This window comes from Phacochoerus africanus, chromosome 2 (assembly GCF_016906955.1).
Source record: "Phacochoerus africanus isolate WHEZ1 chromosome 2, ROS_Pafr_v1, whole genome shotgun sequence".
Lineage (NCBI taxonomy): Eukaryota > Metazoa > Chordata > Mammalia > Artiodactyla > Suidae > Phacochoerus > Phacochoerus africanus.
Genome location: NC_062545.1, coordinates 56403417 through 56475505, shown reverse-complemented (window position 1 = coordinate 56475505; position 72089 = coordinate 56403417). Strand labels below are relative to the sequence as shown.

General features: G+C 40.1%; 1 protein-coding gene across 1 annotated transcript; it reads left to right on the top strand.

Moving 5' to 3' along the window:
• The first annotated feature begins 45800 nt into the window (after positions 1-45800).
• Positions 45801-68168, top strand: CNR1 (cannabinoid receptor 1). The gene is made up of 2 exons (XM_047760893.1): positions 45801-46300; positions 66053-68168. The coding sequence occupies exon 2, from the start codon at positions 66116-66118 to the stop codon at positions 67532-67534; it is 1419 nt and encodes a 472-aa protein (XP_047616849.1). The 5' UTR covers positions 45801-46300; positions 66053-66115; the 3' UTR covers positions 67535-68168.
• Positions 68169-72089: the final 3921 nt, after the last annotated feature.

Here is a 72089-nt window from a genome sequence, read left to right as displayed (position 1 = left end):
AAGGGTTCAGCCATAAAATTAAAAAAAAAAAAAGCCTCCAGAATGTGTGTGTGACACACACACAAATACCATTATATCACTTCTATGTGGAATCTAATATAGGGCACAAATGAACCTATATACAGAAAAGAAATAAACTTGTGGGCATGGAGAACAGACTTGTGGTTGCCAAGAGGGAGGGAGAGGGATTGGATGGACTGGGCATTTGGGGTTAGTAGATGCAAACTATTGCATTTGGTGGGATAAGCAATGAGGTCCTGCTGTATAGCACAGGGAACTCTATCCAATCACTTGTGATGTAACATGATGGAAGATAATATGAGAAAAAGAATGTGTATGTATGTATAATTGGGTCGTTTTGCTGTACAGCAGAAATTGACAGAATATTGAAAATAAACTATAATAATAAACAGAATGTGTGTGTGTGAGATGGTCACTTATAATTTTCAGGGAACTGGGAGTTAGGTGAATCTGCTGTGTGTCTTGTTCATTGTCTAAATTGTTACCCAGCCCCAAAGCTATTCTTTGTTCCTACATCTTCACATTTCCTAATTATTAACTCTTAAGCCAGCATTTGAGACACAGGGGAGGCCTGGGACTAAAGCAAAAATTTTACTTCAAAGGCCAAGAATACAGGGACTTCTATATGGTTTCAATTTGGAGCTTCTTATGTCTTCACTTGGAAAGAGTTAGGAAAGTTTGGTAAAGAGTCATAGTGCAACTCAAAGCATTTCTGGGATCTCAATATTCTGCTAACACAATTTTATTTGATTTATCAAATGTAAACTCTATAAAAATCCTGCTAACCTTTGAAGCGTCCTTGAAAATGGAAAAAACCAGCTGTTGACAGAAATTGGAAATATAGATCTTCATGAAGCTGCGTGAAAGGTTAGAGGTGGCTCTGTATCGGGGATTCTCTGCTACATTAGCTCTCATATATTCTATGTGGGGAGTTGAGATCTTGCTTTGGTCCTGGCCTCTGGCCTCTCCATCCTTTGGCATCAGACAAGCGGGCCTCCCCTAAGAGTACAGTCTGGCTTAATTAGAGGGTTCCAAGCCTCTGATTATTCCTCAGTGGGTACCTTAATGGGCTTGTGACATATTGCATAATTAAAGCAAATTACAGAATTCTAATTGTATCTAATTTCATGTTTACAATTAAAAAATTAAACACTATATCCCTAGGAAAAAACATCATTTTTACTATCAATTGTAAATTACACAATTAATACATTTGATTCATTTTATGGAATTCATTTTCTTTTTTCTGAGGTATGTCCTCTAGTAATTCTTATGAAAAGATTTATGAGCAATATGCTATCTGAGGACTTGTACATCTGAGAATGTTTTACACTGTCCTCATATTTGAGTAACAGTTTCATTGTATGTAAAAGTAGAAACTCAAGGCTGTTTCCCCTCAGCTCTTTAAAGATGATGCTCCAATACTGTGTTGAGTGATGCTTTTGCTGTGTATGGTGTCAAATTGATTCTAATTTTTTGATAGGTATTCTGATTTTTTTTCTCTAACATAACTTTGAATGTCTAGAATTGATTCTGTCACCAATATTTTTATATTTTTTTCCTTGGCAAGCCCTTTCAATTTTAGGACTTAAGTCTTTCTTCAGGTCTAGACATTTCTTCGCTTTTATGTCATTAAGTATAGTTTCCTCGCATTTTCCCATATCTCTCAATTTAGACTTACTAATGGATTGATATTGATTTCCAGCCCTGCTCTTCATGTTTGTTTATTTGTTTTTAACTTTTCTTTTGTGTTTTTTTTTGTTCATTTGTCTTTTTAGGGCCACACCTGCAGCATATGGAAGGTCCCAGGCTAGGTGTCAAATCACAGCTGTAGCTGCCTGCCTATGCCACAGCCACAGCAACTTGGGATCTGAGCTGTGTCTGTGACCTACACCACAGCTCATGGCAATGCTGGATCCTTAACCCACGGAGTGGGGCCAGGGATCAAACCCGCATCCTCACGAATACGAGTCTAGTTTGCTACCGCTGAGCCACTATGGAAGTTCCTCTTTTGTGTTTGTCTTTTTTTTTCCCCCTATATCTGCAGTGTGCTGAAGTTCCTGGGCCAGAATCAAACCTGTGCCACAGTTGTGTACAAGGAAACTTCCTATGCTTTTTTAAAAAAATATTTTCCATTTGTTATACATTCTTGGATAATTTCTTGGTGCAGTCTTTCAGATCACTAATTTGCTCTTCGATTGTGTTTATTTTGCTCTTTTAAACCCACTTTTAAGATTTTTTTTTTTGAGGTGTATATACTCTGTTTCCATACTATCTATTTGGTTCTTTTTCACAATCATTCATTCTGTCTTTTTGAATATGGTATTTTTCCTTATCTGCCTGATGATATAAAATAAACTTTGTTATAGTCCAATGATAATTCCAATAGAGTAAATTTTTTTATATGTCTAGCTTCTAGTTTTCTGAGAAAACACACTCTTTTAAAGTGTTGGTGTACCTCAAACTTTGAGAATATTTTCATATTTCTTATGAGTTTTGGTAGCTGAGCTTCTCTGTTAAATTTTTTCTCTCTTTGTATAGCCTGGTGAGGAAGAGGCTGGCTTTGTTTTCAGTGAGAGCAATGGAGGAATGAGCCATGCCACTAGGTGAGGTAGAGACACACCTGATTCCTCTGGTGTGGAATCTGGGGGAACTACCTTGTCCCTCTGTCTCAAACTTCTACTGCTCCTGGGTGAAGATGGATATGCCTGGTGTGTGTGTGTTTTTGTGTGAGTCTGTGTGACTGTGTGGGTGTGTGTCTTTGACTGTGTGTAGGGGTCAATCTGTTTGCTGCCACTCTGGTACTTTTGCTAATTACCCTTAATCTCCTTTCTACCCTCTACTTCTGGCAATGGAATTCTTTCTCTACTCCTATACATGTAAGAAGTAATTTTCCAATTTCATCTTAAACCATGTGCTTTCCATTTTTCAAGTTTTCATTAGTTCCTTGTCAAGTAAAATTGCTCCTCAATTTTTATACATTTTTAATCATTTGCATGGATTTTATGTGGGAGCAGAAGCAGTATTTATTCATTCTACAGCCTGCCATTTTGAAACCAGAATTTTATTCTTTTTTTTTTTTTTAAGCAAGAGTTTCTTGAGCCAACTCTGTGTCAAACCCAGCTAGGCATGGGGGTTAGAATCTTGCCCCAAAGGCTCTTAGCCTCCCCTCATAAAATTTTTTAAATGCCACTTTAGTGCAGAAATCAAATCAAAGGCAAAAAAATAAAAACTGTTGCATTTAAGGAATGTTCAGTAATTGGCTCAAAAGGTCAGTGAGGTCAATTATATCAAACCAAGGAAGGTATCAAGAAAATAGACAAGGCATGAGATATAGACAAGAAAAATGCTCTCTGGTCCTCTAGTGTTTTGTAATCCTGTATGTGCATGGTGACTATATGTCCAGTTTGCCTGAGATGGCCCAGTGTATGCCAGTTGTTTTGGTATAATTATTGACAACATCCCTTTCAGCCTCAAGTGTCCTGGTTTGGATTGTAAATCATATGATCACCTGTGCGAAGTCACCATGTGAATAAAATCCAACCAACGAGTATCTCTTGATGGTGATAATATTTGGAGCCGTTGTGGCTATAGAGGGCGGGAGTAAAAAGTCAGCATTCATTCATTCACTCATTCATTTCTTCACACATTCAACAAAGGTTCACCAAGGTTCTCCCACACACACATGCCATGCACCATGCTAAGTGTGGCAAATACATAATGAGCAACACAGATACACACTGGAACTTTCCCTGAGAAACAATTAGCACACTAAAACTCTATTTCTCAGATACAAACCAAACATGAATTATATGATCTTTCCACATTTTCCTTTTTTTTCCCTCTAGTTCAAGGGCTTGATAAAACACTGTAAACTCTCTGCCTACTCAATCATACTCTGACAGATATGTATGAAGTTAGCATATCAAAAGCACACCCTTGTTTGAAAGGAAAGATAAAATACTTGTCTACCCAACAAGAACAAAGCAGGGGCCTGTGTGGTTCATAATGGATTTGAAGTCTCTGGATGGACAGTTTGGCTAATTAAGCAAACAAAACCTACCCCTGGAAAAATTATCTAGATTGGTGATTAGCGTGGTTTTGAATTCAAAGGATAATTTCACCACCCTCTTCTTCACTGAGGCACCAAGATAATGTGTATAAGGGATTGATCACTTGCAATTTTCTGTTCATTATGCTCAACCTCTCCTCATCAAATTCCCCACGCAGTATGCACATTGCCACAAAATCAAAAGTAAAAAGTAAGTTGCAACTTGCAGCCACTATTATCCTTTTCTTTCTTTCTTTCTTTCTTTTTTTTTTAAGATGCAATTCCTTTGAAGAGTTTGAATACTGAGTGTTCCTTTTGTCATTTCATTTAGACAAAATTTTGCAAGGAATTTTCCTCTCATTTCCTAGAGATCAGTATTCCTAGAAAGACTCTCATTGTAAACCCCAGGGGAACTTTGAAAATGTCAGAAGCTTCTTAAATGGTATGAAACCCACTTACAGCTTATTTCTTTGAAGCTTTGATGTGGAAATAGCTGAATGGGTATTTTTTGTTTAAATCCAGTGGCAGTAGGAATGCATTGTTTGTGATATTATCCATAGTCAATTAACCCTTGGGGAGAATGCTGTGGAAGCTTCCGAAGACTGGGGTTCCATGCCACCCACGTGGTGATGTTTTTCCCTCTGTAGATTATGGCCCTGATCTTGGTCCCAGATTTTGCACAGATGTGATTCCAAAAGGAGAAGGACAGGTGAGTGGAGAAGACTCAGTGCAACTCTATCTTTATTTCTAGAACAAGAACTCAAAATCAGTGGTGACCAAAAAGACTGTCAAATTAAATGTAAATGTCCACTGTAAACCAGCTATAATGGAAAAAATAAAAATCATTATAAAAAATGTAAATGTCTCCATAACATCTACATATAGATATTAAATAAAGCCCATGTGCTCTTGCGTGCATACATAAATATTAAATCCCAAGCTTCTTTCTCTTTAAGACTCTTCCTCCCCAGGACATTTTTTAGCTAATGGCGTTGTGATCTACTCTAAATCAACAAAGCAGAAAACTAGTCAAGCTCAATTTTTCCTTCACCCTCCATATCCAGTCTTCTTCAGATTTCTCAGATCTAACCCCTACAGGTCTCACTCAGGGTCTTCTCCCCTTCCCCTGTCACCCTGCTCCTAGTTTCCCTAGGCACCTTCACATTGCTCTCTGGCCACTGTGACAGTTTTTCTTAAGATCCCCCAACTTCACTTTAAGCCTCTTCTGCTACAGGGATATTCCTGAAATTCTAGTCAGGTTCTTTGTTTTCTGCTTAGAAATCTTCAGCTGTATCTGTAGCATAGAAAATAACAATCTAGGAGTTCCCATCGTGGCTCAGCAGTTAATGAACCTAACATCCATGAGGACGTGGGTTCAATCCCTGGCCTTGCTCAGTGGATTAAGAATCCACCATTGCTGTGAGCTGTGGTGTAGGTCCCAGATGCAGCTCGGATCTGGTATTGTTGTGGCTCTTGCGTAGGCTGGCAGCTATAGATCCGATTCAACCCCTAGCCTGGGAACCTCCATGTGCCGTGGCTGTGGCCCCTAAAAAGACAAAAAAAAAAAAAGTTAACAATCTAGATCCAAATTCTCTTCTCAGTCTCATATCTCATACCCATACTCATGGCTCTGTCCATTTCTTCATATTCAGAAAACCCTTTTGCCACTTCTCTACCTAGCAAACTCCTATGCGCCCTTCATGGCCCTGCTCAGTCAACCCTCTTCTATGAAGTCAACATTGAGTTTCTGTGACAGGAGTTTACGTGCCTTTTTTGCATCCATAACTCTTTATAGTTAATTCCATTACAACATGCATTACACACTACCGTAATTATTTGTCTCTTCCATAAAACAATGGGTATCATACTCATTTTTTTTGTCTTTTTTTTTGTTGTCTTTTTGTTGTTGTTGTTGTTGTTGTTATTGTTGTTGTTGTTGCTATTTCTTGGGCCACTCCCGCGGCATATGGAGGTTCCCAGGCTAGGAGTCGAATCGGAGCTGTAGCCACCGGCCTACACCAGAGCCACAGCAACTCGGGATCCGAGCCACGTCTGCAACCTACACCACAGCCCACGGCAACGCCGGATCGTTAACCCACTGAGCAAGGGCAGGGACCGAACCCGCAACCTCATGGTTCCTAGTTGGATTCGTTAACCACTGCGCCACGACGGGAACTCCACATACTCATTTTTTTTTTTTTACCAGCCCCTTGCAGTATTAGGAAAATGGTGTGCTCAAATAGTCACTGAATAAATTATTAAATATTTCTTTGCTAAATAATACACTTCATGAGAGTTAATAAAAACTTTTGTCTCTAAAATGATACAAGGAGGGTTTTGGGGTTTTTTTGTTGTTGTTGTTTTTTTGCTTATTTCTACCATGCTGGAAATATTGTGTCTATGTGTGCAAAGGATATGAGTAAGTTTCCCCACTGCCTTATGGTACTGAATAAGAAAACAGCCAGGATGCTGTGATAATGGCTCCAGAGCCAGGATAGGATTCTATTAGAGATTGAGGGTGGGAGGAACATTTGAGCTAGGGCATCACAGACTCCCTCACCAAGCCTACCCAAGTCAAAGATGGGGCTTTCCGGGAGGTCCAGCCCTATTCCTGGAGACCTGCACAGGTTTGACCCGACCATACCATAGAAACTCTAGAAAAGCCAATTCAGTAGCAGCTGGAAATGTTGCCTCTAGGAAGAGGTGCCCCCTGCTCTTTCCCTGGTGGCTCAGTGGGTTAAGTATCCAGCGTTGTCACTGCTGTGGCTCGGGTCACTGCTGTGGTGCAGGTTCGATTCCTGGCCCAGGAACTTCTGCATGCAGGTGCAGCAAAAAAAAGAAACAAAACAAAACAAAAAAACAAGTTGTGAGGGAGTCAAATATTTCCTGGAGGGGAACTATGTTCTCCAAAGTGGACCCCTTGGCCTGCATGAGGAGGTTGCCCCAGCTTGTTCCATTTTGCCTACATCCCTGATTAGGGGCACAAGGAACTTTGTTGGCCTGAGTTCCTCCAACAAACCCAGCTGGCTGGAGTCTGGTCTCATGGGCCCTTAAGGGTTCTTTGCCACACACTTGGGTTTCCACCACTCTAGGTTGCTTTGTGAGTCCTAGATAACAAAAAGGGTTGAAAACACTTCTTCCTCTAGGTTTGACTTTGAATGCCTTCAAAGTTAGGTATTTGCCAAGCAAATTACTTCTTGGCAAGTAGTGTAGCAGTGCTACTGTTGTCAAAGCTCATTGAGCTAGATCACTTTCTTCACATCAAAGTTTAAGCATGAGCCCAAAGTATGAAGTAAGCAAAGCGAGAATGGCTCTGGTAAAAGTGGAAGTAGTCTCGAGAATTCAACTTGCTCAGCTTCCACCTGAGTGGGTCCGAGGATCCCTAAGGAGAACACTGACAACTGAGGCTGTGACTGGATCCCATTCCAGCTCTAATGCTGACTAGCGGCCTTACTGGGGACCCCACCCACTCCTGCTCCCCTGCTTCCCTGGGACCAGCACCTTCTCACCCTCCACTGGAGTAGTCTAACCTACATCACAAACATACTCAAGCATCTGTCACTTTCTAAAATCCCTCCCATGACTCCAGCTTACCACCCATTTCTCTGCTCCCTTTGTAGACAAATCTACATACTACATTGATTTTCTCATCGGTTATTTCGGAAATACATTTGACTCAATATATGCCCTTCTGCCCCCAAGGCCACCACTGGTCCAAGTCAACATCCTCTCTTGCCCAGACAGTTGCAGTGGCCTTCTATCTAGCTTTCCTCTTTCCTCTCTTGCTGCCTAATATCCACTCTCCATGGAACAGATACACAAATATTTTACTTTAATTTTGCTTGGTTTTAACTGAGATATAATTGATATATCACATTATATTAGTTTCAGATGTACAACATAACCATTCAATAGCTGTAAACACTGTGAAACAAGATCAGAACATTGTCTATTTACCATATAGAAAAATATTTTAAAAGTGTAAATTAGGTCATGACATCTGACTGAAAATATCTCAGTGGCATCTCAAGTGATGCATTTAGAATAAAACCCAGCCTCCTTCTCATGCTGTAAAGGCCTGCAGGATCTGTCTTCTTCTTATTTCTCCAATATCACTTTGGGCAACTCTCCACTCTCTCCTCTTGCTGTTCCCTGAGTCTGGAATGTTCTTAACCCTGCCTGCACCAACTTGATGCATCCTTAATATTTTTTGGTCTCACTTAATGTTACCCCATCAAAGAGGCTGTCCTTGACCCTGTAATATAAAGCTTTGTCCTCATCTTTCTTTTTCTCATGCATTCTGTGTATATTACCACAGCCTACAATTGTCTTGTTACCCCATTTTCATTCATAAGTGCCTGTCCCTCCCATTGGGATTTAAATTGCATGAGGGTTGGAATGTGTGTTTCTTGGTCACACATTCCTGGTACAGGACTGGCACATATCCTGGTACAGGACTTCATACATAGGTTAAATGGGGTTTTATTATTATTATTGCAAAAACAAAGTCCTTTGGGGGTAAAAAAAAAAAAAAGATCTAAAATTAAATCCTAGTGATGGATGCATGACTCTGCATATACTAAAAACTATTGAGTTGTACAATTTATATGAATGAATGGTGTGGTATATGAATTATATCTCAATAAAGCTATTTTTAAAAATTAAGTTACTTTACCTTATTAAACTCAGTTTCCATATCTGCAAAAGTGAATGATTATACCTGAGAGAGGGAAGGGTACTGATGTAATTTTAATAAGTTTCTATTCATTTCATTACAATCACTCTTTTTTGATTTTATATGTAATATTTATTGAAATAATTTTGTCACTTTACTATATTTTTATTAAAATATTCATCATCATAATTACTCTTGATACCCCTCAACTATTTAAACTCTCTCTTAGGAACCCCTAGAAATCACCTTGACCCTCAAATATCAAAGCAAATACCACACTGACTTTGCTCCAGCGGTAACAGGCTACTACTGCCAATCTACTGAAGTAGAACCTATGAGAAAGAAAGAAAATAGAAGGAGAAGAAGAAGAAGATGAAGAAGAGGAAGGAGGGGAAGAAGAAGAAGGAGACAGGAAGAAAGGAAAGAAGGAAAAAAAAAAAAGGAAAGGTACTGTTAGAAACTGAATATTTCCCCTCGAGAGTCATATGTTGAAAACTACCCTCTAATGTGGTGGTATTTGGAGGTGGGAACTTTGGGAGATGATTAGGTTACGAGGGTGGAGCCCTCCTGAATGGGATTAGCACCCTTATAAAAGAGCCCCTGGAGAGCTCCATCATCCTTTCTGCCGTGTGAGGACTCAGCAAGAAGATAGCTATCTATGTTCCTACCAGACATTGTATCTGCTGGCCCCTTGATCTTGGACTTCTCAGCCTCCAGAAGTGTGAGAAATAAATTTCTGTTGTTTATAAGCCATGCAATCTAAGATATTTAGTTGTAGCAGCCTAAATGGATGATGATAGGTATGCTCTAACCATAAAGTTATATAACAGATCAGCAGAACCTTACCACTGCTTGAAAAATTAGAAAGACAAATTTATCTACTTCTTTTAGGATATCTTTCTTTCAAATTCATGTTTGCTTTGTTGTCCAAGGTTGGATTCCCCTAGAAATGGAGACTGAGGCAAGGGTCCAAGTGCAGGTTTTTTGTTTGGGAAGTGACCTCGGGGAACACAGAGGGTAGTGGGCAGTGGGGAAATGAGACAGAGATGGGGACAGAGGGAAGCCAGCATGAAAGAGTGAGAAGGGACTGCAGGGATGCATGGGACTCCATCATGCAGGGTACAATGCACCTCAGTGATGTCCCACAGAAATGCATTTTTCTACCATCTCCCTGCTGACATTGTTTGAAGGATGCTCCCCTGGGCATTCGATCCCCAACACTCCGGCCTTCCCTGTCTGTGCTACGGCCAAGAATTGTAGCTGCTGTGGGAATATGACCATGGAGCTGTGGTCATACCTGGATGGGGTCTTCTGTGCTCCAGATGTAATTGCCCAGGCACGCATCAGACCAGAGGCAGCATTCAGGAGCAACCATCCATCTTCCATGGTTCTTGGTGTCAACGGTGGGAGGGCAGACCTGTGCTAAGCTTCCCTGGACTCTTCCTCTTCATCAGGCCCTCCTGAAAGCCAAGGCAAATTAGAATCCTGAAGACTTCATTCTTATGGAAGACAATGTCAGCAGCCAAGACGACGAGCTCTGGATTACAGTGCAAGTTGCAGCTCCGCACAGAAGGTGTGCGAAAATCGGAGCGCTCTGGGTCAAGCAGCTTTGAGACCTACCCTGCGGTCATTCCTGCTTTAATATTTGCTACAACCCCACTTCAATTCTACGTTTCCTTACCCTGTGAAGCCCACATCTCCTCAGCACATTTTATTCTGCCTTCTAGATGTGGTAGCAAGCTGCTGTTTTCTTGGCGACACTGTAAAACTCTAAAGAGATTAGAAAAGAAAGGTAACTTATTGTGGCCCATAAACATGTACATATCTTTTAAAGACTCATTTTGCACCTGCTACTTTAAAATTTCAAGTTAAAGCTGTGGAAGACACTGCAGTTAAAATGACCTGGTGATATATGATTGCCTTGACGTTTCCTCTCATAACATTAATGCTGCGAATATCACCTTTCTGTACACTCAGAATTTCCCTTCAGTTTTGCTGTGTTTCGATCTTTGTAAGTTATCTTAAAGATCACATGTACCTTCCTTTTGCTGTGTTAAGTGTATTGGAACGACTTAATGGTCAGATGTCCTCAAGTTCTACCCTATTGCAGCTTGCTTATCTCGCCTTTCATGTCCATCTCACACTTTCTGCCTCCTCTACAGAAGGTGCCCCTGGGGCGATCTGTGCCATGATAGCACCATTCTTGCTTATTTGGGTAGTGCCCTTGGGCTCGGCTGGACCCCACGTGGGAGACTGAAGGAGGACATTCTGATGCCACTTCAGCCTACAGCTTGGGGTAGAGCGAGCTGGCCCCATCTTCCCCAGAAATGACAGAGACCTCACAACTGGTCCTCAGCCCAGGAAAATAGAATGTAAGCCCTGTGAGGATGTCTGACATGTTTTAGTTTCACACGGTACTTGTCAGTTCTTTAGCCCCATTCACCTCTTTGATGCCAGAGTGAAAAAGTCTCTCATGTCCCTTGACGTGAGGCCATCACATTAGAGTGTCTGAAATCTTTCTGCTGGACTTTGTTCATGCCTAGCCTGGCCACGGTGTCCTACTCTGCCTAACTTGTTCTCAATTTTCTCCACTTACGTAACAAGCCCTGAGGGACAGTTACTACAATCCAGGTACACGTTGCTAGTGAAAGCGGACAGTGATGGGGAAGAGAAGAAGGTGGAACATACAATGGCATAAGCTTCAGAGGAACAGAGCTTTTACAAGTTGGAGGTGTACTAATGGTACCAAGATTGGGATGTAAGACAAGACAACCCCACCTGCTCACAAGGAAGCATTTGGGATTTGGAAAATAAGCGGACTCCACATTAAAGGGCTGTGGGAGACAGTAGGGTCTCTTCCTTTTATAAGATTTAACTCAAATATTTTCTCCCCTATGGGGTATATCCTGATTTTCCCACCTGGAAATGATTCTTTTCTTCCCTGAAATCTCCAGCAACTCACTTGTGTCCCTTTTATCTGCAGATCTTTTTCAATTTTAACTGGAAGTCATTTCTGTAAGTTCTTATCTATCCTAGCAGAATATTTACTCCTTGAGACTGGAACTCTGGCTAACACATCTTTTTATCTACTATTGATATTGTCTCTTCATTTGTTTAGTTGTGGTAGGGAATCTAATAAGCATTGAATCAATGAATGAACATTACTTTTTCTTTTTGTTCCAAAATCTCAGTGGGAAGAATTGGTCATATTATGAACTAGCTTTATCTACATTGTGTATAGAGTAACTATAAATGCAAACTTGAAGGTTCGCAGTCTGAAGTCAAGCCACCTTATGAATTGTATTGAATGGTAATGTCTTTGTCTTTCTTTGGTATTACAGAATGAGCCCTTCTATTGTAGTTTTTGAGTGATACCAACAATTCCATGCTAGTAACAATAATAACTTTATTAGAAACAGTGGGGTTTTGTTTTGTTTTGTTTTGTTTCCTTCTTAGAGCTGCTCCTGTGGCATATAGAAGTTCTCAGACTAGGAGTAGAATCGGGGCTGCAGCTGCCAGCCTACACCACAGCCGCAGCAACACTGGATCTGAGCTGCATCTGCGACCTATGCTGCAGCTTGCAGAAACACCAGATCCTTAACCCACCGAGGTAGGTCAGGGATTAAACCTGCATCCTCATGGATCCTAGTCATATTCTTAACCCACTGAGCCTCAATGGGAGCTCCCTAGAAAGAGTGATTTTTATAGCTTGCATTTTTACTTAAACAATAAAATTAAAAACCCAGGTTGTTATTCGAAACAGTTACTATAAACAACAATCATATCGTGAATCCAGTTTTCCTGCATTGTAGTTTTTAAAATATTTTTTTTGAGTTAGAAATCTCATACATGCTTGATTGTTTCTTACTAATTCAGTTATAGAGTTTAAATTCATAACAGTGTGCTTTAGCCCAGTATAGCACCAAAACACTGTGAGGTCATCTCTGTTTTGAGAACAGCAGAATATGTAAATGAGTATTTGGGGAGGACTGGAACAGCGAACTAAATTGTTTTCATGCTTGATACTGATGTTAGCTCCTTATTTGATTATGATAGAATGTAGTTTTGTCCTGAAACATTCAATGGAAGACCCTTTAAAAATTTCTCCTTTGGTTTTTAAAGAGATATCATCTTGTTCCTAAAATTAAAAGAAAACAAATCCCTCTGTCTTTTCAACGAATGGTGCTGGAACCACTGGATCTCTACATGTGAAATAAATGAATCTAGACATCGACACTACATCCTTCGCAAAAATCAACTCAAAAGGGACCTCAGACCTAAATGCAAAGTGCAAAACTACAAAACTTTTGGAACATAACATAGGAGGAAATTTAGATGACCTTGGATATGGAGATAAGCTTTTAGATATGACACCAAAGGTACAGCCCATGAATGAAATAATTTATACGCTGGACTTTATTAAAATTTAAACTTCTGCGCTGAGAAAGTGTCAAGAGAATAAGACAAGCCACAGAGTGAGAAAAAGTATTTGCAAAAATCATATCTGATAAAGGACTATTTTCCAAAATATACAAAGAACTCCAAAATTCAACAATAAGAAAACAAACAACTTGATTTTAAAAATTGGCTAAAGATTGAACAGATACCTCACCAAAGAAGATATATAGATGGCAAATAAGGATATGAAAAGATTCTTATCAGGAAACTACAATTTTAAATAACAGAGAGATACCACTACATCCCTATGAGAATGGCCAAAATCCATATCATTGAGAACACCAAATGCTGACAAGGATGTGGAACAATAGCAACTCTTCTTCGTTCATTGCTGGTGGGAGGGCAGAATGGTACAGCTACTTTGGAAGACAATTTGGCAGTTCCTTACAAAACTACACATACTCTTACCTTATGATCCAGCTGTTGCCTTCCTTGATATTTACTCAAATGAGTCAAAAACTTATGTCTACACACAGACCAGCATGTGGATGTTTATAGCAGTTTGATTCGTAATTGCAAAAACTTAGAAACAGCCAAGATGTCCTCCAGAAGAGAACAAATAAACTGTGGTACATCCAGACAATGGAATATTATTCAGCTCTAAAAAGAAAGGAGCTGTCAAGCCATGAAAAGATGTAGAGGAAACTTAAACCCATATTACTAAGGGAAAGATGTCACTCTAAAAAGCCTACATACTATATGGTTCCAACTATACGACATTCTGGAAAAGGCAAAACTACGGACACAGTTGAAGAGTCAGTGGTTGCCAGGGGTTAGGGGAAGGAGGGAAGAATAGGCAGAACACAGAGGATTTTTAGGGCAGTGAAACTCTTCTGTATGATACAATAAGATATGATAAATACATGCCTTTATAGATTTGTCAGAACCCAGAGAATGTACAACATCAAGAGTGAACCCTCAAGTACACTATGTACTTTGGGTGATAATGCTATGGGTTCACAGGTTGTAAGAAGTGTACCACTGTGGTGCAGAAAGTGGGGGAGGCGGTACATGGGTCAGGCAGGAAGTAGATGAGAAATCTACCTTCTGCACAATTTTGTTGTGAGCCTACAATAGTTTTAAAAACATAAAGTCTATTAAAGACAAATAAAGCTGAGTCTTTGAAATCAAGATTATTTTCCTAGCATGGTATTTCTGGCCCTTTTTAATCTGAGCTTCATGTCTCTCTCCTGCTTTATCTCCCACCACATCCCTCCATAATACCATCCATCCATCCAACCATCTATCAAATATTAATGTTGACTCTTCATGTGCAAAATATTGCCAGGTACAGCATGGTAAAAAAGTAGACACTATTCTAATATTCATAACTATAAGCTATAATCACTGATTTATAAATTTATTTTACTTTAAAACTTTGAGGTCATTGAGGACAGAGATTTTATCTTGCTTACCCATATGATAGTTTCTCAAAGGAAGTTTGTGGTTAGATTTGTGAATAAATAAATACATAAACAAAGTTTTCTTTTATGACATTTTAAAATGTTGAGTTCAGTGAGCCTATTTATATTTCCCTTTGAAATTTTTCTTCTGAAGTCTTTAAAACAAGTGAGCATTTAGTAAGTGAACATATATTATTAAATTATTATCCTTACTATTCTGTATCTCCTGAGGGAAAAAAAAAAACCCAAGAGTGAAAAAGTGTGTTCCAAGTCACAGCAATGGAAATGGGCAAAGGTACACGCCCCCTTCTTTAACTGCTCAGGGTTGACAGAGACTGACAGAAATCTTGGCAGAGGAAAAAGAGTTTCAGAAATAGAGCTTAGTTTTGACTGTTTACTATTTAAAGGAAATAAGATTTCTGAGTCATTTCTTCTGGAGATCATCTTACTTGATCATATTTCTTAATTCAGTACATATAAGAAAAAAGATTTTTAAGAAAAATCTTCAAGATATTTGTTAAAAGTTCAATTTTGGAAATTTTCAAATATACATAAGGGTAGAAAAAGTAGAAAAGTTATCCTCATGGACAAGCAATTAGTTTCAAGGATCATCAGCTCATGGCCAAACTTGTTTCATCTCTAACCCCACTCATATCGCCAGTTCTTGCTGACACCAGAGTTGTTTTTAAAGAAGACTACATCTGTAAATACATGATTCTAAAAGACAAAATCTGGAGTTCCCGTCGTGGCGCAGTGGTTAACGAATCCGACTAGGAACCATGAAGTTGCGGGTTCGGTCCCTGCCCTTGCTCGGTGGGTTAACGATCCGGCGTTGCCGTGAGCTGTGGTGTAGGTTGTAGACGCGGCTCGGATCCCGCGTTGCTGTGGCTCTGGCGTAGGCCAGCTGCTACAGCTCCGATTCGACCCCTAGCCTGGGAATCTCCATGTGCCCCGGGAGCGGTCCAAAGAAATAGCAAAAAGACAAAAAAAAAATAAAAATAAAAAAATAAATAAATAAAAATAAAAGACAAAATCTCTTGAAAATTGCAACCACAATACTAGATCAGACCTAAATGAATGAACAGTAATTCCTTACTATCATTAAGTAACCAGTTAGTGTTCACATTTCTCCTTTTATCCAAAAATTTTAAAATGGTTTGTTGAACCAGCATCTAATAAAGCCCATGCATTGCACTTGGTTGCTATCTGAAATCTCCTTTAATAAGGTCCTCTCCCCTTTTTCCCCTTGTGATTTATTTATTGAAAATAGCTTTATTTGTCCTGTCAAGTTACTCGATTTGCTGATTGCATCCCTGTAAGATATTTCAGCTATGCCCCTACCCTATGTATATATTTCCCATGATTTGGTAGCTGCATATAGAGGCCAATTGGATTCAGGTTCAATTTTTGGCTGGAATACCTCATGATTGGTAGTGTGACTTCCCTCTGGAGATATATGATATCTGATTGTCTCTTTTGTGATGTTAGTATCTCATGATGATCATTTCCTAGATCTATTATTTCATTAGGGATATTCTAATCCTATTATTTCTTCTACAATTATTGATTGCAATTTTGTAAAAAGAAACTTAACCCTCTTCAACTATTTGGTTGTCCTGTGCTAGTTTATATAGGAACATCAAAATAAATGCTTGACTCTTTTCCTTTATTTACCAGTTTTGAAAATAATGAATTGGGATTCCCTAGTCTCTGCCAAAGTTGGCCAATGAGTATTATTTCCCAATATGTTTCCCCCCTCTTACTCAGCCCCAGCGTCATTATGAACATAAGAACTTAAACATGTTTGATGAGGTTTAATTTGAGCATCTAATGCATTTGATATTCCAATGACCCCATCTTTGCATGGGTGGTCGGGGGATGCTCTTCAGGTTGGCTCCTGAGCTTTTTTTCTTTTTATAGCCACACCTGCAGCATATGGAAGTCCTCAGGCTAGGGGTAGAATCAAAGCTGCAGCTGCTGTCCTACTCCACAGCCATGGCAACACCAGATCCTTAACCCACTGAGCAAGGCTAGTGATTGAACCCCAGTCCTCACAGACACTGTGTCAGGTTCTTACCCCACTGAGCCACAATGGGAACTCCCTGAGCTTTTTTTGATACAACTTCAATAGACTTTAATAGCTTCCTGGCTTTCACATAGGCTCTTGCCCTTGACTTGATACCAATCATTTCTCCAACAAGCCTTGGTTTGTTTTAGTAGGAAACAGAAATTTAGAAACCACAAACTGAGTACTAAAGGTGTTCATTGCTATTAGGTTGGTCACTATTTCTAGTCTTTTTTACTAGTTAGAGCTAGTATACAAAATACATTTATGTAAAGAATATAGCAAATGTGGTAAATGATTTCATGTGTTTTACTCAAGCTATCTGATTTTTAGAATAGATTATCTTAACATATACTTTTGGAATGACATTATTAAAGATTTCCAAACTTCAAACTACAATCATAGGAGATAATATATGAGAAAAGATATCCTAATGAACAATATTTTCTTCTGATACAAAGTCCCTCCTTTAAACAAACCCTTTAATTGAAAGGCATGTTCAAAATCTTACAAGTGAAATCTTTCAGCTTACTTATGAAAAGTAAGAGCAGTCTGTAATACAAAATTATTTTAAACTGAAATAAATACATAATTATATTTGATAAAAATATAGCATAGAGTGGAAAAGTGCACACAGCACAAAATGATTATGGAAAAGTATAATTCCACTGAAAATAAATATACTTAATTTAATATGCTATGTAAGAAATAAAAAATTCAGGAAGTAGGAGTTCCCGTCGTGGCGCAGTGGTTAACGAATCCGACTAGGAACCATGAGGTTGCAGGTTCGGTCCCTGCCCTTGCTCAGTGGGTTGACGATCCGGCGTTGCCGTGGGCTGTGGTGTAGGTTGCAGACGCGGCTCGGATCCCGAGTTGCTGTGGCTCTGGCGTAGGCCGGTGACTACAGCTCCGATGCAACCCCTAGCCTGGGAACCTCCATATGCCGCGGGAGCGGCCCAAGAAATAGCAGCAACAACAACAACAACAATAACAACAACAACAAAAGACAAAAAAAAAATTCAGGAAGTATATTAATTTTTTTGCTTTAAAAAACTTAATGCATGAAATAATACCTGAACATAAAATTCTAGTATCAATTTTCTTTCCTTCCTTCTTCCCTTCCCTCCTTCCTTTCTTTCCTTCTTTCTTCCTTTCTTTCATCTTTCTTCCTCTTCCTTCCTTCCTTCCTTCCTTCCTTCCTTCCTTCCTTCCTTCCTTCCTTTCCTTCTTTCTTTCTTTCTTTCTTTCTTTCTTTCTTTCTTTCTTTCTTTCTTTCTTTCTTTTTCTGCAGCAGGCAGCCACTTGATGTGGAATCTCAGTTTCCAGACCAGGGATTGAACCTGAACCACAGCAGTGGAAGGGCTGAGTCCTAACCACTAGGCAACCAGGGAACTCCCCACTTTTCATTTTTTAAGATTGGAAAACCTATTTTGAATAACAGTATTTCCAGAAAAGGAAAAAGGCTTTTTTCCCCGACATTAATCATTGCATCCTTAGCTTAACTAGTATCGTTTCCAGAATATTAGGCTGATTAATTTCCAACCTTATCAAATTTCAGATTTATATCAAGTAAAATATTTTCAGACACCCTTGCTCATTTTTGTATATTTCATTACATTGTGGTGCGTTACAACTTTGGGGTTCGTAGTTTTTCAGCATTTTCATCTGTACAATGCATTTTCATCCATATTTAAATGGATGAGAGCAGAGAAGAGCAGAAATAGCTTTACCCCAGAGTCAATTTCCCATACATTCTAATTCAGGAGTGTGGAGGAGAGACAAATTATGAAGTCTCTATTTTTGTCACAGTCTCTTGCTCCCCACCATTACCTTCTCATCTCTGAAAGCTTTTCATCCTATCATTAAAAGGACTGCCAGCAATGTGTGCCTATATTTTGGCATTTAACTCATAACTATTGAGAACACGTACACATTTCCCCTCCAGCTAGATGATGAATAAACCCTTAACTCATCTAAAAGGAGCCCAGTCACCAAGTTCAGTGCCCATCATTTCCGTTTCTATGTAGCCTCTGATGCCACCTGCCTCCTGAGAAAGAGGCTTAGAACTGAGAAAGGATCTGAACTCACATGAAGAGCCACTGTCAGATGCCTGGACCGCAAGCCATCTAGCAGACCCAACCTGTCATGGACAGCAAATGTCACACTGAGAATGATATCTTGTTCACATGTGGTACCTGGGTTTTGTCACTCTGCATTAAGTAGGATGTGCACAGAGGGAGAAGGGTTCGAGCATATGTATATCAAACTGGAACATGAATCTCACAACCAAAGATGAAAGGAATCCACATCTGTAGGACAATTTGGAAGGAGAAAGCTGGCTTTTGCTGGCATCACACCTAGGCTGGGGGAGTGGGGGTGGAACGTGGAGGAAGAGGGTGCACAAATAGAAGGAAGTTCTAAGCTTTGAGCTCTGGACTTTCCTTTCTTCTCAGATGTGCCTTCATTCCACCTTTTCCATTAGTTTAAGACATTTGTTTCAAATGCACAATTAAATTTTACTACAGTATGAAGGAATTTAGAAATACACAACATAGTTGAGGAGGGAAAATCATAAATACAATCTTGAGTTAATTCTCTTGGCACAAATCTAAAACAAGAAGTGCCTTCAGGTGGTCCCTGATGACATTTCACTTTCAGATGGTAAGAACTCCCTAAATGTAAAGTTTCATCTCTATGTTGGTGGCTTTTTGTTGTTTTGGTTTGGTTTTTCTTTTTCTGTTGTTTTGTTTTTCCTTTTATTTATTTACCTATTTTTTAATGGCCATACCTGTAGCATATGGGAGTTCCCTGGCTAGAGGTCTAATTAGAGCTGCAGCTGAGGCCTACGCCACAGCAACACAGGATCCAAGCTGCATCTCAGCCTACACCACAGCTCATGGCAATGCCAAATCCTCAACCTATGTATCAAGGCCAGGGATCAAACCCACATCCTCATGGACACTATGTTGGGTTCTTAACCCATTGAGCCACAGTGGGAACTCCTAGTTTTTGTTTGTTTTGGGAGAGGGAGAAGGAAAGCAGGAGGGAGGAGTCATTGTTCTCTTGAAGAATATGATGCCTGCTAAGGGTCTGAGCTGCCCCCCAGGAAAAATGTAGAGACACACACATTTTTACACACAATTCTAGGGACCATGGACTTCAGCTCTTTCATCCATATTTACTTCTCAGTCCAAAGGCAATTTACTGAGTCCCTTTCTGCTTCTGGAAGAATAAATTCCTTCCCAGACTGATCCTAACTCCACAATCTTCAGGCCTGGCCTCGCGCACCCAGTCTGTGGCCATAGACTTCTGCCTCTAGCTTTGCTCTTTCTCTCTAATCTGAGTCTCTAAAATACGGTTTCTCCCTAACTTGACATCTCCTGGAATCTTAGAATGCTTATAGATTCTGCCAGGCAGGAAGAGTCAGTCCCTGGCACTTAGAGATTCAATTTGCAACCCCACCCCCACCTTTACAACGCTCCTGTGGGAAGCCACAGTAATGACACGGTAATGACAATTCCACAGTCTTTCCTCACAAATTTTAAAGCACTCAAGACTGTTGCATTTACATTTTAACACAAGAATCATTAGTCCCTTGATAGAGAGCTCAGCTCTTCAATTCACAGCACTTTTTTTTTTTTTTTAACCAGTAGGGAACATTTTATCACAAGCCTAGATAAAGAAGATAAAGTACGACTTAATGGCTGCCTTCATACATATATTTCATTAGAGATTACTCTATTTTCAGAGCTACCCCCCCCCAATCACACTATTTTCACAACGGAAAACTAAGCCAAATCAGCGTATTTCTTATCTGTTCACATTTTCCTACAAAAGTGACAGCATGTGAGAGCTAAGATTCTGTCTATTAAACACCAAAGCCCTCTCGCATTTTTATTTTTATTGAGAAGTGATATAAAAATGATTAAAATTATATTGTAGAAACATGCTTTTATACATGACATGCATTGAGTATTAATTATAAATTGAATTATAAGTATAATAAAAGTCTTATTTTTCCAGGGGCAAAATACTTTGAACAGTTCTAATTAATTACTGATCTGGATTTCAGGCTATATGCAGTATATTACCAGATACATTTTTGTGACTATTTGCTTTCTTTGTGCTTTTTTTCTTTGCATAGATCCTAAAGAATTGTTAGGAAAAATATCTACAAAAATGCATGCCAATACATGATATATTTTTTAATCTAGAAATATTTGAAGAGCTCCTCATTTGAATAAATTGTTGGAAAAAAATTTTTGAAAAGGCATTCTCTCAGTAACTTATTAAAATTCCCAGGAAGCTTAACTTTTATTTTGATGAAACTTTGTGGTGAAAAGAGATGAGAAAGTGAGAGTAGAGTCAGTATTGCCAACACACCTTGGAGAATAAGACTCTCGCTAATGAAGATGATATTAACATGAAATTGACTAGTGGTACTTTATTTTGCGTCCCTCTAAACACCATCCAGGTTGAGGACAGGAGGACCTGGGGCCAAGTGCTGAATACCAAATGAAACATCTTGATAGCATGTGAGAAGAAGGGGTACCCCCACCCCACCCCAGCTTTCATGTTCTCCCAAGGTGCGTTGAACACAGCTCTCATCAGAGCACTTTGGTGGTGTGCTTACCTGTTTCCCTTTGGGACTGCCCAGTCAAAAGCATGAGATTGACTACCTTTTAGTAGTTTTGGGGTTCCCCATGGCTGCTATTTAATGGGTGATCAGTAGATGCTTTTGTTTGTTGTTTTTTGTTTGTTTTTATTCATTTGTTTGTTGTTGTCAGCTGTACCAGCAGCCTATGGAAGTTCCCGGGCCAGGGATCAAACTCGTGTCACAGCAGTGACAATGCTGGATCCCTAACTTACTGAGCCACCAGGGAACTCCAATTTCAAATGCTTCTGAAATGTAGATGTGACATTGGATCCTGCTATGATCTGTCTTTGTCCCCCCAAAAATTCATATGATGAAACTTAATTCTCAATGTGATGGTATTTGGTGTTGGGGCCTTTGGGAGGTGGGATTCGTGACCTTATAGAAGAGACCCTGGAGAGCTAACTCAACTATTCTGCTGTGTAAGATTACAGTGAAAAGATGACCACAGAGGAAAATCTGCTGGTGTCACCATCTCAGACTTTGAAACCTCCAGAAATAAATATTGTGGGAGATAAAAGTGTGTTGTTTGTAAGCTAGACAGTCTTGGGTATTTTGTTATAGCAGCCCACTATAAATTTTTCTTAGAACTTTTCATTAGGCTATTTTAATTAACTTGTATCAAGGTTGCTCAATACCTTTTGAATGCCAACCTGATGATACATTCAACTGACATCTTGCCTAGACTTCTTCGGAGCCTATTTGCCTCATTGACATCCACTCACCCTTTGGTCTCAACCAAAACCTGGAGTCTCAACTAACAGCAGGAGTCTGCCTGATCCTCCTGGACTGGGTTTTTCCCCACCAAGGTATTCCCATAGCCCCCTGTGCTTCTGCTTCCAAAGATAAGTGAAGAAGGAACAACCTACCAAGCTTGAACTTAGATTACTTCAAAGTAGAAATATCTTAGTTACAGAAGATGCGGAAAGAATTCTTATCTGAACCTCCCTTGTCTCACTGGAACAGAACCTTAAGACAGTCAGCTGCGATCCACTCCTCGTCCCTCTGGGGAGGGAGGGCTCCAGTCAGGGAGACACTGACCCTAAACACCGGACATTCCAAAAATCTGCATAAAGAAGACTCAGCCATACTTACATCCTTTGAAGCCCTTAAACTCGTCTCTACCTTAGTCGTCTTCTTCTTCTTTTTTTTTAAATTTTTCTTTTGGCCGCACTTATGGCATGTGGAAGTTCCCGAGCCACAGACTGAACCTGTGCCACAGCAGTGACAATGTTGGATCTTTAACCCTCTGAATCACCAGTGAACTCCCTCCCCACCTCAGCCTTTACTGAGCTGGTATATAAACTTTTATTCTCAGCTATTCTAGGAGCTACTATCTCCATGAGGGTACTCCTTCACGGATAATAATTTTTTTCTCATGTTAATCTTTCTGTTATCAGTTAATTTGCAGGTGCTTGATGAGTCTGACCTAGGTTGATAGAAAAGTTTTTTCTTTTCAACGTGTGGCACTGTTTATTACAATTTGGTTTTAACATGACAACAAGCTCATTGAAAGCACAGTTGAGTCTGTCTTGGACTTATTGAATCTCCTAGAAGATTCCCTAAACTGTACTTATTTTTGACTACTTTTTCACTTCATTCACACATGGACAACAAAATAATTGGAATGTGAATCCCTGTACCACAGTCTTTTTCCCCCACAAATCTGACTGGCTATTTCTTGATTCCACTAGTATTTAAATTACTAGAGGAATCAAGAATTATTAACTTGTATCACGGTTGCTCAATACCTTTTGAATGCCAACCTGATGATACATTCAACTGACATCTTGCCTAGACTTCTTCGGAGCCTATTTGCCTCATTGACATCCACTCACCCTTTGGTCTCAACCAAAACCTGGAGTCTCAACTAAGAGCAGGAGTCTGCCTGATCCTCCTGGACTGGGTTTTTCCCCACCAAGGTATTCCCATAGCCCCCTGTGCTTCTGCTTCCAAAGGTAAGTGAAGAAGGAGCAACCTTGGTATTAGATATACCAATTATTCTCCTTCTCCACATTTTCATCCCAACCTCTTCTTCCACTTCATGTTTTTCTACCTTTTTCTGACCACTGTTTTCTTTCTTTTTCTTTTCTTTCTTTCTTTTTTTTTTTTTTTTTGCTTTTTAGGATTGCACCCACGACATATGGAAGTTCTCAGGCTAGGGTTCGAAATCAGAGCTGTAGCTGCCAGCCTACGCCACAACCACAGCAACATAGGATTGAGCCTTGTCTGAAACTTACACCACAGTTCATGGCAATGCCTGAGCCTTAACCCACTGAATGGGCCCAATCGAATCCACATCCTCATGGATACTAGTCAGCTTCTTAACCGGCTGAGCCATGACCACTGTTTTTGGATAGCTGGCTTCTGCCTCCATTGGCATTCCTTTTGGCTGACTCCCAATGGAGCTCAGCCAATGGGAGGTACCAGCAGAAGATCAGAGAGTGGGGGGGGGAACAAAGTTAGATTTTCCCCATTCCCCAGTGCTTAGTGCAGCATCTCTGGTAGTACTGTGTTCGTTTGCAGTTTTAGAAACCACACAGGGCTCCTCCTGCAGGGCTCCAGCTCACTAGACTCAGCTAATTCCACTTTCTCCCGTGGCTCCTTCAACCCAAGGTATTGAAAACTTCCCCTGTTGTTAATCTCTGGGTGCTTCACCTTCCTTTTTTGTATCTTAAATCCTCTCTGTAAGTAGGTGCTTTAGTAAAGCCTCTTCACTGAACCATCAGAAGTGGTTCCTATTTCCTACAGGGATCATAACTGACACTGTAGAGAATATGATGTGTTGTTCCTGGGTTTTTTTTGGGGAGGAAGTTGGTTTTGCAACACCCATGGCCTATGGAAGTTTCTGGGCCAGGGATCAAACCCATGCCACAGCAATGACCCAAGCCACAACAGTGATAAAACCAGATCCTTAACCTGCTGCACCACCAGAGAACTATTTGTTGTTATTGGCTTTATTTTGTGTGTGTGTTGGGGGGGGGTTGGGAGTACTGAAAATGCATAGGACTTTTACAAAACCTTACTGGGAATAAAAATTTTCAAATATTTTGGTATTGTTTTGTTATGGCATTTGACTGGGAATATTATTTATACTTTGATTTATAGATGTCTAGACTGAATTTTTGTGGATCAGTAAAGTTTTCTTCTATTAACTCTTTGATCTTGGCTTCTGGCCCATCTATTCTGTTCTCCCCTTTGGGATTTCCGTATCCCTTGGTTGAATCTCCATGACCTTTTCCCCATATTTTATTATTTCTATCATCGCTTTAATCTTTTATGCATTTCTTCTGTGTTCTGGGAGAGTTTTTCAGATTCTTTCTGCTTCACTAATTGATTTTCTACAATATTCTCCTTCTATAGTCTGCTTCCTCTTCTTTTAAACTTGGCAGTAATGTTTTTCAAATTCAAACCATCCTTCATTACTTAAGATTTTCATAATTGTTCATTCAAGTTATATAAATGCAATATCTCTTGAATCTTAATGAGAAGACAAACCAAATATTGTTCAAAGTGGTTTACTGAAAATGGCAGTTCTCTGAGTTGGATTATCTCCTATTTTTTTAGATTTAAAAATATCTTTGTAGGCATTATGTTACTTCTCTGTTTTCTCATCATTTAGAGGATGCTGTATGCTTCCCAGCTTGGGCTTACAATTAAGTAAAGCTTAAGTTAGGTCAGTGTGAGTTTTTATCCAGATCCTTCATTCAGAGGGCCATCAAGGTCTGTATGAAAAAATAAAGGGAAAAAGGCTTCAGAGGATACCAACAGAATTCATCAGGGAGCAAGTCAGAAGTGTCTTGGAGCATGAGTTGCTGCCAGAAACCATGTTTTATTCCTTTTTGTATTTCTAGCACTATATCTGGTTAAAAAAAGGTTTGATGAATGGATGAACTAAATAATGAGTTCAAAGTTCAAGACTTCCTAAAGTAGTCACTGAAAGAAATTTCCATAATATAAAAACAAACTTTTAAATATTCATGATTTTAACACATTGTCAACTCTACAAAATTGTAGGTTTAAAGAAAAGATTAATGTGTTTAAGTCCTAATGTGTCATTTTTATTAAAATGCTGTTGTTTTCTAAGTCCTGAATCAATAGTCTTTCTCTCTCTACTTGGAGAGAACAAATATGCAGATGAGTCATCTGACTTGCAAATAGGCCATGGGAGGCACACTGGTGTCAAGAAACGAGCAAACTGATTTGTGAGAGTAGATGGAAGTCCCATTTCCACCATTCTAGCCATATGACTTGGATATGTCATTTAAACAAAGTCTGTTTTCTTAGCTGAAAAATACGCCTTATCTACCTCAAAAGAAGGGGACAACAATGCATTTTAAGTGTGAAGTTACTACGCAAATTTTAGTTGTGGTTATTATTGTAATTTCATGTGCTGTAATGATTTTAAACAGAATGGTTTTTGAGTTAGAAGGTAAAGAACATGAAAGACTTCAAGAATGAGAAGGAAGAACCCCAAAGGATCTCTGGCTGCACTGAAGGTGGAACAAGAGGCAGTAAGTTTTTTTTTTTTTTTAAAAAGAAGTTGAAAAGGTAACAAAGTCCTTGACTTTGAGTGGATAAATAAATGAAGGCACACACAAGGAAAGTGCTGTTATTTTCCATTTCCTTTGAAATCAATCAATACTCTTTCACAGACCTTTTTCATTTAAGTGATAATCCATGGAATAGTAGAATAAGCCTATCAAACATGTACCTTGTTTAAGCTTTTTGAACATGTACCTTGGATAAAGGGATGGAGAATAAGCCATTCGAACATGCACCTTGGATAAAGTAGAGCAGGATGAGAACACTGTAAAGTCATCAGTCCACTGCTACTAGTCATTTGTCCCTGAAGTACAAAAACTGCAAAAAGTACCCAGTTATAGTGTAAGCTGAAGGAAAATTGCCTGACCACTCTCTAGGGCACTCTTGAACACAGGTGGCAAGGCTGATGGACCAACCCCCTCATAAAAAATATGATTCCATCTTATGGATGTCATCAAACAGGGACCGTCAGTTTTCACATTGCCTTAGAAGAGAAACGAGAGTAACAGATTTGATTTGTAATGAAAGGCTGAAAAACAAAACAAAACAAAACAAAACAAAACCAGTATCAAGAATGAAACTGTAAAATAGATTTCAGGATTCCTAAACTATACTCATTTAGGAAAGCATCCATAAGTCCTTGAAATATTCTTGTGTAACAGTGATCCAGCACCCTACTTTTTCATGATCGCTAGAGTAGATTAATAAATTAGGGTTAATCAAAAGTTTATACAAAAATGTTTCCAAGCTTTGAAACTTAAGCATGGTTGCATGTGAAATGAGAGTAATATAGGTAACATCTTCCCATAATCTCAAAAGAAGGAAGAGGTTCTTTATAGAATGGATCAATTCATCAATTAAGTAAATGTTATTGAGAACCATGTAGGCCCTGTTTTGAGAGCTGAGACTAAAACAATGAGCAAAACATACAGAACCCTGTACTCATGAAATGTGGATGAGCTAACATTTTAGAGAAGGTAGTAGATTTCTTCAACAGCAACATCTTCTCAGATCCACCTCTTAGAGTGATGTCAGTGAAAACAAAAACAAACAGATTTCTTAATTCTTTTTAAAAATTATAGACTCTCGTGGTAATGTTATAGGTAGTCAACATTTTGGAGAAAGGATTTTTCACATTATGTAAAAAAGAAAGTCAGTAAATAGTAATAAATCATCTTTGGGAATGAGAGAGACCAAAAAATATTTAAAGTGTAAATGAATAGTATTTTAATTGTAGAATTTAACACAATAGTTAAGTTCTTTCTGCAAATATAGGAGTCTGGGCTATAGTTAGCAACTTGTATAGTAAACCACACACACACACACACACACACACACACACACACACACATACACACACACAATATATCTGGCACTTGAATTCCACAGCTAAAACTACAAAAACCAACATTTACATAGCATAAGTTGAAGAAAAATTGCCTCTATAGATAGATACATAGCAATACATATCTATCATACATATAAGAATATTACATATGAGTATATATATGAGGGTTTTAACTTTAAGATCTGAGGACTGAGCCTTAGACACCCTGCAGAGGTGAGAAAACAGAACTCAAGATTTTCATACTAAGCCAGGACCTTAAAAGAGGATTAAAGTTAATCTAAATCAGTAGCACTCCCTGCTTTCTCATAAAAGAAAAAGCTAAAACAAATCCTCTCTGAAGAAAAGTATCTTCAATATAGGTCCTCAAGATTTCCACAGATTAAGTTCTATAGAATTTGAGCTCTCAATTAAAAATGAAGCATAGGAAACAAAGTACAATGAGTGAAAGTGAGCAAAAACAACACATAAAAGATGACTGGCTATTTAATGCTTCAGATATTAGAATTATTAGATAACAGATGTAAAATAATTAATATGATTAAGGAGTTCCCGTATCATGGCTCAGCAGAAATGAATCTGACTAGTATCCATGAGGATGAAGGTTCATCCCTGGCCTCATTCAGTGGGTTAAGGATCTGGCATTGCCATGAGCTATGGTGTAGGTCACAGATGCTGCTCAGATCCTGCATTGATGTGGTTGTAGTTTAGGCCAGTGGATTTGACCCCTAGCCTGGGAAACTCTACATGCCATGGATGCTGTCCTGTCCTAAAAAGATTTAAAAAAAAATTAAGTAATGGAAGCGGAATGAAAAAATGAACCAAAAAAAAGAGACTGTTCAAAAAACCAAGTATGCTTGGAGACCTAAAGACAATGTCTAGATGAAAAGTATAAATAAAAACAAATAAAAATGAGCTACACTTTTGATTAGACATGGCTAAAGAGAAAATGAGTTAACATAAATATAGATCTGTGGGGGAGTTCCTAATGTGACACAATGGGTTAAGAATCCGACTGCAGAGGCAGCTTAGGCTGCTGCAGAGGCACAAGTTCATTCTTGGCCTGGTGCAGCTGTGTGGCTCCAGCTCACATTGAATTCCTGGCCCAGGAACTTCCATGTGCTATGGATTTGGCCATTTAAACACACACACACACCCACACACCCACACCCACACACACCCCCCCCCCCACATCCATGAAGATTACTCATAATTCAGCACAGAGAAATAAGATACTGGAAAATACAAAAGGGAAATAAGAGACTTGGAAGATAGAATAAGTAAGAAGGTCTGACTTGCATTTAATTAGAATGCCAAACAGAGAGAAAGGAAGTCATAGAAAACAGGCAATATTTGAAGCAATAATGTTGGAGCCACTTCCAGGTTTGAAGAAAGACAAGAACCCACAAAAAGAGAAGGTATGATTTAAAGAGAATAAATAAGCAAACAAGTCCATACCTAGAAGCATTGTAGTGAAAGTGTAGAATAGTGTGATGGTTAGTTGTATATGTCAACTTGACTGGGCTAAGGAATGCCCAGATAATCGGTAAAGCACTGCATTTGAGTGTGTCTATGGGGATGTTTCCTGAAGAGATTAACATTTGAATTCATGAACTGAGTTAAGCAGATGGCTTTGCCCAGTGTGGATGGGCATTATCCAATCCATTAAGGAAATAAATAGCAAAAGGGTAGAGGAAAAGTAACTCACTCTCTCTTTTTGAACTGGGGCCTGATTTTCTCCTGCCTTTGAACATTGATGCTTCTGATTCTTGAGCCTTCAAATTTGGACCAGGACTTGACTTGACTGTCATGCTCATTTCTTAGTTCTCAGGCCTTTGGACTCAGGCTAAATTATACCACTGACATTACTAGTTCTGCAGCTTGCAGTTGGCAGAACATGGGACTTTTTGGCCTCCACAATCACGTGAGCCAATTCCTATAATTGTAGTAGTTCTTTTATCTGGAGAACCCTGAATAATACAAATATCAAAAAAAAAAAAAGAAAGTCTTAAAAGTAACCTTAAAGGTAATCATTTAAAAGAAAATGACAACACGACAAAGCACACTTCTCAACAGTAACAATGGATGCCAGTGACAGTGCAATTTACCTTTAAAGTGAATTGGGTACTCAACTAGATTATCTTCCAAGAAAACTGTCTTTCAAAAATGAAAGTGAAATAAATGTTTCCAGACAAACAAAAACTGAGAAAGTTATCACAAGCAGACTTTCCACAAAGAAACATTTAACTACAAAACGACACCTAACACTTATGTAACACTCACTGTGTGCCCTTATTTTTATTCATTAACCAATTGATCCTCAAAATAATCTTACATGATAGCCACTATTACCACATTTTACAGAGGTACTAAGGGCCAAAGTCACACAGTTAATAAACAGCAGTTCCAGGACTTGAACTCAGGTAAAGTATATGTCTAAATGAGGATGAAAGAAAATACTACATTATTAAAATCATAAATAATGAACAAAGAAATCAGTAAATACATTGGTAAATATAAACATTATCTACATAAAATGATAATACCAATAATGATGAATCTAATCTGGGGGTTAAAAAGCACATAAAAATTGGTTACAAATTACATGGAAGAACACTTCTGAACTCAATTAATGGGGCCACCATCACCCTGATACCAAAACCAAACAAAGATATCACAAAAAAAGAAAATTACAGGCCAATATCACTGATGAACATAGACGCAAAAATCCTCAACAAATATGATCAAACTGAATCCAACAACACATTAAAAGGATGATACTGAGTTCCCGTTGTGGAGCAGCAGAAACAAACCTGACTAGGAAACATGAGGTTGAGGGTTTGATCCCTGGCTTCGCTGAGTGGGTTAAGGATCTTGCATTGCTGTGAGCTGTGGTGTAGGCCAAGATACAGCTCGGATCTTATGTTGCTGTGGCTGTGGCATAGGCCAGTGGCTACAGCTCTGATTTGACCCCTAGCCTGGGAACCTCCACATGCCATAGGTGTGGCCCTAAAAAGAAAAAAGAAAAAAAAGGATCATACACCATGATCAGGTGGGATTTATTCCAGGGATGCAAGGATTTTTTAATATCTCCAAATCAGTCAATGCAATACACCACATTAACAAATTGAAGAAGAAAAGTCATATATTCATATCAATAGATGCAGAAAAAGCTTTTGTTAAAATTCAACATCCATTTATGATAAAAATTCTTCTCAAGAAAGTGGGCATAGAGAGAACATATCATTAGAAAGGCCATATATGACAAACCTATAGCTAACATATTCAATGTTGAGTATGTTAGAATAAGATCAGGAATAAGACAAGGATACCCACACTCACTGCTTTTACTCAATATAGTTCTGGAAGTCCTAGCTATGGAAATCAGAGAAAAAAAAAGAAATAAAAGACTCCAAATTAGAAAAGAAGACATTAAGCTGTCACTGTTGGTAGATAACACAGCACTATCCACAGAAAATCCTAAAGTGTCACCAGAAAACTAAGAGAGCCCATCAGTGAATCTGGTAAATTTGCAGGATACAAAATTAATATACAGAAATCCGTTGCATTTTTATATACTGACAACTAAATATCAAAAAAGATATTAAGAAAAAAAATCCCATTTACCCATCACATCAAAAAGAATTAAACACCTAGGAATAAAACTACCTAAGGAGGCAAAATACCTATACTCCAAAAACTATAAGACACTGATGAAAGAAGCTGAAGACAACACAAACAGATGGAAAGATATACAACGTTCTTGAATTGGAAGACTCAGTATTGTTAAAATCACCACACTACCCAAGGCAATCTACAGATTCAATGCAATGCCCATCAAAATACCCATGGCATTTTTCACAGAACTAGAACAACAAAATTTAAACTTGTATGGAAACACAAAAGACCTCAAATAGCCAAAGCAATCCTGAGAAAGAAAAACAAACCTGGAGGAATTGGAAGCCCTAACTTCAGACTATAATATGAAAACACAGTCATCAAAACAGTATGTACTGGCACAAAAACAAACATATAGATCAATGAAACAGGATAGAAAGCCCAGAAATAAACCCATGCACTTGTGGTCAACTAATCTAAGACAATGGAGGCAAGAATATACAATGGAGAAAAGATAGTTTCTTCAGTAAGTATAATGGGAAAACTGGACAGCCACATGAAAAAGAATGAAATTAAAACATTCTCTAACACTATATACAAAAAGAAACTCAAAATGTATTAAAGACCTAAATGTAAGACAAGATACAACAAAACTCCTAGAGGAAAACATAGGCAGAACACTCTTTGACATAAGTTGCAATAATATTTTTTTGGATCTGTCTTCTACAGTAATGGAAATAAAAGCAAAAGTAAACAGATGGGACCTAATGAAACTTAAAAGGTTTTGCATAGCAAAGGAAACCAGAAACAAAATTAAAAGAAAACCTATGGAATGGGAGAAAATATTTGCAAATAATATGGCCAACAAGGGATTAATTTCCAATATATATAAACAACTCCTGCAGCTCAATACAAAAAAAACCCAATTCAAACAATGGGCAGAAGACCTAAGTAGACATTTCTCTATTAAGACGTACTGATGGCCAACAACCACAAGAAAACATGTCCGACACTCAAATTATTAAGAAATGCAAATCAAAAGTACAATGAGGTATTCCCTCACACCTGTCAGAATGGCCATCTTCAAAAAGTCTAAAAATAATAAATGCTAGAGAGAGTGTGGAGAAAAAGGAGCCCTCTTACACTGTTTACAAGAATGTAAATTGTTACAGCCACTATGGAGAACTGTATGGATGTTCCTTAAAAAACTAAACATAGAGTTACCATATGATCCAGTGATCTAACTCCTAGGCATATATTTGGAAAAGACTAGAAAACTAATTCAAAAAGATACATGCACACCCATGTTCATTAAAGCACTATTTACAATAGCCAAGACATAGAAGCAATCAAAAAATCCATCAACAGACAAATGGGTAAAGAAGATATGGTATATATGATATACAGTATGCAAAGGGGAATTACTCAGCCATAAAAAAGAATGAAATAATGTCATTTGGAGCAGCAGGAATAGACCTAGAGATTATTATACTAAGTGAAGTAAGTAAGACAAAGAAAGAAAATGCCATATGCTATCACTTACATGTGGAATCTTAAAACATGATACAAATGAACTTATTTACAAAACAAATACACTCACAGAAATAGAAAATATAAGAAATACACTAATAGAAATAAGTATAGTTATCAAAGGGGAAAGGAGAAGCAGGGAGGGATAAATTAGGAGTTTGGATTAACAGACACATGCTACTATATACAAAATAAACAATAAAAATCCACTTTATTGCACAGGGCCAACTACATTCAATATCTTGTAATAACCTATAACGGAAAGGAATCTGAAAAAGAATATGTATATCTGAATCACTTCTTTGTACACCTGAAATTAATACAACATTGTAAATCGACTGTACTTCAATAAACAACAAAATTTTAAAAAAGAAAAGACTCTGCACACCAAAGGAATCAATCAAGAGAGTAAAAAGGTGACTTACAGAAAGAGAAAATATTTGCAAGCCATATATCTGATAAAGGATTAACTTCCAAAATACAGAAGGAATTCCTATGGCTCAATAGTAAAAAAGGGCAAAATTGATTAAGTTGACTTGATTAAAAAACAGGCTAAGGACTTGACATTTCTCAAAAGAGGATGTAGGAATGGCCAACAGGTGTATGAAAAAGACGCTCAATGTCACTAATCATCAAGGAAATGCAACTCAAAACCACAACGAGACATCACATTGGCAGCTATTTTTTTTTTTTAAAGAAAACAAGTGTTGGAAATGATGGAATAATGGTGGGAATGCAAAATGTTGCAGTCACTATGAAAAACTGTATGGGGGGATCCTCAAAAAATTAAAAATAGAACTGTTACATGATCAATCCATCCACATCCAGGTGTTTACCCAAAGGAATTGAAATTAGGATCTCAGAGAGGTACAAGGACTCCTGTGTTCATAGCAGTATTATTTACAGTAGCCAGGAAGTGAAAGCAACCTAAATGTCCGTTGATAGATGAATAGTTAAGGAAATGCAGTACGTGCATAAAATGCAACATTATTTAGCCTTAAAAAAAGGAAACCTCGGAGTTCCTGTCGTGGCTCAGTGGATAACGAATCCAACTAGGAACCATGAGGTTGCAGGTTCGTTCCCTGCCCTTGCTCAGTGGGTTAAGGATCCGGAGTTGCCTGAGCTGTGGTGTAGGCCAGCAGCTACAGCTCTGATTTGACCCCTAACCTGGGAACCTCCATATGCCGTGGGAGTGGTTCAAGAAATGGCAAAAAGACAAAAAAAAACCACAAAAAACAAAAAACAAAAACAATAACAAAAGGAAACCCTGCTATATGTGACAATATAGATGAAACTTGAGGACACCGTGTAAGCAAGATAATCTAGTCATGAATGATTAATAGTGAATGATTCCACTAATATGAAGTATCAAAATTAGTCAAACTCATAGGAGCAGAGATAGCAGATTGCTAATCAAGAGGTATAAAGTTTCAGTAATACAAGATGAGTAAGTTCTAGAGAACTCTTGTACATCGTGCCTAAGTTAACAATACCATATTGTGTGCTGAGAAAATGATTAAAAGGGTAGATCTCATGTTAAGTGCTTTTAGCACAATAAAATAATTTTTTTAATTGAGAAAACTTAGGGAGAAATTGATGTATTCCATCCTCGTAGTGGAAAATTTCAACATACCTCCCTCAATTATTAATAAAACAAGCTGACAAAAATTAGTAAAGCTATGGAAAACTTGGACACCAAAATTAACGAGCTTGCTATTTGGACTTGTGGAGTACCATGTATCCACCATTTACTACATTTACAAAAGTTAACTGTGTTTTCAGCCATAGAACAAGTCACAATAAATTTCGAAGAATTTGTATCAGATAATCATCTTCTCTAACCACAACCAATGCAATTAAGTTAGATATCCATAACAAAAAAGTCTCCATTCTTACAAGGTTAAATCCACCCTAAAGAAGTTGAAAAGAATGCAACGTCAAAGAAAGTAGAAAAGGAAAGCTGATATGGATAAGAGCAGAAATGAATGAAATTGTATAGATAGACATAAAAATAAAATAAAGCTACGTGCAGTTTTCCATAGAGGTTTTACCAGTTTACTTTCCCACCAACAGTGGAGGAGGTTTCCCGTCTCTTTTACCCTCTCCAGCATTTATTGTTTGTAGACCTTTTAATGATGGCCATTCTAACTGGTATAAAGTGGTATCTTGTCATAGTTTTGATGTGCATTTCCTAATAATTTGAAATTTTGAGCGTCTTTTCATGTTTGGCTCTTAAGTTGAGTGGTTATGTTCATGAGCATCTATTTTATTGTTTCATAATTTACTTATATCACATATACTTTCTTTCTGTTACCTGGTAGTGAGGCAGCTGCATGAGGCCCGAAGGAGAATGGATTCTCCAAATGTGGTCTAGGAGAGAGGTGCCCAGGGTAGCTGACAGGGTTGTTTCACTCCATCAGTAAGTTCTTGCAATGGACATGGGTATGTTAAGCCCTCCTTAGCTTCACCTCTTAGCTGCTGGTGAGGTCACCAACCTTTCTCTGTCCGAATGCCTACCAACACCCTTCTGGTAGTAATGTAACTTCCTGAGCTCTGAAGGAGACTGTGCTGATCCGAAGAGGCACAAGAGTGCAGTTGTCATCATTCATCATCATTTTAGCTCACATACATCTGTCTCTTGTGAGTTTGGTTACCATGAGACAGCATCTCTTAGGGGACCTCAATCAGTGAAGGGCCCATTATGCAGAACTAAGGGTCAGCCTCCATCATGGTGCTGCCACCCTGAATATTCAGTCTCCTTCTGCATCATGGTTTTTGAACTTTCTCAGATGGAATCATGACATTTCTATACACAGTGAATTTTGTTCATGACCAAAAAAAAAAAAAGTGTTTTTTTATATGAGATAAAGCTAATATATTTCCTTATATTTCTATATAAGAAATGCAAAGTCTTATTTTAGGGGAATAGATAGATACGTATTTTATCTTTTTTTTTTGTTTGTTGCTTTTTGCTTTTTCTAGGGCCATTCCCACGGCATATGGAGGTTCCCAGGCTGGGGGTCTAATCGCAGCTGTAGCCGCTGCCCTACACCACAGCCACAGCAACGTGGGATCCGAGCCGCGTCTGCAACCTACACCACAGCTCACGGCAACGCCGGATCGTTAACCCACTGAGCAAGGCCAGGGACCGAACCCGCAACCTCATGTTTCCCAGTCCGATTCGTTAACCTCTGCACCACTATGGGAACTCCGATACGTATTTTAGTTTATTTACTTTTATTGAGCAACTTTTTAGCAAGCTCTCTTCTAGGTTGAGGTTACAAGGTACCTCCTCTTACATAAGAGCTTATGTTCTAATGATGTGTAATAAATACAAAGGAATTTTCTCTGCACTAAAAATGTGCATTTAGGAAAATTAGACTAAAAGCATGGATAAATATTTTTAGAAGTATGATCACCATGAGATGGACTTCAAGCAACCAAAAGGAAAAAGCCACATAGTAGCAGAATAGCTTAGTAGCATTAAAGTATAAAATTATATGAATAGCCAGCATGTATTTTTAGGCAATGTATTCCCTTTGAAATGAAATCAGATTATATGATATTACCTATACTTATACATGCAAGTAATTAGGTAGAGGGGTAGAGTAACCTGTTTGGACAAATATGCTCCAAATATTAATAATTACTTCTGGGTAATTGGATTATAAATTATGTTAAATTTTATTATTCATACTTTTCTATACTCTATACTCGTACAAGTATTTAATACTATTATGATGAGAAAAAAACAGGCATTATTTCCAATTGAAAATAATAATAACAGCAACAACAATTCTCACTTGAATATTTTACTATCCATCTGCTTCTATTAGAGATGAGAATTTTCACATCTATGCAGCCTCTAGTCCCCTGGTCACCCAGTGAACAGTGACATATGCTCTCTAGATACTGGGCAGGCTTCAGGGGAGTGAGCAAGGACCTACATGTTTTTACTCCTCTTTCATATGCTCATGGTCACTAGGTTGACCAATTTGTTTTCTCCTAGAGAAACTCTTCTGCCCCCAAATTGCACTGTCCCTCTGGAAAGCACTGGGCAGAACTGTCTTGGCTGGGCTGGTTCTCTGAAGCTGCTGTGGAGAGTTGGGGTAACTCTCTAGCTGTGGGTTCTGAGGCCTGAAGGATGAAGAAAGGATCCTGGGGAGGAGTTCCTGTCATGGTGCAGCAGAAACGAATTCAACTAGGAACCATGAGGTTGTGGGTTTGATCCCTGGCCTTGCTCAGTGGGTTGAGGATCTGGCGTTGCTGTGAGCTGTAGTGAAGTTTGCAGACCCAGCTTGGATCTGATCTGGCATTGCTGTGGCTCTGGCTGTGGCCGTTGGCTATGGACCCCTAGCCTGGGAACCTCCATGTGCTGCAGGTGAGGCTGTAAAAAGACAAAAGACCGAAAAAAAAAAGAAAGAAAGAAAGAAAGGATCCCGGGAGCCAAATGAGCCCCCACTTCCTACCTGAACTGGGGAACTCAAATGTTCCCTGGCACAGTGGGTTTCATCCTTGTCAGACACGGTGCCTCTTCTTATAACAAACGTTTTGTAGTAGAACCTTAAACGTGAAATAAAATCCATAAATTATATAATTTACTATTCACATACTCTTTTAGAAAAAAAATGAACATTACGCCCTAAATAAAATATAACAAGAACCAAAAGGCAAGTAATTTATATAATACACATACATGTCATTATATATAAGCTTGGGCATAGTGGAGGCATAGTCAGATTATACATAGAATCACTGTGAACGCACTTGTTATAAATAGAGACCAATAAAGACACGTTGGTTTAGGACTTAAAATGCCACAGTGACGCAATTTTCCAAAATGGTTAACTCTCTATTTACATCGTGGTTGTGTTCCTGGAAAATTCAATGTATATGAAAAACATGACAAGGAAAAAAAAAGAAAATCTGGATGAGCTTATAGGTCAAATCCGGTCAGGCCCTGGGCCCAGGATGATAGAAGCTCTTCACCAACACGAATGCCCACCAGAACATTTGTGTATTGTGTGGGACGCAGGACAAATGTTCACCAGGGGTGGGGGGGACTGCCTCATGCACTGCACATGTCTAATGTCCCAGCCCCTTATCCCACCCTCCTTATCATGCTGACAACAGAATATCCTTTCTTCTACAAAGCTCCAAAGCCCCTGGGGGGCAGTACTGGTCTACTGTCTTTGAGCTAGCCCAGACAGGAGTCCAGCTCTGTCTTTACATGGCTTGGTCATGCCTATTTAAAAGGCTCAGCTGCAGTTGGCATTTTCTTTCAACATTTGAAACACAAAAATACAGAAAGCTGGGAGTTCCCGTCATGGCTCAGCGGTAATGAACCTGACCAGGATTCATGAGGAAGCGGGTTTGATCCCTGGCCTCCCTCAGTAGGTTAAGAATCCAGCATTGCTCTGAGCTGTGGTGTAGGTTGCAGATGCGGCTGGGATCTGACTTTGCTGTGGGTGTGGAGTAGGCTGGCAGCTGTAGGTCCCTAGGCTGGGAACGACCACATGCCATGGGTGAGGACTTAAAAAGCAAAAATAAAATAAAATAAAATAAAATGCACAAAACTTTCACTTCTAGGACTTTATCCTTTAATTCACTCAACCAATTCTATATACAAACAATATACAAAACGATGTACAAAAGGATATATATATATATATATATATATATGCGTGTGTGTGTATATATACACAAACGATGTACAAAAGGATATATAAAATATATATATATCACCTTTAACAGGAAATACCTTTGAGTAAAGAGTTAAGAGATTGGGGTATGAGGGGGAGACTTGGACTTTTTACTTTCTACCACATAATTTTTCATTATAATGAGCACGTTTCACTTTTAGGAAAACAGTGGCTTTTTTAAAGGCCACTTTTACTCAAAAAGCATAATAAAGGCTGAGAATGAAAGAATCAACTTGAGTAGTGACCCAATCAATCGTGCACATTAGATGCAACATATTATTGTGATGTCACTAAAAGATGTTGTCCTGACATTGTATTGTTTTTGAATCATTTTTCTTAATAAAGTAATATGGAATGGCCACACTTTATCTCGGTGGGCTTTTACTTTCAGGGCTAGTCCTAGACCAGTTCGTTTCTCTGAGGTCTTTTAGAAGAGAAATGCATCAGTCAAGAGCTGCCCTCACAGAAGACGCCAGGAATTCTCCCGGTGTGGACCCTTGGGACCACTTATGAAAGATGAGTACTCTTACTGTGTCATAGAATCACAAATTGCACAGACCATCTCAAAACCTCATTTTCAGTATTTAGAGGGGACTCTAAGATGTAATAATATTCTTCAGGAATATTTCCTATTTTCTGCTTTCCTCCTGTTTCTTCTTTCCTTCTGTTTAATTTTCCTTTCCTCCGTCTCCCACTTACCCATCCAACAAGCTCCTTATTAACAAAAATATTTATTAAAGGAAGAAAGAACTAAATATTTATTAAAGGAAGAAAGGGAAATAAAAGCCTTCCTCTAGAAGATGACAGAGGAGAGAAACTTGCAAAGTACTGGAAGCACGGCCTTGACATCGGGATTCTCCTCATAAAGGATCAGGATAGAACACTTCAGAACTGACGGTTTTTTAAAATGACATTTACTGATGGTTCGTTTTACCCGTTTATATTCTTTAATAATTTTGACAATATGAGATTGTCACATGATTTCTTTTTCTAGACTGTTGTGCTGAGTTGCTATATGAGATCATATCTGGCAAGTTATTAACAGCTTCTAAATTAACTTCTCATATGGGATTTCTGTGCTGTTGGACTTCTGATTCCTGAAAAACACACGGAGATGAAATTGCCCTTATTTTGCTCAATATCTACTATAGGGAAAATAGGAATTATGCAGCTTCAACACTCAGAAACCATTTTGAGGAAAATTGTATATAGATACAGGTTGTTTTTTTTTTTTTTTTTACTTTTTTAGGGCCACACCCATGCCACATGGATGTTCCCAGGCTAGAGGTTGAATCAGAGCTACAGCTGTCGGCCTACACCACAGCCACAGCAATGCGGGATCCGAGCTGCATCTGGGACCTACACCATAGCTCACGGAAATGCTGGATCCTTAATCCACTGAGTGAGGCCAGGGATTGAACCTGCATCCTCATGGATCCTAGTTGGGTTTGTTAACCACTGAGCCATGAAGGGAAATCCAGGAAAATTATATTTTGAAAGGAGTAACAAAACACACATTTTCCAGATTTTTATATATAAGGAACTTATATCCCCTTGAGTGGAAAAAGTCACCCCCATTGGGCAATAATTTGCAGTGTGCAGTAGCTGATTAGTCAGTTTACCAGCTTAGGTAGACATAGCATCATGCTAGGGATGGAAATTCCTTTCAGTGTCCATCATCATCCATTATCTGTGTCTAGTATTCTTGCTTAAGTGTCTTCCACTTGGTTATAGCACACTGCATCCTCGTCTATGGGTCTTAGACACAAAGTAATGCCTTCACAGCTCTAAGAGTCACAATTTAGTTTTTATTTTCTCTTGACAGGAGCAGAACAATTAAAATACTCTATGTGATTTTATACAACTGAGAAATCAGAGGACCATTGCATTAGATAAATGATTGATGGTAATAAAATCTTTCATTGAATGTTTCTGAAAGCTCTTTCCAATGTGTTTCTACGTTTATTATTCTATTAGCCATTTTCAAAGGCAGTGTGGAAGAATTTAGGCAGATTAGTCATACTCCCACCTCACAGAATAGCAAAGTGAGGTCTGGAAATGGTAAGTGAGAGCTTGGGTCATCAAACCCGTACCTGGGGGTTCAAATCTATATCCCCAGATGTTCTGCTCCCAAAGTCTCAACTACGTCCTGTCTAAATCAATAGTCCTTTAAACAAAAATTAGAAAACAACAGGAGACTTTCAATTCTTCAATGCTGTTGAAACAATACAGTCTGAGCTGTACCTGGTTCTTTAACATGTTTTAGATACAACAGACAAGACTAATCATACACCCCATTGGTTTTTGCCAATTCTCATTTTTTCGTGGCAGCTGCATTTCAAGGAAAAGCTAGTGAGCTGCAGGGACTGGCTAATGGGGCCTTCTCTAGGTATCGGTACATCCAGGCCACCGTGGAAAGCAGATAATCGGTGGCATCTGTTTAGAATGGGAGCGACAGCAAAGAAGTCACAGCTGAGCCCCAAGAAACCCTCAGAATGTGAGCACTTTGTTTAGGAATCAGCTGCCCGCCTTCTGGTTTGAGAATTACAGAGCCTCTTCAGACACTTAATACAGATGCAGCTACAAGGTGACAATAATGGTGGAAGAAATAAAAACAGCTATCATTGCAGGAGAACCTAAGTTCGAGGCCCCAGGCTGGGAGTCTTATGTTATTATTTCTTTTAATCCTCATAAGCCAAGATAGATATTCATTTCTTTCTCTTTTTTAGGTTCCCTCCTGAAGTTGAAAGAACCATGAAGAACAGAGGGAAGAGAGTTTCCTCAGAGGGCAGGCCAAGTGACTATTCAAGACATACGTGTCTTTTAGCACTATTTTGCTATTATTTGCCATATTTTGACATAATCCTGTGGCTTGCCCTATTTTTTTTTAAATAAAACTTTTAGACATATCATGTTTGCAGCCTTACTAATTATGGGGTTTTGATGACTATTTTGCAAGAGTTTAATCAAGGGGGAACAAAAGCTTTATTAACCTGTTTTCGCACTCCCCTGATTTGCACTGTGTGCTTGTTTATTATCTGTTAGAACATACTCCTCATATGGTTTGAAAAGAAAGGGTGATCCATCTCCTCATTACTGATCCTCTGCCTGGTGATGGAAAACAAAACAAAACTTATGAACAAAGGGAAAATGCCTTCCTGTCATTTCTCAGCCTTCCTTGCTGCTGCTTAGCTGGGACGCTAAAGAGTGAGGTTTAATGAAAGAAGGTGAGAAGGTGAAAAAAAAAAAAGGCTTAATGAGCATATGTTTAGTTTTATGGAAAGATCACTGAGAAGCAGCAATGATTTTCTTTGAGCCAAGCATCACGCAGGGTCCCCCAAGGTCAAAGAAGCTCATCATCCTTCCTTCCTCACCGTCATTCTCGACCCAGCTTCTCCACCTTCAACAGATCGCATGAAATTTAATTTCTGATGGTGGAGTGAAAAAGAAGGTCATTCCTCATCACCAGCTTGTAGCTCTTGAGAAATACGCAGAAGTGGTGTGGGAAGGTCTTGAGGTTGCTTGCATCCCTGGTCCAGCATCTAGTGAGCAAATATTTCAGATCTCAAGCTTGGGATGACAGCGCCCCAGCCCAGTTAGCAGGCTTGCTGCCACTTACCCTTTGGATTGAGAATGAAGAATAAATTCCCATCTAGCAGTGCAGAGCCCCTGAAAAACCAAATGCTTTAATGCTTCAAAGGAGAGCCAATAATAGCTATCAAACTCTAAAGCTATGCTCTGAATTAGAATGAAAACGTGTCATCATAATATCACTCTGAGAAGGTCTTTAATCAGCGAGTGTTCCCGTCCTGCAGTGTGAACATCACACAGAAAATACCAAAAAAAAAAAAAAACCAAAACCCACCAAAAACTAAAAATGAAATACAACAAAATAAAAAACCCAAACCCAACCACGTGAAGGCCAAACTCAGAACTCACAAAACTCTGAGAGAGAGTGATGTTTTGGTTTCCAGTTCCCAAACCAGGACAACATTACTCATGATTCTCAACAGATCACTCCTTTGGGGAGTGGGAGAGAGGTACCAGCAGCAATAATAAGTTAAAAAAATAAAATAAAAGAACCGTGGAGCTGCTCCTTTTAGACCAACATCTATCTCAGGGAGGCAGGACATGCTTCTCTGATGTTCTATGTCCAGTATAACTATGAACACTTTGGAGGAATAAATTGAGATCTTTCTTTGAAGTTGAAATATGCAACCTTAACTGTGCTCTCATCCTCTACATTTCATTGAGTGAATAACCCAAATTACACAGAATGGCAGTAAACTGGCTCATCATAGCCCTGTTCTAATTTTAAAAGGATAAAGAATTCAAAAACCAAACAGCCTTGCATGTAGCAATGCAAGGTCTAGTGAAGCCCGCTAAGGGGCCCTTAGCATCTTTCCGCAGAAGGTCACGGGTTCAAATTCAACCTAGGTTTGTGATGACCAGGGACCATTCAACGTCTTAGGTTAAGTGCATGTGTGCCTTCCACATAATGTTCCCAATAAGGATGCTGACAGCTTGCATTTGTCATTCTTGCTGACTTTCTCATGAGTACAGTAGCCGGCCAATCACATGTGGAAACTAAATCATTTCCTCCCGTATAAAGGTGATCCTTGCAAAATGTGAACTCTGAGGCACGAAGGAGCATTTTTGCTTTCACAGTGTCTACAGTCTGCCCATCTTCCACCTCCAATGGAAAAGTATAGCAGCTTTTTGACTGGCAGTCTAACACCCTGATGAGCCCAGGACAGACTTTAAATTTTAAAGACGTACAAGCATGCCCACGAGAACAGCATTTTCCAAACAACATAATAACTCTCTCAATTTCAACAAAGCCTTCACTGGTGGCAATAAAATGCCAGGTCACAAGTCAAATTTTGACTCCATTACTGAGCATTATCCTTGAGCTCTAAATGGAAACTCAGTACAATCTACCAGCTGTCAGGCTCTGCCTCCCCCACCCCCAACCCTGAAGAGCAACAGAATAATAGGCTAAACAGTTATAGCTGCTGGAGTCACTACTTGATTAGATTCTTAATGAGTGGCTCTCTCCACAGGTCACTTCTGCCAGTCACTCAACTAACAGACTTCAAGTCCTTTTGGATCCTAAGTTTCTGCTTGGAATTTCATAAAATTCAATGAAGAGAGCCACCATCAATCAAAAGAGATTTGGGATGACTTAAAGATACTCAAGGTAATTAGATTGTTGCTCTTTTTGAAAAACCAAAAGTCAGTGCGGTTGAGTTGAGATATGAGATTTCCATGGGGATCCTTCCATAGGTTATAAGTGGCTTCCACTTTTAGATTTGATGTGTCCACATAAGAGGGCACCCCCGGGATGTGCCAGTGCTGTGTGCCTGAGGGATGCTAAACAGCCCAGCCACCCCAAGAGCACAGATCACCAGGCTACAGGAAAAGGTGGCCCAACCCATGTGAAATTCTGTTGCCTAAAAGCTTCCCAGGAGTCCAGCTTCCTAGCTTTTCCCGTCACCTGAAAGATGACCTCATCACAGCCAGAAGAAGAGCTGTCTAGGCCCTTTCTTTTAATTACTAGCAATCATCTGAACCTATGCTACCAGGAAGTGGCAGACTTTGAAGTTAATTCTTGTCAAGTCACCAGGTCACTTGGAAAAATTAAGAGTCCATAAGGCCACAAGGAGGGCAAAACTTGGTGAATACTTCCTCCTGCCAAGGATGTGAGTTGAAGGTAAAATTTACAACCATGACCCCTAAAAAGAAAAAAAAAAAAAAAAGAAGAAGAAGCAAATGCTTAAGGGTTCCCCAACCCCCTTTTAAATCTCTGGGTGAAGCTGCCTCTGCAGTGCAACTAGATGGAAGTCGGCTTCTTCTGACTTGAGCAGGCTCTGCCTGAAGCATCAGTTTAATGCCCAGCGCTAATCCCACATCTACCCATTGATAGATGGGTCCATCAGATCTTTGTTTATAACTTACTCCATCTACCTAACTAGTAGAAATTGATCATTTCATCCGTGAACTCTATCTCATTTCCTTCATGGGAAAATGGGAAATACTTTTCTAACCTAAAGCAGTCTAGGGGGATTTTCAAAGACCTTAGCAGTCCTCTGAGCCTTTCTATGATTTGGCCTGCTGCTGCCAAAAGGCGCTTAACAGGCTTCCCTCCTCCAAGCTTCTGGACCCACCATCCTTGGGCTTCCTCGGCAACAATTTTTTCTCCCTTCTTTGAGAGGCTCGCTTTTCCGAATTCTCACCACGTATCCAAATATGGGGCCCAGATCTGTTACCCTTAGGCTCTGGGCTCGGGGAAGAGGAGAGTGGAGGTCTGTACCAGAGCAGGCGCAGGATGAGGAATGGGGCCGAATTTGCTGGATCCCCAGCAGGGTGTCATAAAATGAACACTGAGGTGGCCACAGAAAGAAGAGCTTGGGAACCAAACCATGTGTCTTCAGCGGTTCTCTAAGGGCCAGAGTGATGTGGCTCCATCAGGTGGAAACCATGCAGTTCTCCCCTGACCCAACTCCAGAGAGATAAAGATGTCTGAATGACCAGGATCGCCGCCTCAACAATCCTGTCCGGGCCCCGGGGAGGAGGGGGAGTGCCTTTTCTGCTGAAGCAGCGGCTGGGGCTTGTTTGTAGGTCCGCAATTCACCATGATAAATGTAAAGACCAATTAAGGTTTGATCCGTGCACACGGGAGGCAGACGGTGGCTGATAGTGGAACCAATTAACGAGCATGTCCCCTAATTCCTGCCGAGGCTGCCGGGCTCACCGCGGATCCCCAGGCGCCTGCGGCTGCTGCCCCCGAGTCCCGGGCGCCCCCTGCCCAGCCTTAGAGGGGGGAGTCCTCCTCCAGCGAGAAGGTGCGAGGAGTTGGCCCCCCGGGCGGTTGGGGAGGGGGCGCGCCAGGGACGGAGGCGCAGAGCCAGCCGCCTACGGAGCCCAACTGTTTGCAGCCGGGGCCGGGCGGGTGGGGCGAGCCCGAGTGGTCCGCGCCGGGCGGGGACGGTGGGGGCTGGAGGATGCACCCGGCACGAAGCCAGGCGGTGCCCGAGGGCAGAGGACAGGTGGCCACGAGGCCGCCGCCCAGGTAGCAAACAGCTCGGGGGCTGCGCGGCGCGGTCCGCAGGCTTCTCCGGCCCCCGGGCCCGGCTCATGGCTCCCGCCGCGGGGGCGGCCCAGAGCGGAGGTAGGGTGGGCTGGAGGCCGCACCCCCCGGCCCGGCGCACCGCTGCCTTGCCCCCCTCTTCGCTCCCCCTTCCCTTCCGGCTCAGCCCTCTGGCCCAGACGTGACCCCCGTGCAAGGTATTGGCGCTGCGCGCTGCCGGGGCGCAAGAGATTAATGGACCCGAGGTCGGGGGCAGCGCAGGCACGACCCCCTTTTTGGCTCCTCCAGGGTGTGAGGGCATCCGGGATGAGAGCCAGGTCGTGGCAGTGGGGGCCCCCAGGACCTCAGCGGCGGCGGAAGAGGAGGAGGAGGAAGAGAAGTAGGTGAGGTGGACCAGAGAGGCTCGCCCCTCTGGCCCCGGGGCCGGCGCCGCGGCATGTCCCCCGCGCCGGCAAAGTTTGGAGCCACAGGCGCCGCGCTGTGCCGCGCGCCGATCCCTCCCCGCGCAGTTCCCTCGGCGGGGTCTGTGCTGCCGCTGCTGCCAGGGCAGGACAAAGGCTCATTAACACGTGATGGGACCGCGCTTCATAAATGGGACCGGAGCGAGAGGGAGCCAGAGACAGAGCGCGAGCAGAGGGAGAGGCAGGGACCGAGCCAGCTGGGCGAGGCGACGGGCGCCCGGGCTGGCGAATACGGGCGGCCCCAAGCCGGTCCAGGCGGGGCGAGCGGGAGGACTCAGTGAGGAGCCCCGGGAAGGGGCGAGGCTCGCGGGCGGAGGGAGCGCCAGGCCCGATCCCTGTCGCGGGCGGCCGCGGGAGGCAGGGGACCGACTGACTTACTGACCGACCGACGGAGGCACACCCCGCTCCACCCCACCCTGTCTCGCCCGCACCCCCTCACCGGCGCCGCCTCCCTCTCGCTACTCGCTTGGCCACCCCTTCCTTCCCCACTTCTTTTCCGCCTCCGCCCCTGCTTGGCTTCCGCGGCGCCAGTGCCTTCCCCTGCCCCGGGCGGGGCGCCTCGGCTCCCTGCAGAGCTCTCCGTAGAGTCAGAGGGACGTTTCGTTCTAGCAGAGGAGCAGCCCCTGCGCTGGGCGAGAGGTGCCGAGGGAGCTTCTCCCCCGAGGACCAGGGGATGCGAAGGGTAAGACCCGGCAGAGTTACGTTTGTAAATACTTCTTACGCCTCCCGCCCCCTCGGGTGCTGACCAGTGTGGTCCCCAAGTGTCCTTCGTGGAGTTCTTATTCCGTGTGAGCGAATTGTGCGTCGGTGTTTACTAAGCTGTATAGCCCCAGCCTGTCAACTGTGGTCTTTGCTACTTCTGGAGATTTCTACGATTTACTAGTTATTGAATGTGTGTGCACCTGGCTCTCTGTATGCACTGATGTCTGTTTGTGGAAAATGTGTAATTGTGCATGTTTGGAAAACGGGCGCTTGAGTTGATGCTTAATGCCTCTAAATCGTATCAGCAAGTAAGTCTTCCCGGAGAAACACATCGGTCTCTGCACCAGACCTAGAAACTGGCTAAAGCCAAATATTAAATGCCATATAAAGAAATGTCTGACAAATAATAAACTTTTGGGTATAGAAAAAATACAGCTACAGGAACCACTCTTTGAGGAAAAATAATGGAGCATTTAACTGATAATCTAAATTTGAATGGTGATGGAACCATTTAACACAGAACTAGACATTAGGTGAAAAAAGTTGATGTTGTGTTTTAAAACACATTTCTTGCTAAGGCTCACAATCACGAATGGATCAGCTCCTGAATGAAAATGTGTTTGCTGTGACAGACGTGAGAAACTGTCATTTGGTCATTTGAAAGTTTAAAAACAACATGCATGTTTCTAATTTTAGTTTTCAGTTGAAGAGATGAGAAAAAATTTAGTCACCTATTAACCATTGTCTCCCATCCTTTTTATTTTCCTTCACATAAGTGGTATTCTTGCCTTTGTTGGTGCTTTCTTAATGTCTTAGCATCCTTGGGTATTTAATCCAGGAAGAGATTAAAAGAGATTTACTGATTTTAAAGGTACTGAAATGTATCTTAGTAGGTCCATAACTTCTCCTTTTTATTATTGCCAAGTTAATATCTTTTGAACAACCGGGGAAATGCAGTCTCTTAGGGGAAACTCAGTGGACGTTGAGTATCAGTGGGTGACCACTGCCATCAATCTATTTTGCAGAATATTGAGAAGCTCAGATCAACCAACCTTTAAGGTTCCCCTAGGACTTTATCTGATTTAAAGTGTTGCTTTTCTAATCCTATCCTACTGACAGTTTGCAAGGGAAGATACACGGATTGATTTTTTTCTCAGTTCCTTTTTTTCCCTCCGGTACTCCTTGCCCCTCCCCCGCTCTCTAACTCAGTTAAGAGCAATTTTCTCAAAATAAAAGGCTACGCATAGTTTCTTAAGTGAGATAGATTATCTTCTGATTATCCATACATGAACAGAATCCACGCACCTCTGGAATTTTCATCGTTGCATACTGCAGACGGTTGTTGGAGGTAGCAGTAAATCACAGTTGGGCAGGAAGCTTGGACGTGGTTTTAAAAAAACTAATCCATTTTAGGTTATCAAGAGAACTTATTGTAAACAGACTCTTTTTGTTCCAAAGATGTCTCCCCACTCCAGGAGAGGAGCAATCCTGGCTGAGGTATGTATTGAGTGTCTGATGGGGAGAGGTCTCATTGTGTTCCTGAGTCTCCTGGGGGGTAAAATGATGCCACAGGGGCAAATGCTCAGTTCTGACCTTTCAAAAATAAAATTACTATGCTTGCATACTCATTGTTAGGAAGGCAAATTAGATTCATGCCCCCCCCCTTTAATAGATAGCATCAGTATATATGCATATAAAAAGAATGTTATGCCTAGTCCCTTCAATAAGCCGTAGGTGATATTATTTAATTTGGCCTGTGAAGTTTCACCTCCTGGTGACAATCCGATCTCACGTTGGAGTAGTGCTGGGCTTTGTTTGTTATCCACTGTTTTCTGTCTTTTCCTGTTACCCTTTTCCCAGTGGACTGTGTGCCTCCCTGTCTCGCCTGTGAGATTGTTCTTCTCTAATAAGCCTAGCTGCAGGGATCAGTGTGTTCTTTTTGGCATTTCAAAATGTTAAAATAGTGAAATTGTTAAATGTTACCAAGACGAAACTGCTGCGAATGAAATTCTCCAGAAGAACCACTATGTATTTGTGGCATGTTACAGTCCTCTTCCAAAAGAAAACTCTTTGAATCGGTTTACCTATATTCTCACGAAAGAAGCAGCCCCATTGATGGTGTTGATAAGTGTTTAGTATGCAGTGTCAGCTTATTAATTACCAAGGCAAAGCCTGAAAAACTCTTTCAAAACAATCGTGTGACATTCTTCTTTGCTTTGACTCCGAATTAAAATTAACCACCAGGAAATTTAGACAGGCTCCTGGGTTGTCTTGCATAGAAGTATGTGGAATTCGAATTGGAATACTCAGCTGTGTAAGAATAAACTATTATGAAATGGAACTTATAATAGCAGTTTATGGTTCACCACGCTTACCAAATGTTTCTTCCCAGAAAACAGTTGGCTTAATAAGGAAAGGGATTATTTCTCAAAATTAGCTCTCCAGGAATGCTGCAAAAAAAGAGTAATAAATTGAATTTGGAAATACCTAACAGCACACGATGAGTAAAACAAGATTTGGTTATAGCGTTTTGAATCTGGTTAGGAAGATGGAGCCTGTCTGTTAGTTTGCTGCCTGTTATTCCTGGGGTAATTACGTTAGCTCAGTTACATGAAGCACACTGATGAGAGCTTTTCATTCCTGCAGAAAGAGATGTCGTGTCTCTACCAGTGTAAGTCTGTCTCTCTCATTTTTGTGTTCATCCTTTTCTAATTGAGCTAACAAGTTAAGAGTGAAACCAGCCTTTGGCTTTAAATTATTTATAACTCTGCTTTGGGCTCTGAAACGACCTGGACCCAACATTGTTTGGAAAACTATGCCAGGTTTATATATGGCATATCTATGTTTTTAACGGCTGAAAACTCTTTCTCTTTTCTTGACTAAAGGTTGGTCAAGAAGTTAAAGAATAAGAGAAAATCAAAACTAAAGGATGTATTTTGTATTGGCAGCATTTTAACTTCATGATTCCCTCCCTCCCTGGATCTCCAGCTCTTTCCTAGTCGTGTTCTCATAATATGGTTAACTTTATATTATAACTGCACAGATGCTGTTTTTGAGGGATTGGAGAATTCAACACTGTGTAGCTGCATTGCCGTTTAATGTTGTGGTAACCATTTAATTCACTAATCTGTATATTCTTAGATTAGATTTGGTTTAACTTCATAACACATTACAGATCGACTCAGATTTCTCCCAGATATTTTCTGGACTAAAAGAAACAATAAATGTTATCCAGAGTATATATAGTGTCACGTTATATACTGCATCATTTGAGAGGACCAGGATGTATAAATTCACTTTTATATATGTATACAAAATAAACTTTTTCATAGGTGTATATCAAGACGGGAATAGTAATTGAGATATGTTATCTCTATATATTTGAACATATGAATCAGATTTCAAATAAATACTACAAATTTGGGGACATGTCCAAGTTCAAGGCAGCTGTGCAGATGGACATGGAAGACTCAAGGCAAAAGGAAGTAGCCACCTCGAATCAAAACAAGGCTGTTCTTATTTTCCAGGATAGTGGAAATCTGTTCCAGTTTCGTTTGTTCTAAGAATCTTGCAAAGATGCCAGGATGGTATCCCTAAACATTGGTAGATGTGTTTAACATGGCTTTCATCCATCTTGCTAATGGTTTATTAATTTTGGAAAGAAAGTTGAAAGTTGGGTGAAGATAGTCAAGGTTATTACTGAACCACAAGATGCATATTAACGTAGTTATCTTTGTTGGTTATAACACATTTTAATGCCATCACAAATAAGTTAAAACTGTAGGAAATCTGTGAGGTGGAAAAGGGGAGTCGCTTTTAGTAGTTTTTCAGTGCTTCTCTTGGTACTCTTCAAATGGTTTGGGGTTAGATGAACTCAAATAGGCCTGCATGGATAATAGGTGTGTTTATGACTTATCAGTAATCCTAGGTCAAAAGCATTACGTAAAATAATCAGTGTGACCGTCTCTCATTCTTACCATAATGTGTTTTCTAAAAAGCTTTCCTGGGTCATATTTCTTCAATGAACAGGGTGCCTCCTGGAAAATAAAGTACATATCATTATAATAGCTTTTCCTAAGGACAGTTGCAATGACAAATATATTCTTGATCTAGTTTTCATAGGTGTTTTCCATGTATCTGAATTACCTTCCATATAGATGACTATTGCTGAGTAGCTTTGGGATATCCTCTAATTTAAAAGTTTCATTTGGGCAGTTGAATGTCATGACTTAGTGAGCATGGAATTCTGAGGTTCAGAGTTGTGTTCATCTGGGTTTTTGAGGAAAGAATTATTTACTCCCCAAACCTGAGCAAATGGGCCTGACACAGTCATAGCAGTTGTTCTGAAATACCATGACTTCTGTTTAGCCCCAGCTGGAGAAATGTTCACACCTGCACTTTAGGAAAGCTTTCAAAGTTTTGCTTTGTTTGTTTGTGTTCTTTTCTTTTCTTATTGGACATGTGAGTTGAGATTGGTCAGATGGGAATCAGTGTTTTTTTTAGCCAACTCTTGTTTTTTTTCTTTAGCCCCTGTGCCATTATTGCATTATAGTCCACATTTTTGAATAAGCTTCTTAAAGTAAAATTTGCATTTTTGAATGAAACCAAGGATTTGAGTTCACTTTTCTCCTAACACAGATGGCAGATCATTTTTCCCTAGGAGTCCAATATTTTATTATCTAAGGGCTTATTTTTCCACTCTAATTTGGATTCTTAATTGTTTAGAGTTTGGATTCATTGAATAGAAATTTGATATCTTTGGCTTGATTCCTTACCATCATTCTCAACGCTGAATAGCATTCAAAAACATTTTTTAAACTACAAGACTAAAATGCAGTATAATTTTCAAACTGATGGTGTAATATCTCTTTTTTTTATTCCCACTACCAAATTCCATGCTCTTGCTTTTTAAAGAAAAGCAGAAGCAGTTTTCAAAGATGTGCCAGGCAATCTGTTGTGGTGGTTGAATATACTGGCAAATGCTCTCACAAACTGTGTATGTCAGTAGTATATTTAAAGATAATTAAAATAAAATATAATTAGGAAATAATGTGTTTCAGTTTATGTTGAAATGGGAGGATTCCCCTTTTTCCTTTATCATTGCTTTATCCATTCCTTAGACCATAGATTTAGAGAAGAAAATTAGAGTCAAAATGAGTTCTGTAAATTGAATGAAGTTATGAGGAGTTTTACATTTAAATTGATAAATTTATGTATGTTTGGAAAAAACCCAAAATTTCTACTTTCACACATGGACATTTGTACTGGGAACTTTTATAATGCTGATTTCTGTTGGTCAAATGGCTAAAAAAGATTTTTTTAATGCAGCAAATGAACTAGTATCATAGGTAGTATGCCTTTGCCATTCTTGTTTGCTTTTAACTCAGTTATATTTAAAAATAAGTCAACTTGATTTATTCTTGATAAGAGAGGCATATTTTAATGCCACGATGGTCTGTGTATTTTGGTTTATTCCAGCGTTGCTTCTTAAATGGACCATATTTTCAACTCATTTTAATGCGCTGCTACCAGACTTTGTAAATGTTTTCTCTAGCTTTTGTACAAGTGGGGGTGAACAAGCAATATGCATGTGAATAAAAAGATTCAAAAAGCTAAATAAGTTAACACATAACCAAAGTAAGCAAGAGATTGTCCAAAGAATTTTGTATCTTTGCATATGTGGGCATTTGACCTTAGAAAAAAATGTACAGCAACTTTTGGAAATTAGATCTAAGTTCATACAAATACAGGGAAATCTTTGAATGATTTTAGTCTTTAGCTAAGGAAACTAATTATGAGTAATCTGTGATCCATTTTTATTGATGAAATAATTAGAGAGAGAACAGTCTGCCCCGAGTCGTATACTTAAGTGCTTTGGGATACATTTCCATATATTTATAACCTGTAGGTATTTTTGAAAGATCCTTGCCAGCTATAAGCAGTGCAAATTGCATAATTACCAGGGTAACTCTGTATAGATAATTTGCAGTAGATTTGCATTACTTGGGCCTACTGCAAAATTTCCATTTTAGCTTGTCATTTTCTGGGTTCATCTCCTGTGATACATTATCTCATGGTTTGGGAAAAGAGAACAGAAACAGAAACATTTCCATCTTAAAAAGAAAATAAGCTAGAGTGTTACTTACTTTTACTTTTTTTCCGGATCTTTAATGCTCAGTAACTATGGGTGCCTTCACGATGGTTTTGAAGGACATGGTTAGCAGTCCTATAATACTTAGTGTGGATAGAAATAAGAGAAATTGGTGTGCAGTTTTTCATTTATGTCTGCATTCTGGGTAAGTAGATGTTATATCTTGTGGCCACTTTTCTTGGCAGGACAAAAGATAGAGCAAATAAGTTCCTGAAGAAAAGTGCAGAGAAGCTCTAGATTGTAAAGTGAAAATCCTTGAGAGGTTCTCCTCTCCTTGTGCTCCTCTTCAGGCTCAACTACAGTGTTCTCTTCCCGTCAAATAGAAATAGCTTGAAACAGGGTCTTACTGTCTAACAGAGAACTATATTCAGTGACCTATGATAAACCATAATGGAAAAGAATATGAAAAAGAAAAGAGTGTATACACACACACACACACACACATACACCTGTGTAAAACTGAATCACTTTGCTGTACACCAGGAATTAATACAGCACTGTAATTCGACTATACTTTAATAAAAAAAATTTTAAATAGAAATAACTTGGTTTTAAAGCTCTACTCTGGGAAGTTACTTTAGAATGAGCAGGCTCCCCTGGCTGTCCATTTCAATGATCTAAAAACCTATACCCTTAGAATATTCTTTCTTCCTATCTCACCTCAGTTCTTCATAGAGGTTAGGTCTCTCTTCCTCCCCGTCTAGTCTTTTTCACAAGTCTCCATAATCATTAACAATGGCTCTAACATTGTAGAGTGTCTTAGAGTCTCCTGGAAGCATTTGGAAAACACCGATGTGCCCCAGCCCAGAAACAGAGTTTCTGATTCTTTTGGTCTGAAGTCGGTTCGACCTGAGACCATGCATTTCTCCTGAGTTCCGCAGTTATGCTAATGCTGCTGGTTGGGGTGTACGTTGAGGGCCACTGACCTATAAAATAACTCTGCATCCTTGCAGAAGCCACCATGTGACATCTCAGACTGTTCTTTTAAGATGTACACTGGGATGTCCAGCCTATTCTCGGCTATCTTATTTCTTAATTCTTTCTCTTCGCTTCACTCTTTCTGAATCCTTTCAGTTCCCCAACTGTGTTCAAACTAACATGATTGTATCACACAAACCCTGATTAAAAGTCAGACTCTTGAATGAGTACAATAGAACTATCTCCTGTCTCAGCGGCATAAAAATTCTATACTTGCCTTCAACTCGTTACTACATTTCCAAAGGATATATTACATCTTTACTGAAACCAAGTTCTGGTTCTGTTTGCACATTATTATTGCATCGTGAAAGCATATTTTTCTGCTTACATCGTGCATTGTTAGTACACAATGAAATTTTTTTCTGAAAGTAGGTGCTTTTCAACAAAAGTAGATTGTATGTAAGTACCTCGTTTTTAAAATCATGTTTAAAGGGAACCCTGAACTTATACAACAAGAAAAACATTTAAAATTATTCCAGTGATAAAATGATGGGAATGAAATTGAATTATTTCAAAAACTACGGCATCCTTGATTTGTATGAGTATTTGAACAAATATTAACTTCTCTTGTGAAATATTCCATTTTAGCCTCTGTCACAGAAAATAATTTTCCATTCTTTTTCATCACAGAGTCATGACCTGTGTTGGTGATTTCGTATTTGAAAATTGGAAAGCCAAATGTTTCATAAAGTAGAAGTGAGTTGAGTTTGTTATTAGAATTGATTTTGCGCTTCCGAGACATTCCCTTCTTACTCTTAGCATCTCTTGGCATAAACATGTCATTTTGTTTTCAGTATAACTACTTTCCTTTATTCATTCTTAATTACTTTCTTCAGGCAGAATTCCACATACTCACAATTAATTTTTATCAATATATTAAATTTTCTCAATGCCCTTTTGCCTCAGAAAAGCAATTAGAAATTCTGTTTTTGTAGGCAGTAGTAACCTTCTCTAACATATTTCCTTATTTATGTTTAAATTAATTCAGTTGTAAAATGCATAAAATGTTGTAGCAGGAGGTGTTGCTCAACCAAAGCAGGAACTATGTCCACTGAATAGAGAGTATCGGGTTGATTCCTGAGGGCTTATAAAAGCCACTCCATCTAGTGGTTGAATTTTCACATAACTTCTCTTGACAGGTTGTTTTGAAAACACTCTTGTACGTGGAGAAATCCATTTGGGAAAGATCAGTGCGTAATAGCATGCTTTTGAGGGAAAAAAAAAAAGTCCATTATAATCATAAATTCATATGTTGTCTTTAAAGGTCTGTCAAAAGCATATAATTAGGATTCATTCACAGTTGTGCCTCTCACAAAGATCTCTTTGTGTATCATTGTTATGTGGTTGAGGTTCGTAATACACACCCAGGCTGAGTAAGGATCAGAAAAAAAAGTAAGTACCTGATCTTTGCCCATCACTTCCACTTGCCATCAATATAGCATCTGTTTGATACTGAGATCAAAGATTCTGGGATAAACGGTTGTTGATGCCTTTCATGTAACTTTTACATCTGGGCAGTTTTTTCAGATGGATGTTTGTGTGAGACCTAGACCCAGGTTTACTTCCCTAATGATCAGATGATTTTGTGCCAAGGAAAACCATCCACAGTTAAAGTCTTTCTGCTAGGATAGCTCTGCCCTATTAAAGATGCACACTGGCAGTCATTTAGTAAACAGGTATTAAGTACCTGCCCTGTGCCAGGCAGAGGACTTTCGAGACCATCTACTTCAGGCCTCTACTCTCAAGGCGTTCAGGATCTGAAGGGTTTAGACACAAGAAAAGACCACTGGGGGATGACTCAGCATTGCCCATCATCTCTCTAGGGAGGAAAAACTTCAAAACACATGTAAGAAGGGGATTTACCCAAGCCAGTGCTATTTGATGATCAAGGATCATCTGCCATGATTTGTATTCAGATGCTCCTCCATTCTGCTTTCTGTGGGAGGGGAATGGCAGATGGGTGGGCTTTAATTGATGGCTTGCTTGGAGTGAAGAATCATTTCTCTTGCTTTCTTGATTCGTATCCATTATCCAGATGTGATATGTGGCTATATAACATCTCCAGAGCTAAGTGCAAAGCACATGCCCAATAAAAATGTCTTACATGACACCTGTCAGAGGCCATCAGCCATGTTGCAGTAGGAACACAGCTCCATGCCCACCCTGAGTCAGTCACCATGCATTCCATTGTAGGAACCCTACTAAGGATGACCTGGTTTCTTCTGCCTTGATTCCAGGCAAGATCTTGGGACCTGGACCCAGAGAGGCCTCCTTCCTCTGGGCCTCAGAGGAACCACACTGCTCATGGTGGGAAATGGAGTGATTTTGATTGAGTTTGAATTTCTCCATGTGGGCAATGGATGTTTCAACAACAAGCATGTTTCTGTCAACAACCGTCATGTCTTATTCAGACTTAAAGCAGGTCCCCTCTTTATTCCTCACTAGTGTAGAGACTCATTACCCTCCACGATCTTTACAAGTAACCACGGAAGAAAAAAAGCCCTATGTAAGTTTTTTTAAACAGTGGCAAAGACAAGGTAGGTTTTATTTATTACTTGTTAACAGCCACTGCCAATAAGGTGCTAATCCAGGGCTAGGATTTATAGCTTATAGTTAATTGTCATCCTTTGTCCCCGAAGACCATGGAACGAGGATGATTTGCAAGTGCTGTGGGCAACCGTTTTTACTGTCAACAAATCATTCCTTCAAATTTTAGTCGTTCGTTATATAAAATTATTATGTACTGTTTATAACCTCCATTCTCAAAAACAATTCTTTCTCTTTCTCCAGAAAGGGAAAGAAGAATGTCTTATTACATGATTCTTGAAACTCAAAGCTAAGAGCAGGGACTTTGAGTTACACAGACCTGGGGTGAAGTTCCAACTCCACGTCACTAGTAGGAAACCTTGGGCGAAGCGTTGTTACCTCTCTATGCCACAATTTTCTCAGATGTGGAACGGGAACTGCAGTAGCACCTCATTCATGCGAATATTACACAAAAATAATACATATCCTTAGCATCATGCCTGGTACATAAATATACAAATGCTCCTTATTGAAAATATTCGGGAATCAGAATTTTCTCTTATGCATTTAACCACCCAAATCATCCAGCCGCTCTGAGATTTGAACCTGGAAACAAGATTTAGTTTTCAGTTAGATTTAATTTGTTTGTTCATGGATTCAAAGAGAGTATGCTTTTTTTTGCTGAAAGATGAATGAAGAAACTGAAAGGTATGCTGTTCCAGTGGACAGCGTGTAGCACACTAAGCCATTGCTGCCCTTGGCAGTGAACCGTAAAGATGACCTACCTCCTGGGTTCTACATATTGTTTATGGCCTTTATTGATCAAATTTCATATGTGAGATAAAGACAATCTTATGGAGTATTTTGTATATGGACCAGGGCTTCTCTTGGATTGGAAACCTTGCAGATTCTAATTTAAGGGAAGGCTGCTTCTGTGATGCTCTTTACAGCTTCTATAGGAAAGGTATCTTCCCCACCCCTATCCCGCCCCCCAAAAGCAAAGGCGCTTAATAGGAGAAAACCTGCAAACAGCAGAGCAAAATTAAATGGTTAATGTAATTGCTCATAAAAGTCAACCAACCTCACGAGAATCAGTTCATTCGTATCATTAATCTGCCTTTGTGATACTGTCCTTGTGACATCATTCCCTAATGGCGAGTGCTTAATTTGATGTCGTTTAAAGGCATCATTTCTTGAGCCCTGAAATTCTTTATGTTTTAACAAGCCTTTAAATGTTAAGTAATTAGGCACGTGCAGGTTAAATCTGGACAGAAATACAGACTTACAAGTGTCCTAATGTCTATTTAGTTTGTATTGATGTATTTTTATGAAAAACCTAACACTTATATTGTTAGCAAGAATAGACCAGAGAAAAGGATGCATTTAGTAATTTCTGCTCTAGGTTACAAAATATAAGAAAAGCTAAGGCTTTCAGAACCAATCGAGCATTACCAGCATAATGAAATTTTCTTTTATATATGGGAAAGAGCCGACATTAACACAAGGAAGACGGATTATGTATTTTTGCCTGAATTATCAAGATAATTAAGTCAATCTTTGACTTTGCTGTGGAAGATGATGCAATATGTGACCAAAGTAATAATTCCAAAACTCTATTGGCTAGATAAGAGTTAGAAAAGACTCAGTTGCCCATTCAGCGGTAACAGAAGCATCATTCATCAGGTTGTGATGTTGGTCTGTGAGATTTGCCATGTATATTAACGACATGCCTTAGACATAATGCACTTATAAGAGTCAACTAAAATTCTCCCTGCCAACTTTAGAGAAGTTATTTTTCTTGATCAAATTAGCAGAAACCAGACTTGTTCCCAGAAATGAATGGAAAATAACAAACAAATATATCCATGGGCAACTTCCTTCTCTTAAACCCCTCACAAGATTCTTTTATAAGTTTAGCCAAGCAGAACAACACAGAACCAATGAACTAAGGAAAACAACATGATTCATGAAAGGCCTGGGACTCCTGCATTTGATATCCTGGACTCTTATAGACAAAATGAGCTTGGCTTTGTCTCCTGAAAGCATTTACAAACTTAGGCTCTAGAATAGGAGCCTGGTGGGCCAATACACTCTGTAATTATATTCTCATGCTTTCAGAATATTTTCTGCCTCCCTGGACTACTTGCAGGAAGCAAGTAGTATCTACTGCCTGTTCCTCCAGAGATGCTACAAGGGTTTTAACTCCAGAATCAACAGTGACCAGTATCTAAATAATTGAAATGTCTCTAAAACAAAGAAGGTCTTCAGTGGGGCAATGATGACTAAAGTACCTTGCTATTAAATTATACTGGTACAGGAGTTCCCACTGTGGTGCAATGGGATCCTTGGCTTCTCAGGAATCCTGGGACACAGGTTTGGTCCTCAGCCCGGTCCCTAGTGGGTTAAGAATTCTGTGTTGCTGCATTTGTGGCATAGGTTAGCTCAGATCTGATCCCTGTCCTGGGAATTCCATGTGACTAAAAAATAAAAATTATGCTGATATACAAACGACTCTATTTGAAGTCCTGTTTTGAGAACTTACTCCATGCTCACCCTAATCAGGACTTGGATGTTTTATACCCTTACTTGTTATGGAAACAAAGATATAGACTTTTGAGTAGACAAAAACAAACAAAGAAACAACTCTCATGCTCCTGCCAAATCCATAAAATCTCTTGATGGTACTACAGCCTGCTAGTTGTATAAGCTTGGAGGTGGTGGATGGAAAAGGAGGTGTGCATGGAGAGAAGAGGGCAAAAAGAACAGGTGATATTATTCTTAAAAAAATGAAATTTAAAAAAGTAGAGTCAACATCTTAAAATATTTGTATTATTATTGTAAAGTCATGGTTTGTTTCCTAAATTGTTCAAACGTTTTGCCTATTTTGAAAAGCAGAATTCTAGGAATATCCCCTTAAATGTCATTCAATCATTCTTTTCCAATGATACTAATAAAAACCAACTGTTTCTTTATAGGTGCATCTACACATCTTGCTGGAAATTTCCAATTATGATTTTCCCAGTAGCAAACAAAAACAACATTAACAGCAGCTGCATCCCCCAAAGCCTAAACTATATCACTAATGAACTCTCGAAGACAACTCTCAATGCAAAAAAAAAAAAAATCAGGTGGAAATTACTGTAATAATCCAAATGCAGACATAAAGGAAAGAATTACTGAAATGCAGAGAACAGGTTTCCTGCCATGATCCTATTAACTGTTCAGATAGCCTGTGACACGACTGAGATCCTTGAACTGCACAAAATCCATGTCTATTTTTTAACTGTATTCTTTAATTAAAGTTGGCTTATATTTGGAGTTCCTGTACAATGAATCCGACTAGGAACCATGAGGTTGCGGCCCTGGCCTCGCTCAGTGGGCTAAGGATCCGGCGTTGCCATGAGCTGTGATGTAGGTTGCAGATGCAGCTGGGATCCCACATTGCTGTGGCTCTGGCGTAGGCTGGTGGCTACAGCTCCAATTAGACCTCTAGCCTGGGAACCTCCATATGCCACGGGATTGGCCCAGAAAAGGTAAAAAGACAAAAAGACTTGGCTTATATTGGACAGAAATTACTCTATATCTCACCACCACACCATGCCCTAGCTTGGGTTTTAACAAGCTAGTTTGTTTTAATGAAAGTGCTTGGTCATATTAAAATGGTGTAACTATGATGTTACGTGTAGATCTTAAGAGTAAATCACAGGCACACATTTTGCATTGCTGAACTAAGGTCTGTGATCCTTTGTCTTTACTGAGGAAGATTTATAGCCCTTCCAAACAAGAAAAGTTTCATCCTCGAGGCCACGCCAGTGGGCAGATTTACCTAGATGGGCTGAGATAGGAAAGAGTGATTTAGTAGGAGGTAGTCTTATTTGCTATTGGCAAAATGCCTTAATTTGTGCTTGTAAGAAGCTGGGAGACTGGAATATACTATAAAATGCAACATGGCTTTGTCCTAGTTACTGTTAATCCTTGAAACAGTACATGAAGTCCAAAAGCAGAAACCTTGGCGTCAGACCCCCCAGAGAGATGGGTTCAAGCTACAAACTCTTCATATTCTGGATAATTTATTTAAAATCGAATGGTCTCCATTTCCTTATCTGTGAAATGGGGATTATAAATAAGCACCTGATAGAGTTGTCATGACAATTTAATAATAGAATATATGCAAAGTCTCTCAAATACCTGAAATACAATAGACATTCAGTAAAATTTCTTCCTCCCTCACCCATGTGTGTATCTTCTGTTTGCTTCATGCTTTAAGTGCTGAGACAAAAAATAAAAATTGAATAAGCAGCCTGTGATCTGATTAAGACCATGAATTATCTTGAAGTGTAATTAATAATATATGACAATGAGCCATTATACTAAGTAATGATAATAATAATTAATATTTACCGAAGACTTACATTCTATGCCAGGCACTATGTTAAGTACTTTACATGCACTTTTTTTTTTCCATTTAATTGTCAGGACAAGTCTATGATTGAGACTTCCTCCTCCTCCTCCTCCTCCTCCTCCTTCTCCTTTCCATTATACAAGTGAAATACTAAGTTTTAGAAAGATTAACTACTTACCCAAATGCTAATATTGGTTTGGTAACTCTTAATTCTATGTTCTCTCCACTGCTAGTGCTTTGACTGGTTGGAATTAGTGGGGAGGAGAAGGGAGATAGTAGCATCTCTGTCTTAGGTTAGGGAAATGTGTATTATAAAGGTTCAATCCTCTCCAGACCTATGATATCCAATATGGTAGCCATTAGCCACATGTCGCTATTAAGTACCTGAAATGTGGCTAGTTCCACATGTTAAAAGGGTAATATTTTGGAGCCAGTGGTTTAAATAAAATAGAATTATTAGAATTAATTTCACTTTGTACTTTTTTCTTTTTACCTAGCTACTGGAAACTTTAAAATTGCATATGTATCTTGCGTTCCATTTTTATTGGACAGCACTGCCCTAGAACCAGAATATCTGAATTCATTCTGGCTCTGCCACCTACTAGCTGTGTGAATGGCAATTTACTTACCCTCCGTGTAAAATAGGGATAATAATGACATCTACCTCACCAGGCTACTATGAAAACAAACAATCTGATATATGACAGAGGCTCAGAGCACTACCCACACATAATAAGCTCTATGCATGTGCTTTAAAATGGGAAATCGGCAAGACTTAGTTGTCTACCTGATAATAGGGGCCAAGAAGAAGGAAGCCAGGGTAAGTCCAGAGGATGAGCTTGAGTGACTAGAAAGGTTATTCACAAGACGGTAAGAAATGTGAAAACCAACATGGCTGCATTATTTGTATTAGCAAGAGGTGATAAATAACCTAAGCCTGCATCCGTAGGAGGCTGGTCACATTCATCTAGCAGCTACTTAAGGCAGCTGCTGAATGAGGGGGAGGTTTTGCGAGCTGATGTGGAACTGCCTTCATGTAGACTTTGACGTGGAAAAGCAAGGTGCAGAACATTATGTATATTAGTGTTTGTTGGAAAGAAAATAAAGAGGGGATAAATTTATGTATATTTCCCTGAATATGCAATGGCATAGTTCTGGAAGGAGTAACAAAAAACTTCTTGCCAGTGAGGAGGAAAACTGGAGCGAACATCAGAATGGGAGAGATTAGATTGACTCTTTGCTGTATATTCTTTTGTACATTTTGAATTCTCTGAATGGATTATATACATATAAATATTTCAAATAAATTCATTTTTAATTGGCAGTGTGAAGGGAAAATGTGTTCCTTGAGAGAAGATGACTTAAGGGGTAGAGGTCATGGACCAGCTCCCAGGAGCTGCTTAGGAATGTTGGGCTCAAGCTTTGATCTTCAGGCCAAATACCCATTGAATTAATTACCTTTCTCTCTTCCAATTTAAAAAAAAAAGGCAAATATATATTGTTAAATCATAGCTTTCATGCATCAGTTAATAAAATTCAACAGCCACCTGATTAGGTTCATGGGAACATTTCTAAGAAAGTCCAGCCTCCCTGACCCTCCTCATCTGCTTTCATGTTGTCAGACCTGAGAATCACCTAAGGGGGGAAAAAAATTCCTGTGCTTAGAAATAAATATATAAACTCCTGATTAAGTACTATGATGAAGCCTATAAGCGAGGGAAAGATTGGGAAAACTTGTCCTGCCTGGTGGGAAGGGCAGGTAAAGGAGGTCTCAGAAAGATGACTCTAACAGAGAGCTTGGAAGGAAAGCAGGAAGCTGTGCAAGGGTGGTTGAAGGAGCAGGGAGTCAGTCCTGGGCCAGGAAGCTGTGTGTTTCAGTATGGATGAGAGCTGAGAAGCAAAAGTAAGATTTGAGGCTATGCCAGGACCGCTAATGGCTCTCACAGATTGTGGCTCTCTTCTGTGTCCCTCCCATTACATGAAGATGTTCCTGTGTCAGTGGAGTTGTCCAGCAAATGGTATTTTGCCCAAAGAACAAAGGTGACTCCGAAGACATAGCCCAATGGTGGTAGGAAATTTTCTGAAGGAACCTAGGATGTGAGAAAGGATATGACAGGCATATGGCTAAACAAGGACCCTGAGCATGCTTGAGAGTTAGCAGGTGAAGCCAGGCTGAACTGGGGACTGAAGAGAGGTTTTCATAGAGGAACCAGGAAGTACTGGGCACCCATCTTGGCTATGGGACTTCAGTCTTTTATTTTTGCATCCTTTATTTCTCTGTCCCCCACAACTCACCTCCATTCCTGGGGCACTTGGTTGGGCTTGACCAGACTCTCACATACCCTGGGTGTCTCTGTGCGGTCTGTGTAGTAGTGCTCCTGCCTCTGGTCAAGCAGGTCCCAGGCCCCGTGTGCCTTGCACTATGTCACTGTAGGAGGGGGTGCAGAACTGCTCAAGAGCCCAGACTAAGGAAAAAGCTAATCTCCTGATTGATGCCAGAAGTTAGCCATGGAGGATGCAGGGCCTTTGGTTCAGTGGTGCCCCCATACCATCAGTGCAGGCCACACTGATCATGCGAAAGGGCTACAGGACCATAAAGGTGCTAAAGGGAACCCTTCTGACTTACCTGTCTTACATCATTTGCTTTGCTCACCATCTGGTAAAATACTGCTGGTATTTTTGTTTGCTCTACTTAGCCATAGTTGCCCATGTCATGACTCATTCCATGAGCATTTAGGCTACTCATTCTACCAATGGATTGGGTAGTTATTTAGGAGTTAATTAAAGATACCTCAATTCAAACTACATGCTTATTACCATTCTGATTGGAAGGATCCCTCCCCCACCTTGGATAGGAAAGGGATTTTCTTTTTTTCTATTGTTAAATGTGTATATTCAACTAACCACCTTATCTAGGGCCTCCTTCTACATGCCAGGCATTATGCTAAATGCTGTGAATAAACACTAAGTGAGCTCACCATCTAGTGGGTTGGAGGGAGGGGTAAAACAGATGCAAACACAGAGAAATGTTTGAATATTTAGTAAGCACCATGATAGAACACTATTTGGCTATTGCATGAGCCCCAAAGAGCATACTTCATCTGATCTGGAGGTAGTGACACCAAACTCAGGAGAAGGAGTTGACCACGTGGAGGAAGGGAAAGGGCGTTTGCTCAGAGGAGTGTGAAAAGCAGAGGGGGCGAAGGCACCAAGTTGAGACGCAGTAGCCTTGGTGTGTTCATGGAACTCTATCTGGTATCATCCAAGTGGTAAGTCCAGGAGTGGTGAGAGGAGGGTTGGAGAGACAGGCAGGGGCTAGATCATCCTGGGAAGCCTTTGACTGGACTTCATCCTATGAGTGTGGGGATAGAGATGGAGAGCTCCTGTTTTGTTCAGGGAGAACAGGACGTGGAGAATTCTGGGCACAAGTGAGTGAGGGTCAGATCGGGGCTGACACAGAAGACAAAGAGAAGAGCCGTGTGTTATAGTCTGGAGAGTGTGGACCTGAAAGGGAAACCTCATGAACAAATTTGAACTTGGTCTTTAGGGCAAAGAGGTTGATTACGAGAGTCACATAATCAGCCACCTATTTGATGAAGATCACTGGAGCAGCTATTTGGCAAATGATCACAAGGGGATTGGTCCAGAGAAAGGCAGGAAAACTGGAAAGGAGGCTGGTGCTCTGGTGTGGGTGAGTAGTGATGGTGGCCTGGACATAGAGGTGGCAGAACATGGAAATTGGGCCACATTCAGCATGTTGTGTTACCAGTTACTAGACAAAGAGAACAAAAACACATCACGATACTTAAGGTTTTCATTAAATTTTTTTTTCTGCGCCTCTGTATCCTGTCTCCACCCACATTTATTTCTACATACTCTTGGCATAAACATCCTTTCGTTTGGGGAAGCCGCCTTCAACCCCCTAGACTGCTGCTCCCATGGCATCTTGTATGTCCCTGATTGTAGCTGTCACCATGCTTCCTCATACTTAAGGGGTCAGCTGCCTGTCTCCTCCACTACGCTGTACTTCATGTGATCAGGGACCCTTCCCAGATAATGCCGTGTTCCTTCGGCCCTGGACAGAGCCTGGAACATAGTGGGCGCTCCATGATTTGTTGGATGGAAAAATAATTATTAATTATTAATTTGGATAGGTAGGATCTCTGTATTTTGGCAGGAGGACTCAGAACATTTTAACTGGATCCAAACTAATGATGATCTTCCCCCCGCCCCCACCCTCAATACAGCATATATTTAGGAACAATAAAAAGACAACTGGTAAAAAAAAATATATTAGTTTTTATGAGTTTTAAAATGATTGTAGCTATCTCTCAGTACTTTAATATATAATAATATATAATATTTTTATGTCTTTATATTGAGGTCATTGACATTTAATATTATATCAGTTTCAGATCTACGGCATCATGATTTGCCTCTCCCACCATCTCATCGGGGCCCTTTTATCATTTGTTGTGAAATACTGATCAGCTAGGTCTTTCTCAGAGGGAAATGTCCATTTGTAGCTGAAGATTTGGTGTGCCAGCGGGAGGAAGGGAGTTCGTGATCTTTCTACACCATCATCTTGGGCCATCCTCAGTATTTCTAATATCTCAAAAAGTTAAAGCACCCAATAGCCACATTTTAAACAAACATTTAAAAATGGTAAAACCAATTCTCCGGCTGTTTATTTGTAAACAGAACCAAGTTGGCTTAGCTTAGAATTGAAGAGCCCTTCAAAATTGGCCCGTCCTTTCCACAATCCTTATGTCCAGCGCCGTCCACATGTGGAAGGCCTTGGACGATCAGGCCTGTCTCCCATCTTCCAATGTGTACTGGTGGCCCTACAGCGTTGGGGACACTGTCAGGAAGCACTATCCATTGTCACTCCTTCCTCGTGTTAAAGATCTCGGTCTTCTTCTGACCCTCAGTGCAAGTCTGCCCTTCGTACCATTTTTCTTGGCTAGAAGTTCGCCTCAGCCATGGCTTAGTTCAGCCATCTCTGGGTGAGGAAACCTGCCTGATGGAGTCTGGGCTAGAACGTGGATCTTCCCATCATGCTCAGGTGCTTACTACAGTCCCAGCAGTCTCTTCCTCCCTTTGACACTCAACACCAAGGCCGGCCACACAGCTCAATCCCTGATGCCACACTGTTTCATTCTTTGGCTGTCTTGTATGCTTGGTCTTATCTGTGTGACAAGGCAGTAAAGTCTTCAAGAAAAGAGGTTGTGCGATACGGGGTTTCTTTCCCCAACCAGCATCGCATCACTGTGGGTGTGCACGTGCATGATAGTAGAAGCCAGGTGGCAAACACTCCCTAACACAACCATGAAATGCACACCACTCCCAAGACACATTGCCTTCTCTCGACTGCCAGAGCCTGGCGGTCCATGCAGGACTCACCCTGCGACTCAGGTTCAGAGAGCTTACATAATGATAGACATGGATATGTTTGGTGTGTATATCACCCACTTTGAGCGGCTCTTTAACTAAAGGACTGACTCATTTTGTTGACTGAATTGGACAAGGATTTTACCTATGTTCACAGCCAGGAATGAAATAACACAAGGGTACATATTTGGGATTTTTACAGTAGTTCTGGGCGGCTTTGACCTGAGTGTTTTGATTCTCCTGGTTTTCTCACCATTCATCGTGATTGTTTTCCCTCCTGGCAGGACTCCCCGCGGTGGGGCGCTTTCTCAGTCATTGTGGGCGTGGCCTAATCCAAGACCGAGGGTATGAAGTCGATCCTCGATGGCCTTGCAGATACCACCTTCCGGACCATCACCACAGACCTCCTCTACGTGGGCGCCAATGACATTCAGTACGAAGACATCAAAGGCGACATGGCATCCAAATTAGGGTACTTCCCGCAGAAATTTCCTTTAACTTCCTTTAGGGGAAGTCCCTTCCAAGAAAAGATGACTGCGGGCGACAACCCCCAGTTAGTCCCGGCCGACCAGGTGAACATCACCGAATTTTACAACAAGTCTCTGTCCTCCTACAAGGAGAATGATGAGAACATTCAGTGCGGGGAGAACTTTATGGACATGGAGTGCTTCATGATTCTGAACCCCAGCCAGCAGCTGGCCATCGCTGTGTTGTCTCTCACGTTGGGCACCTTCACGGTTCTGGAGAACCTTCTGGTGCTGTGCGTCATCCTCCACTCCCGCAGCCTCCGCTGCAGGCCCTCTTACCACTTCATAGGCAGCCTGGCCGTCGCCGACCTCCTGGGGAGCGTCATCTTCGTCTACAGCTTCGTCGACTTCCACGTCTTCCACCGCAAAGACAGCCCCAACGTGTTTCTGTTCAAATTGGGCGGGGTCACAGCCTCGTTCACGGCCTCGGTGGGCAGCCTGTTCCTCACGGCTATCGACAGGTACATATCCATCCACAGGCCCCTGGCCTATAAGAGGATCGTCACCAGGCCCAAGGCCGTGGTGGCCTTTTGCCTGATGTGGACCATCGCAATCGTGATCGCCGTGCTGCCCCTCCTGGGCTGGAACTGCAAGAAACTGCAGTCCGTGTGCTCAGACATTTTCCCTCTCATCGATGAAACCTACCTGATGTTCTGGATCGGGGTCACCAGCGTGCTGCTGCTGTTCATCGTGTATGCCTACATGTACATTCTCTGGAAGGCGCACAGCCATGCGGTGCGCATGATCCAGCGCGGTACCCAGAAGAGCATCATCATCCACACGTCAGAGGACGGCAAGGTGCAGGTGACTCGGCCGGACCAAGCCCGTATGGACATTCGGCTGGCCAAGACCCTGGTCCTGATCCTGGTGGTCTTGATCATCTGCTGGGGCCCTCTGCTCGCGATCATGGTGTACGATGTCTTTGGGAAGATGAACAAGCTCATTAAGACGGTGTTTGCCTTCTGCAGCATGCTCTGCCTGCTGAATTCCACCGTGAACCCCATCATCTATGCTCTGCGGAGCAAGGACCTGAGACATGCTTTCCGGAGCATGTTCCCCTCGTGTGAAGGCACTGCGCAGCCTCTGGATAACAGCATGGGGGACTCAGACTGCCTGCACAAGCATGCCAACAACACGGCCAGCGTCCACAGGGCCGCGGAGAGCTGCATCAAGAGCACGGTCAAGATCGCCAAGGTGACCATGTCTGTGTCCACGGACACGTCTGCCGAGGCTCTGTGAGCCAGACGCGTCCCTGGCAACACAGGAAAAGAAATTCTCTCTCTCTTTTTTTTAAAGCTCAAAACCCAGAAGAAAATCTGTCGTCTCATCGGTTTTATTTTTTTTAAGTTGACCATGCTCAGTGAAAAAGTGATTGTCAACGTGATCAGTTCTCAGTTCTCTACTGTTTCATTAGCCTAGGTCCTCAAACTCAGTTCTCCAGGGGTTTACAGTGAAGAAAACCTGTTGCTTAAGGGACTGGAAGGTCCTTCAAAGTCTCAGTGAAATAGGAGAAAAACCTTTGGCTACACAGTTTGAAGCCTAAGTATCCATAGAAAAAGGCCATCCGATAAGTAATGCCTTTGAAACCACAGCTTTCATTATAATGTGAAGTGTATTTGTCTCGAAGTATCAGAGATGTCCATTTTTACAACAGTTAGAGTACTAAAGTAGAACTATTTTGTAACATGTATTGTGTCCTGTGAAATGTGTATCAGTGTTTACTATGTGTTATTTCTCTTTGTCTGGTTCAGCAGAACTGCAAGGTGGGCTTCTATGAGAACCGTGGAACATAAGCAGTGGATTGATGTCAGTGAGACCACTTTTCAAAACATTATTGCCCATGATGTAACTTGAGAAACCTTAATATTTTTTCAAATATCTCTCTTTAAATTTGACATTGAAATAACATTAAAGGTTTATTTTTCTGTTAATACAAGAAGAATTTGAAGACTAACCAAAGTCTTGAGCAGAACTCATTGACACTTAAAAAATTTATTAGTCCCACATTTTCATACGAGGACATCTTCTGGACTTTAGCTGTTCTGTGGATGGAGTACAATCAGAACAGAAGAGAGACGGCATATTGACTTTTGGCTGACATCTCTGACTCTCTTTAGTCTTTAGCTATTACTGGACCTCTTAAGATAGCATGTGTTAATTTTAATGTGTGTTGTTATCACTGTGCAATCGTTGTTTACTTGAAAAGTATTGCATCCTTATATTCCAGGTTTAAGTAGATTTCCTGCCTGGGTGGGCAAACAACAGTCTTCATTTTTTTCTTAATTGAAAAGAAGTATTGTCTGGATCAGTAAAATTATATCGTGTGTGAGTGTGAATGTAAATGTGTGTATGTGTATGTTTCTATCCTGTGATTGTTCTAGTAGTGTCCTAAAGTGAAAAAACTGTGACCACGTTTAAACTTGCTGCACTATTGCACATGGATTCAGTTTCTAAAATTGAGTTCTTCCAGAAATCTTGTTGATAAAAAGACTGACTATAAACATTCAGAGCCCTCTCCCTTTGTGATTGCATCAAGTATTACCAAACTGACCTCTAGGTATTCCATAAGACCAGTGTTTAGCAAGGAATCATCAATAATGAACATTCAAGTTGAGATCTGTATTTACAGTGTTAGTATCAGAAGGTGGGAGTGTTTTGGTTTCTGAGCACCTAATATTGATCAAATCCATGGAGAGGTAAGTCATTATAAGGGAAAGACTTCTTTAAAAAAAAAACCCTCTGTGGCAAAACATTTAGCTGTGTGTGTAGGCAGCGTGATCCTAGTTTAAGTAGCACTATAGGAGTTCTCTCGTGGCTCAGTGGCTTAAGGATACAGTGTTGTCACTGCTGTGGCCCAGGTTTGATCCCTGGCTCAGGAGTCTCTGTATACCGCAAGCACAACCAAAAAATAAAGAAGGCATACAATTCAATAGTTTTTTTAAAACAAAACAAAACAAAACACTATGCCCGGCTCACTGGAGTAAGACTACCAGGTCTGACTTATGTGGCAAGAAGGCTGATTGGATGGGATGAGACAGAAAAGGGCAATGAGGAGCTGGCACACTTGTGATGGGGGCCTGGGTGTCATATGGCTGCTTCTTTGCTTTGCCCAGATATCCTTCGAGACAGCCCAGTAGCCGGCTTTGTCTGTCTAGGTTAAAGAAAGGTCCTCTCTCCTCTGTTTTTTGTTGGCTAGATGTGCTCAAGCATAAAGATGAGCATGGCTTGCTTTCTTCTTATGCCCCAGTTTCACACTCTTTAATGGTGCCATAGGTGCTCCAAATTCACCCCTTTCCAAGTGAGCATTGATAATGCTTAAGAAGCCACCTGACTCTGACAAATTTTGCTCACAAGCGATCTTCTCCCTCAACAGATAAGGCATGGCTCCTGTAGGACCCAGAGGCCTGCATAGCATGATGTAAAGCAGAGAGCTAGCTCTCTGGTGACTCCTAGCTATGTGGTACCCAAGCAGCTTGGTGGAGCAGAATCCTTTCTTGCAGTGCAAAGCTGAATGTGGTTTATGAAGGAAACTGGAGTGTTTTGAATTGCCTATGCAGCTTGAGTCTTCCTGTTGGTTCCCTCACTTCACCTCTCTGTGATGTGTAGGTGGGGGGCTGAGGGTGCTAGAGGATTAATAAGATCTTTTAGGAGGAGAAAATATTATTTATGAAAAAACATACCAGGGTCCAGTTTCCATTGAAGAATTGCCACTGTTTTGTCCCAAATTTCCCTGAATATTTGTCTACACATCTCGGTGTTCACTGGGTATTACCAACACTTCCCTTGCAGGTATGACAACCTGGTGAAGATGCAATTCTTGCTATTGGTAGAAAAATTCCAGGATTCATTTTTGAAACTGCATTTGTGTGTACTCAATGTAGATTTTATAGTGTGTTGTGCTTACCAGATCTAAATCATTTATCATAAATTAAGGGACAATGGGGCTGACAGCACTAAACTTGGTGCTTATTGATATTCTAAGAAATATCTGTGAAATATCATCATGTATGTTTTACCACCTTCATTTGAAAATGTTTAAATGAGTTCGATTCATTCTGACACTTTTAATATCATTTCCTAACCCAAGTGACTCAAATGTTCTCCTCAATGAATATACTCATTAGAATTATTATTCATTAGTATCATTCATTAATTAATTAGTCCCTGAATTAGACCCATTGATGTCAATATAATTTAGAGCTCAGTAAGTTTTATAAAGTCTGGCTCCAGAGTTATCCACTTTCCTCTGAGGCTCACATATGTGTCCTGACCATCATTTCACCATCACATATGTCTTCAGAAAGGGCCAAATTGCCCACCCGCTCAGTTTCTTCAGAGTAATTATGACTCTCAATCCCCCAGCAACAGCCTCATTTAGACAAGGAGGGCTGTCTCCAAGAGCCTCTAATTTTCCATCACATATGAAATATATGTGAAAGAATTATGGACCTAGAAGAAGCTACAGACATATGCCAATACTTGAGATGATTTCCAAGCCTCCTGGTCACTTTGAGTCAGGTCTATCTGACATTAAGTGTCATGGAATTTTGGCCATCTAAACCCACGCTGCAGGAAACAGGCCTGACGTCCAGAAGAGAATTAAGCCCTTGATGAGTAGCCTTCTAGTTACTGTCCCGTTGGTTAATTTCTGCCATTCCATGTCTGTAAAAGAGACCACCAATATCATGTGCAAAATTAGATTTCTCACAATCTAACTGTATATTTGTATGATATTTTAAAATCTCCTAAATGCTGGGCAATGGCTATTAACAATCGTCTTGCACTGGCCTTCTGATGAAATGTTAACAATGCCTATTGTAATATAGACAAAACATTTTATCTACTGATTTGGGCTGAATGTATGTAAATAGGTTTTAAAAAAAGTCAGATGTTTAAGCAGTGGCCTCCAAATCAGTAATTTTCAGATAGGAGAGTTTCTTTACACTGCTGTGGCATCCTAAAAGCTATCTTCACATGAACTTAGTGTACCGGGCCTGCTGGGGATGGGAGTCCCCAAGAGAGGGAAACTTTTCTTGTAATACTATGACTCAAGATACCAGATTATCTGGATTCTTATTTCCAATGTTTCAGGTGGAAAACATAACTTTTTATTGTCTGCAAATCTAACATGATTACTTTTCCTCTTAGAAGAATATTGTATTGTTAGATGTTTGTTGAGCTGGTAACATCCTTGCAACCGCTGCAATATCTTTGTTAGTAATAAAACTTTGTACACAAGTACTAGTAAGATTGTTATTCAATGTAGCTTCAGTCATTAAATTACTATAGTGAAGTAGTACTTCTGTAATATTTACAATGTATTAAGCCCACACTATATTTTATTTCAATGATGTAATTAAATTGTTATTTATTCAAAGAGAAAACATCCCATCATGTCTATTGTCCAAGATTACCTGGAATCAAATAAAAATTCTAGATTATCACAGTGTCTTTGAATTTTGCCTTATTTCACAGTCTGATATTAAAAGACTTGGGGTTTAATTCTAAAAATTCATTTGTTCCCTAAAAGCAGTTAAGACTGTATTTGAGAAATGAGGACAGATTGGAATAATATGTTTATTTTTAACATAGGAAAAACATGCAAAAAGCCATCATTTACATACTAAAGGAGAAAAATCTCCCATACCTTTTAAAAGCATTATTTAATTAAAGAGTTTCATGATTTTGCAGTAAATTAAAGCAAAACATACTATCTTCAATGTATAGATTTAATTGGAATTTAGCAGATTTAGTAAAATATGTAAATCTAAGGAATTTATGACATTACGTATTC

Coding starts and splice junctions, on each gene's coding strand:
- CNR1 (XM_047760893.1), top strand. CDS start 66,116: ATGAAGTCGATCCTCGATGGCCTTGCAGATACCACCTTCCGGACCATC.